The sequence below is a fragment of the Lygodium microphyllum genome, chromosome 27 (genome assembly GCF_053477565.2).
Source record: "Lygodium microphyllum isolate KBCC chromosome 27, Lygodium_microphyllum_v1.1.10, whole genome shotgun sequence".
Taxonomy (NCBI): domain Eukaryota; kingdom Viridiplantae; phylum Streptophyta; class Polypodiopsida; order Schizaeales; family Lygodiaceae; genus Lygodium; species Lygodium microphyllum.
This window is the reverse complement of record NC_141161.1, coordinates 62,876,124-62,948,212: the sequence shown is the minus strand read 5'-3', so window position 1 is coordinate 62,948,212 and position 72,089 is coordinate 62,876,124. Positions and strand designations below refer to the sequence as shown.

The following is a 72,089-nucleotide window of genomic DNA, read 5'->3' as shown; positions in this document are numbered from 1 at the left end:
ACGATTGTCAGTACAAGTGATATTGCAAATGAGAAAGCGAGAAGAACAAAAGAAAAACTTACAAAGTCCTCCAAATAAGTCCTATGGCCGCTACTCCCCAAATGATGCACGGCCCCTGCCTCCAATCGTACCCTCGCTACCTCTCGTTGATGTCACCAATATCCTGGAGAATCTATAGCCTCCTCCTTGAGTCTCTGCCAATCATCTGCATCTAGTCACTTGAGCTTTGAGGCACCACTCTTGAGTGCCTTGCATGTGTCTGATCGTCAATGTGACATGTATGCACACATATACTCCATCATCCACACAGTGGAAAACCTCTCTGCCGCAATAGGTATCGAAAACTCCTCGTACAAGGATGCCACTATATAGTCCTTGCTCCCCTCGGGTATATTCTTCTAATGGTCCAAGATGTTGTGTCAAAAACTTGTTGACACAACTCTCTCATGCGAGACATCACCCTCCTCCCCTCATCATTCATGATCACAGCACGTGTTCTGTCATCTCCAATGTATTCATACCCCTCTAGGATATGTCTAAGGTGTGTCCTCTCCCACCTAGGGCCCTGCTCTTGGGCATAACCAGGCGACCCATGTACATCTAGTGAACCCACAAGGGTAGTATCTCTCGGTGTAGAACCCATAGGGGTGCCACCTACAGATGGCTAAGAAAAAGTTGGAGTCACTAGAGTAGATGTCCCCAAAGTTGTGATAAATCCTACAAGTGACATGCCTCCACCAGAACAACAAGATAGAGACACTGTATTGGTGCCTCCACAATACCCGCTTGAGCCACCCTCTCTGTGAGGACTGGGAATTCTCGAGGGGATGTAATCTGAAGGTGACTACATATTTTATAAGCTATCGTATCTAGATTTTATATGTGATAACTAATCTAACTATTTTAATGCACAGTACAAAATATACATTGCAACATGGTCACGCAGGTAATATTTCCATGTTGAGTACATAGACAAAATGTGCTCCACAAAGGATTGTGGTATCATGGCAAAGTTCAAGCAAGAGAGCCAACAGGGGATCCAAACACCGTTATAGATGAGATGGAGTATTTTGGGAACTTGCAAAGTGTTATCTCATTGGATTACTGTAGCTTCTCCATGATCATATTTGATGTACAGTGGTTCAAAGTGGTATTGGAAGGAGCTGGGGCAACCATTTGGTGAGGTCCATTTGGATTTCTAAAAATAGATTCCAAGAAAAGATGAATAAATCTATGCAACACGTTTATCTTGCCAACCCATTGTGAATAGGTGCATGAACTATTGTTTTACAATTTTTTCACAACATAGAACTATCACAAATGTTGAATCACTCTTATATGTGATTTTGAGCAAGTAATTTTCTATCCAAACCCCCGACAACCTCCATGGTGGTATGTTTTGCCTTCAGCTCCTCGGAGTGTAAGAATATATGATAAAAGCAATGTTCCTAGCTTAGATGAGGAGAGTATGTAGGTCAAGGGGTCGATATTGCAAGGGGTGGAGGTGGAAGAGGGCTTGGAGCGTATAGAGGAGGCAGATTCGGGTAACAATGATGGAAAGACAAGAGCAAGGAATTCTTTAAGAACAAAGTGGACTCCTCCTTCTATCGTGACCTATCTATAGACCTTCCAGTGTGTACGTGGAGTTGTGCCAAGAGATTGACATGGGACCATAGGCTAGGTCATATTTGTTGCATCTGCCTACTCAATTCATTGATGAATCACCTTTAGAGACCTCCACCCCTTCACGAGAAACTGCGATCAAAGCTCCATGTAACCATCATATAGACATAAACTATGGCATCTCCTCCATGCCCTCAAGATATCGGATTGGTCGATGGCACGTATTGTGTCAGATCGATCTTGCTATGGATGGTGTGAACCCATTTGGTCTCCACTCAACTTCTTACAGTGTGTGGCATGTAGTCCTTGTTAACTATAATATCCTGCCATGGCTTTCTATGAAGAAAGGACACATGATCCTTAGCTTACTCATTCCTGGGCACTACAAAGTCAAGAATATTGATGTCTATCTTCGTCCATTAGTTAATGAGCTCAAGATTTTGTGGAAGGAGGGGGTCACCATGGAAGATATGAGCAAGCACGATGGTTCTTTGGTTTGCCAATATACGAGCCATTCTCATGTGGACCATGCATGGATTTTTGGGATTCGGGGAGTACTCAGGTAAATAGACTTGCGTTCTCATTGTGGTGATATCTAACATAGCTCATTCAAGTTTTTCTTAGCTAAATAGGAGTGTTGGGACAGGTCTGGTTACCTCATGTTATCATGCATGTCCATTGTGTTGGCCACAATTAGACTCCCAAAGGTCATGAACCATTAAGAAGATGGTATACCAAGGACATGCCACTTTCTTGTCAGAGGGTCGTGAACTGAGGGAAGGTTTTCTTCGATAACCTCTAGCATGAATGGATGCCCAAAGCTGGTACGAGTTGAAAATGGGCCACACGGAGTCATATACAAATGAAATGCGGTGGTTCTCGATTTTCTATGAGTTGCCATATTGGACCCACTTTATAGATCAACGACTTGTTAGATCCCATGTATATTTTCAAGAATGTGGGCAGCTTATTATGGGACCACATCATAGGAAATAGATATATTGCAGGGGCACGAATGGATTTGAAGGAGTTAGGCAAGATGGAAGTGCTTTGTGGCCACAGTTGAGCACTGATGGTCTTGCAACTACCTCACGCTCCTTGGTTTCTGTCCACGAAAGAAGAGCGCATTGTGAAGCAATTTATCAGGTCCGACGAGTATGATGTGTTCCGTTAGATCCGTTTTTTCTAAAGACCACCAACTATTAGGGCTAAAATTCCATGATTTACATAAGATATGTCAAGTTTATACTAGTATCAATTGTAAGTGACATGCATATTTTGCTATTTAGAGTCTAGTCAGTTTTCATAATGCTTCTTCATTTATGGCAGTTAATACAACTGATTCCGATCGCGGGATGCCTCGCTCCAGAAATACGTGGGGCAATTTATAGGTTGTCAAATCTAGTGCAATGGATCTCATAGAAGGAGATCAAGACATCCTCTATTGAATCCACAAGGTGGGGAGTGGTGGAGACGATTTGTCTCTTTGAGAAGTACTTGCCCACTAGCATGCTCACGATACAAACCCATCTCTCCTAGTGCATCTTGTAGATGAAGTGGAGATTGTGGGACTTGTCCATACATGATGGATATTCTTCTTGGAGTGCTTCATGAAAACCTTAAAAGGCTTTGTGCGACAACAAGCTCAACTAGAAGGTAGCATGGCCGAAGGTTGGCTGGTGTCGGAGATGTTAGTGCATATTTCACAGTGGCTACCAAACTGTGGATTCAAATAACAGTTTGCTATGGTCGGTGAAGGACAATGATAGATTGATTAGAGATGTGGTGGTTAAAAATGGGGTAGAAAAAAGGATGGATGTTGCAATGGAGGAGAAAATGAATCATTTTTATATGTTTCATCATGCATCCATGGAGACGTGGCTCGCTAGGTACGAGCAAGCTAGGAAAGATCGAGAAGAAGCATGATCGAAAAGATTCCTTGGCTCTCGTGCAAAGAATGGAAAGGTAGAGTCAATGTGACTCCATGCATGTGAATCCAGTGATATTCGTTGGACTCCATCTGTAGATCTATTCTACACATGCCACGTTGTCAAGCTTGCCATGCCCGATATACGAGACATGTGGCGTATATGCAGTGTAAGTGAAAAGTGTTTAAGAGCTTTCTAAGGGATGGTTTGCCCTTGCAAGTCCTATCGATACCTATGAGCACCACACTTTAGACATGTCTCCATAGTCTTGTAGTCTCCTTGAAACAAAAAGATCAATGGAGCATACATAGAATATACCTGAACAACTCGATCATGCTCACATCGCTTCACCCGTATTTTTCATACACACTTAGGAGCGCAAGCAACATATTCAAGAAGCGAGATACTCCATCATATAATGGTATGGACACTTCCTCTCTTAGCAAATTAGATGACTTGGCATCTATGGGCATCAATACATCAATCATTGCCTTCATCTCAGGCTCCAAGATTAAAGGAATGTTCGAAAGGCTGATTATCTCCTCTAGTATCAAAGGTATAGAGACAGAGTCTTGCCTTCCAAGTGATGGATTGGCTCACGCACTCCATCCATCACATGCCCACGAACTCTTCTAACTAGCCACAATAGGTGCGTTCCTCCTTGGGACATGGCAACGTTTAATGTTTTTGTATATGATATTCAATTAGTTTGCGAATGTAAGGCATGATTGATACACACTTTTCTTACCGTTTGCTCAAAGTCTGAGATCGCCTAATCAATTATCTCCAATTGAAACTCGCCAAAGTGTCGTAGATGTTCTATAGACAAGCAACGATTTTGTTTGATTGCCAGCTTACATTGAGAGCAAGGACATGGTGTTGTGCGAGCGGTGATCAAGAGCAAGTCTCACTCACAACCCGATAACGAGACGTTAAGGAGTGCCAATTGAGAAAATTGAATTTATCGGATGCACAACACAACTCAAAAAATTAAATATTTTGACAAACAATACACGAAACACACACGAAACACACACGAAACCAAATGCCAAATAATGCCCTTGTAGCTCAAAACAACTTAAAACCCAAATGCGGATAGAGCATCACATAAGCCCAACACAACGTTCAAAAAACAAACCTTGAATATAAATCCAACAACATGAAAAATCTCGTACCTTGATAACCTTTGGCCGACACTCGGCGCTTCAACTTCCAAGTTCTCCAACTTCACAAGTTAGCACATCAAGAGGTTGCTCTCTCACATGTGACCCTCCTCTCACCTCTCTCATAAGATCCAATTGGAATTGAGTGGGAAGGCCCTTTGCTCTTCTCTTCCTTATCCTTATATAGTTTTTACAAGTTCCCTCACATCCATTAGGCTTTTTTGCTTTCAACTTTTGGTTTTTTGCTTTTCACTATTTTCATTTTTTTTGCCCTATGCTTGTTTGCAACGTATTTGGATCGTATCTTGGTCATATGAATTTCGAATATAGTCATCTAGGTACTCAAAAAGATCATAACGCATCTAGCTGACAAGCCAATGTGGGCAGAATTGCAAAGATCCATAAAAAATGGGTAAAAATATTGATTTTCGTAAATTGCATCATTTTTCTCCATCTTTTATCTTGGACGACTTATTCCCTTCCTTGGCCTATTGTTCTTGTCAGCACACATGTCCTCTTTTTCTTCAAGAAATACTCCCTGACGATGTAAAACTTACGACATTTTCCTTTGATCCTTGAGTCTTCAAAATGAATATTCTCTGGATATGAACCTGTTTTTTATGTAGTGTGCCCTAGCAGGAATATGGTTTTTTTGAAATGAACTTCGTGCCCAATCATTCATGATTTGGAAAAATATGCAATATTGGATCGTGGTATGCAACCAATCAATCGATGCTACACACAAAAATAATGTATACATTGAAGAATTTGTGCCTAACCTATCTACATGTGATGGTGCGCCATGCAAAATGCAAACAAAAGTTCCTTGATTATTTTAATCCTTAGCCTCACCTCTCAACTCTCAGCAAGAAAATATGTTACTCTAATCCACCCATCCAAAATCTCACAATCTCTCTGGAAATTATGGTCCTCAAGATGTTGACCAAATAAGAATAATCCATCTCACAATTGGCGGCGTCCTTCACGACCCTCTAACTCTCCCAACCACCTTACACACTCATCCAATGGTTCCTAACTTTGTGATGAACATCCAAAATATCGTGTGTGCAAGAAATGTGTGTGTTCAATGATAGGTGCTCTCTCAAGTGTGTATGCATCTAAGATTTACTACATATAGCTGTAGCGGGCCTCATGCCATGCTACTGCTCAATGATGGTGTGAAATGTGCATGATCCCAACCCATGGCATGAAAGTATTTGATAAGAACAAGAGACAACCCCTGAGTGTAGTGCATCAAACATGTGTATCGTGAAGTAATCGTGAACCCATAATCCCTGTGAAGTGCAAGAGTCTTGACAAGAAAACATACATTGTTCCACAATATTTGGCAGCTATTGACAATCTCCAACTCTAACTTATCCAAAACAATACCAAGCTCGACCAAGGCTATCAAGTTTCACACTCAACAAACCAAACCAAATGACAGAAACAAACCCTAAGGTAAACAAGCACGAGAAATCCAATTACGAAATGACAAAACAAACTGTCGACCTAACTATAATTTGACTCTAACGGGTTTTCAGTTTTTAGAAAAATGCTTGACAACGGGATACACTGATTAAGATATGCCTTGCGATCTTGGACATCACAACCATTATCGTTTTCCATTTTATTTACGTTCGACAAACAACATGTTTTTGTTCTCTTTCTCTTTTTCTTTTTATATTTGCCCCCCTTCATCCTTCTTTGCTTCTCTCTCCCTCTCTATTTCTATAAATGTTTCTTTATCCCCTTCATCTTCCCTCCCCACTCTCACTTGTTCTCTCTTTTCCTTTTCGTCCGTTCTTTTCTCTATGTCTTTCTCTCATTTCCTCTTCATGTGTACTTGACGCATCTCACTAAAATCAAAATCAAAGATAAAAAATAAAAAACTCATAAAACAAGACATTGGAAGACTCTCTCTCTCTCTCGACCACTCTTCATGCCTCTCTTCCCTCTCTGCCATTCTCTTTCTATCATTTCATTCTCTCTAATTCTCTTGTTATTTCTGTTTTTCTCTCTCCTTCTCTCGCTCTCTATTTGTTGTTTTCTCTATCTCTATTTTTCTCCCTCTTTTTGTCTCTTTTTCTCCCCTTCTCTTTCTAGCTCTTTCTTTTTTTTCCACTCTCCTTCTTCTTATTACTTCACCCTTTTATCCACCCCTCCCTTTACTCTCCATTTCGTGTTCTCTCCCCCCTCTCTTTCTTTCTCTCTTTCTCTTTCTTTGTTACCTCTCTCTTTGTTTCTCTTTGCCCCCTCGTTTTTCCACTCATTCTCCTCTCTCCCTCCCTTTCTCTCTTTCGTTCTCTCTTTCTTTGTTATCTTTAATCTCTCTCTCTCTCTCTCTCTCTCTCTCTCTCTCTCTCTCTCTCTCTCTCTCTCTCTCTCTCTCTCTCTCTCTCTCTCTCTCTCTCTCTCTCTCTCTCTCTCTCTCGTTCTCTCTTCCTTTACCTTCCTTCTTTTCCCTCTCTCATTTTCTCCCTTTCTCTCTCAATGTATCTCATTCTCAATAAAAACAAACAAAAGAAGAGAAGAAAGAACAAGAACAAACCAAGAGGAGGCAATGTACCTACTACAAAGGCCCAAGGATGGATTCTTCGTCTCCTCTTTGCAATGTCCCCTCTTTCTCCCTCGTACACTTCTCCCTCTTCTTCGCGTACAGCGGTGGTGAGAAGTTCTCATTCTCTCTCTTCCTCTCTCTCTCCCTCCCAAAGCCGCGATCTCTTTCACTCTCTCTTGAACTATTTGCGGCAAAATGCCGCACTCAAGTTTTTGACACTTTTTTTCTCAGAGTGACATCGCTATTTGCATCCCATTTGTGATGCAAATAGCGACGCCGTTGTTTTTTGTCAAAAAACACCGTCACTATAACTCCATTCCCTTGTAGTGATATCATGTCATTATATGTGAATGTCACAAGAAAATCAATAATAAAACCCATAGAGATTTGCTTCCATGGTCTAGTAGATACTAGTAAAGGTATAAGTAATCCACAACATTTACCATGGTGATATTTAATGCATCGACAAACAATGCACTTAGACAAATTTAGCAATATTATACTTCATGGTAGGCAAATAAAAATATTTCTTATATACATCTATGGTAGACTGAATGCCTCTATGTCCCATGTAAGTTAGTGCATACATTTTATTCATTGCAATGTTTCTAAAAGCTGTGGTAGCATGCAACTTTCTTTGATAAAACAAGAATCAATTGGCATAGACATAATGATAAAAAGTGATGGTGTTATTATTATGAAATCTATGTCAGATAGTAGAAAAATGAGAATTTAATGCATATGTAGGAATCATGGCATCAAAAGTTTAAAGTTCAATAGAAAATATATGATTCAAATACGCTTGTTTAATTTTATCAAAACAAGTAGACAATGTGATGAAATATTTTCATTAGTATTTAACTCAATATATCTACAACTATAATAGCATGCCCATACTAATATTGGATCATTAGATGAAAATCTTGAATGAAAGATGTCCATTTGATATGTGTTCAAAGATGAGTGATTGGTTCTTAATAGCTTGTTGGTTTATTTTGATAAGAACCTCAAATCCCATATGGTAATGTTTCAAGATATCTAAAAAATGCACAACAACGAATTGTTCCTTCTTGTAGTACTATATATTTTTTTTAAAGGTTTTAGTTTTTGGCTTTTATAGGCAATAAGATGATCTTTTTATATTAGAATTGCATCTATTTCTAAACCGCTAGCATCATTTACCAGCTACTAGGAAGAAAGGCTAAGAGAAATCTAGCAAATAAAGTATAGGTGCGTGGGTTAAAATATATCAAGCATTTTTTTGAAAACTAAAAACCCCTAGTAAATTTGTAGGTTGGATTTTTTGTAGCTTTGTTGTTTGCGTGATTGATTGTTTTATGATTCATAGCTAGATTTTTTAGGATGATTAGCTTAGGATTTTTTTTGTCATTTTGTTTGGATTTTTGAGTAAAAAACTTGATAGCCGTTGTCGAGATTGGAATTTTTTAGACAGGTTGGAGCTAGAGTTTGCTAGTAGCTACTACTGAACATTGTGGAGCACATATGTTTTCTTGCCAAGACTTATGCACATCATAGGGATTATGGATTCACAAGGACTTCATGTTGCACTTGTTGAAACACTACATTCCGTGGTCATCTCCTAATTTTATCAATTACTTCCATGCCATGGGTTGGGTTGATGCATGTTTTGCACCATCATTGAGCACTAGCATGACATGATGCCCATTGCAACTATATGCAGTAAATCTTAGATGCACATGCACTTGAGAGAGAACCTATCATTGTGCACACACAATTTCTTACATCATGAGAGTTGGGATTTTCATCACCGAGTTAGGAACCTCTGGTTGAGTGTGAAAGGTGGTTGGATGAGTTTGAGGATTGTGAAGGACGTTATTTTGTGAGATGGGTTGCTTTCTTGGTCAACATCTTGAGGACCATTATTTTCTAAACAGATGTGAGATTTTGGGTGGATGGAGTGGAGTACAATATTTCCTTGTTGAGTACAGTGAGGTGAAGGTAAGGATTTAAACTAATCAAGGAACTATGTTTGCATGTTGCATGATGCACATGCATATGTAGACAAGCTAGGCACTATTGTGTCACTGCATCCATTTTTTTTTGTGTGGAGCATCGCTTGTTTGATTGCATTGCATGGATCTGAAGCCCCAAGAGGAACACCAAGGAAAAAGGGATTCTACTGCAAGAAAATCTATCTTGTAACATCAACAAGCTTTTATTCCATTCTTTTGATAGCCAAAACAAAGAAAACAACAAATCTTCACGCAGCATCATAGTAGATATCTCCCACGGATTTGATAGTATCAACCATAATCTTTAACATCTTCATAGAATCCATCAATAGAACAAGGAACATAAAAGAATACACCATTTTTTAATGGAAATCAATCACATAGTATTTATCTTCAATGTCTTCATAAATTTCTCTCTCAATCTCTCATATATAGTTACATTGTTTTGATAGAAGTGACTCTCTCTCTCTCTCTCTCTCTCTCTCTCTCTCTCTCTCTCTCTCTCTCTCTCTCTCTCTCTCTCTCAATAGTACATCATCTCCTCACTACAATACTCAATAATGACTCTTAATAATCATTCTTAGGTCGTGGATGCACCTCCCCAGAGGTATGTTTGATGCAAAGAGGCACCAGAGCCACTATAGTGTCTCTTCATAGCTCACTACTCTCACTATCACTTCAGTCTTCTCTTAAGTCTTCAACAGCTGCTTCTTCCATTTGTTTTAGCTCTTTTGAACTTAGATTCATCCTTTCCAAAAGTTTGAAAACTTTTCCAAAGTCACACATACATTCTACAGAATAATTATAGAAGATCTACATAACAGAACAGAACAGGAACAGAGCAGAGATAGAACAGAGACAGAACAGAGACAAATCCTCTACATAAGGTTTACAGATGGTTACAGAAGGTCATTAGAGAACATCAAATCCTCATAACTCATACTAAAACCATTCCAAAGTATCAAAAAACTATTCAATAAGCTTTCAACAGATTTCAACCTTCATCAATTATCAATCCATGCTTCATACATAAGAAAATCTGAACAAAACAGAGGCTATATAGAGGGTATCAGAACCTCAACAGAACCTATCAAAACATCACAGAGCTTCATATTTCCACTAAAAATCATCATGAACTTCCAAAACATAATCAATATCATCCAAAACACTCTCAAACACTTCCATTAACAACCATACATCACTCTAAATCCATCCAAAATCAACCATTCAGACCTCAAAAACAACAAAAATCCGTCAAAAATTCAATCTTTTTCCACTCTCAACATATCCCCACACTTAGAAAGGAAGTGCCCTCACGATCTAAGAAAAAGAAGAATGTAAGTTCAGTAAAGAGCTCAATTTGATCTTCTTTAGTATCTTCAATAATCACTCCAAACCACAACCCCAACTTATCACCTATATCTCTAGAAAAGAATACTACTAAAGGAAAACTTCATTATTCATTCACATATCTGATAAACAATAAAAAGTCATGAAAATTTTATAAAGGATATAAGAGGTTCTTCAGCTTTCCATCGTAGGCTTGCCATCCACCATCACCATCAATAGTTGAAAAGAGAGCTCTCGAACAAATTATTCAACTAGCACGAACTCATCACATACAAATTAATACAACACACACACAAACAGAACCATTTGAATAGCATCGCCAAAAAAAATATCTCATTAAGAAGCACAGAAGATACATCCAGGGGTATCAATGAAGATGATCCCTCTTGAAGGCTTGATGATTTCGAAAGTGATCCAGGGATAAAGACTCATCTACAAAAGATTTTGGAGGATTTTGAAAGAATTGAAGGCAGTACATTTATTCTAGCAAAACAAGGTATCTACTAGGTAGACAAAGGGCATGAAAATATAGGACATCCAACTATTGGGAATCAATGTTCACATTGACATTCATACAAAGCTTTGGAATGGCCTTTTGATCGTTATGGGAATGCCTATGCATATATGCTAAGTACCAAGCGAAATGGGCTGTCAATCTCACTGAAGGATCTAGAGATTGTGAATATTGTTGAGAAAAATGGAGGTAATTTTGGTATGCTTGACTAGCAGTTGTCGAGTCCCCTGAAATTAATGGCCAATTAATATGTGGTCCCGTGAGAGAATCAGTTGAGCTCCATCCTCTTCTTCTTGGAATCTACTGATCAAATCCTTCGTACCCACTAACCAACTAAGGGGGTTGAGAAATAAAAGTGGCAAGAGATGGAAGTGGAATAAGTAAAAGAGGATGAAGAGATAGGTAGGAAAAATCATAAAATGAAGAATAAGCTAAAGAAGGAGTGGCTGAAAATTTAAGTGAATCAGTTAGAAAAGGTGTCAATTGATAGCAGGAAAAGTAGAAGGTATATGAATAGATGGAGAAGGACATGGGGGAGAAGGGGAAAAGACTCAATCTTCAATGAAAGAACAATAGGTAAAGATTGGAATTTGAGGAAAACCCTGAGGTTGAAAAAGGAGAGGTAAGATAGCTGCTGAGTTGGATTGATAAAGGGAAAAATAAGCACCATAGTGATGGGCCATTTGTTGATAGTACAATAAGCTAGGAACAAAGGGACCTAAAACAGATCATCGATGGTAGGCATCAAAGAAGGATGAATCAAATGGATGGTTCTTGGAAAGATAAGCTAGGAGATCCATCCTCAGTTGGTTAGTACTCTGCACATAAGTAGAAGCTGTAATCTAGCGTTGGTTCAAGACTACAGAATCAATCATTGAATGCCATGAAGTGCCATTCCTCTAAGCCCTAGTGTCCCTACGATTCCTTCTATATCTCAGCAGGACTTGGTAGTTCTCCAAAGACAGTCCACATTATGCTCATTATTTCAAGATAAAGTGGAACGATTGCAGTCCAGGATGGATTTATTATGGTCTACATTTGAGCACTTTCAGGAGTATGTTCCTCCAGACCATTCCTTTTTTGTCCACTACCAGCTACAGAAGTTGGCCGTCTATATTAAGCTCTCAACAATGGATCTCCCTCTTCTAGAGGATGGTTGGAGTTGGGCTTGGTCTTCTGATTTACTAATAGAAGTTGTCCGTATGGTCTTTGAAGATTCCATAACGACGGATACCATGTTGCTCTCTTATATGTTTCTACGAGGTGATTTGTTAATTTCAAATGATAAAGAAATCGATCAAAATAAGCACACATAGACATAACTAACCAATTGACCACCCCAAACAACCCACATCCTAGAAAAAATCGACATAACCCCTACACATATGCGACCGAAAGCTTCATGCTATGCAACAAATAGGCACCCAAGACCCCGTATCAGACAAAAAAAAGAAAACTACGGACCGCACCCGTAATTGTATCACACAATCAAACCATAATACCTCAAAAACCTAATCATGATATAACCAGAACTTTGATAAACAATATCAGCTTAAAGGACTATACATGCCCATCCCATTAAGTGTATTTATTAAAAAGGAAAAAAGTGTAGTGAGAGGAATGATTTTAATGAAGGGTTCATTTTAAGAAATTATTAACAATGGTTGAAGTTTTATTAGGTTGTAAACCTTAATAAGAAAACGGCGGTTCATTTTTAAATTGTTAGTTACAATTTATTAATGTGAAACGGTACTTTTTAACGAAACCCAGAATGCGATCCCCAGACTTAGGTCTCTAAATGCATATTCATTAATTAAAATTTTAATGTGTCTGAAGCACTCTTCTTTTTTAGCGCGTGCATTTTTGTTGTGATGGCTGGTTCATTTTTATTTAAAAAATTAAAGTACCTCTGAAGTGCATGTAGCGCGTGCAAAGTGAACGGTGGGTTGATTTTAAGTTATTAGAAAAATATGTGTTTGGCGCAAGCGCGCGTGGAAAAGTGGGTGAATAAAGTTCATTTTAACAATTAACTATGGTTAAGGGATGACCAAAAATAAATAAAGCACAAAAAATAGATACCTGGTAGGGGTGTGTATGCAAGAGACTAAGAGCGCACTAAGTAGTCCCAAATGTAAGAAATCTAACAAAAAAACAAAAACCACTGATTGAAAAAAATAAAACATCTTAGTATTTTTTTTTAAATATATATATCAAGGTAATGTTAGTGGAAGCACATTTGGTTTAGGCAATGTTGATTAGTATTTAGGTGAGATTGTTATTAGTTTTTTTTTTAATTGTAATTTAGGTGTGTTTGTATTTTGTATTTTGTGTTTTTTTTATATTTTTACTTTAAAATAGTTGATTTATTAGAGTATCAATCAAACCTAATTGGAAATGGAACCATCAAGCTTTGTAGTTTTTTAATTATTTCATAATTTGGTAGCTTATTTTTGGAATTTAAAATAAAGTTTTTATGAATTTAGATTAAAAGTGTATCATTTGGATCCAAAAATAATAGGGTGATCATGTGCCAAGGTATTTTCAGCTTAGAAAATGTTCCAAAAGCAGTCAAATGCATTGATAGAATTTTTTGTGATTTTTAAAATTTAATTATAATTTTTAGAATTTTTAAATAAATTTTAAAATTATTTTAAATATTATTAATTTTTTGTAATTAATTCTTTATATTATAATCAGCAAGATTAGCTAACAAATTATCCAATTTAGTAAGGAAATTTTAAGTAATTTTTTGTTTTTTAATTGAATTTTTATGAATTTTTAAATATTTTTAAGTGTTTTTAAGTATTTTTAAGTATTTTTTAGGTATGTTTCTCGAGTTTGTGGAAAATCAAAAGAGATACCTGGGCTGCGTGTGAACAGCTGTGTGTGCTCGAGGACGGCACGCACCACCGCATGGAGAAGACCAAACGCGCATCCTCGTGCGTGAACACCTACGGGCAACTCCCGTATGCATAGGCACACTTGGATGCCCACGCGAACACGAGTAGACACGGAACCACCGGGCAGCAAGGGGCCTGCGTGTGGAAGGTGGGGGGAGAGTGGTGTAGGGGTAAGAAAGGGGGCTAGAAGGGGGGAAACTAGGGTTAGGTGAGAGGGGGGTGAGGTTAGTGTGACCAGGGTAGGTTAGTTAGCTAGGTCAGTTAGGGTAGCTAAGTCAGTTGATTAGGTAAGTCAGGTAGGGTAGCTAAGTAGAGGATTAGGTAAGTCAAGGAGGGTAGCTAAGTAGTTGATTAGGTGAGTCAGGTAGGGTAGCTAAGTAGAGGATTAGGTTAGGAAAAGGAAGGTGGAGGAAAGAGGAGGAAGAGGAGGCAGCGGAGGAGAAGAGTGAGGGAGAGGAGGAGGAGGAGGAGGAGGAGGGAGGAAGGGGCGATGAGGGAGGGAAGAAGGCGTGGAGGGGAGAGAAGAAGGCGAAGGGGGAAGAGGAAGGCTGCGAAGGAGAAGGGAGAAGCGGAAGGCTGCGAAGGAGATAGCGAGGGAAGGAGGACAACGAGGGAGGAGATGGCGAAGTGAAAGGATGGAGGCAGAGGGCAATGGTGGGAGAGGACGAAGGAGGAACGACCGAACAAGTAAGTTTGTTGTTTTTTTTTTTGAATTTGTGTTGTTTCTATGTTTGTGTGTTTTGTTGTTTTTAATAATTGTTATGTAAATATGGTTTGTGGGGTGTGTTTGTTTATTATTGTTTTTTTTTTGAGGGCGGGGGGGGGGGGGGGGATTTAATTGTATTTGGTTTTGGTGTTGTTGTTTGTGTGTTTTTATTTTTTATTTTTATTATCATTTGTTTTGTGTTTTTTGTTTTATGTATTTGTTGTGTTTTTGGTTTTTTTAAAGGTTGTTGGGATGTTTGTTTTTTTTTGTTGGGGTTGTGTTTAGTTAGCGTGTTTGTTTTGTTTTTTTTTTTTGTAGTTTTGAAATCCATTAAAAGGTGAGCGCACCCCCAACCCGCGCACATACGCGGGGCGAGAGTAAAAAAATTTTGCATCAACGGGATCAGACAGGCCGGGGACAGTGACACGCGAGGCACAGATGCCACAGGAGAGTCCCGAGGCGCGTAAAACCAAAAACATGCGCATTCACGCGCGACACGAGAGACATGGCCACACTCAAGAGGAAGAAAATTTAATAAAACCCAAACCGTACATCGAATCAAAAAATCATATAAAGAAAAAATGTGTCGAGAGACGAGGGAAAGATGACCTAAAACTACAACACGAGTTCCAAGGCAAAATCAAGGTATTCACATTAAAAAAACACGAAAAACGGCTCTAAAAATACATACAAGGATTAATATGGAAAAATCCGCTCGCCGGAACGTAGGGCAGAAAGAAGGCAAAATGTGCCAAATAATGTGCCCGACAAACTAATCACATCAACACACGGTTGCAACCGAGAGAGGACGCATTCACATGGAAAAATCCCAAAAATCGTACCCGAAAAGGGATTCGGAAATTAATACGGAAAGAACCGAGCAATGAAACAAAGAGCAGAGAAAAGAAAAAATGCCCGGAGGAAGGGAATTCACAGGACTATCACATCAAAACTCACTGCTGGTGGAGTGAGGAGGGGTTCACATGTAAAAAACACAAAAAAGACACCCAAAAAAAAGAGGGGGAAAGGCTGGCGAGACACGACTATCAAATTAAACGGGACGTCCCATGCAAACAAGGCATGTGCACATAGGAAAAATATGAAAATTACGTACGAAAATGTCCCAAAAACCCGCAAAAATTAATAGCGGACCAACCATGCATCGAAAGGACACAGAATAAAAACAAAAAATATCAAGGGAAAGGTGATGGTCAGGGCGATCATATTGAATCACAGTTTCGAAGCAATAAAGGCGCATTCACATGGAAAATCATCCAATGTATGGGAAATGCTTCAAAAATTAATAACTCAAGAACCATCGGTCGGAATAGGGGTTGGTAAAAAGGAAAAAAGGGCAGTTCAAAGGGACGAATAGGGCTGTAAGGTTGGATTTGGATTCCGATAAACATAAGATACGTTCACATGCAAAGCGTCAAAACAAGGGAGAAAGGGAAATAGGGAAGAAACGGCCCAAAGGGCAGGGGAAAGTTAAACAGGTGGGTGGGAAAGGAACCCTATGAGGGCAGAAAGAGGTCATAGCATACATGCATGATCAACTTGAGGCATATGCAGGGGATATGCACATCAGACGTGTAGGGACGTGTCCCCACACTTAAAACCTTAACGGATAGAGTAGATTGATCGACACGGTCACAGACTTGTCAATCGACTGGACGCTGGCGTCCCCACACTTAAGACATCACATACACTTGCAAACAAAAAAGTAGGATTAGGAACACTTGGCCCATTTCACGTATGGTCAAAGGAACCGTCACTACCACAGAAGGGTTGGAGTTGGCTACAAGAGGTACCACGGCTCGCTCCAGCATTCAACCAGCATGGCAGGGACCTTGCAGCAGCACCGAGGAAGGTAGCTGGTTGATGAAGCTCATCGGGGGAGGTGTCGTTGACGAAAGATAGTCGCTCAGCTCACGCCCACTCAAATGGAATGAGAGAACAGTCACTCGCCCCATAACTTACATTACTCGAGGTAATATTGATGGGAACCCAGATCTCACACCTGGTTTAGGAATCGACAAGGGGGTGGTGCAAAGGGAGTATGCCAGGGTGCACAATTGATGGTGCATCAATGCATCCAACCCCGTCTGGCATAGGTGCAAGCAGGAAGGCCAGGGAGCCTTGCAGTACCGTGTACAGAACAGAGTGGCGTGTCCTATGCTGATGGTAGAGACCCACCCCATGGGTGCAAAGGGAAACAGAAACGTACCTGACTCCAATGGTCATAACGTCCCTCAAGCCTCATCTTTCAATACTTGATTGAAGAACCCTCCGTCACACTCAGCCCACCCTCTATCTCACGCTCTGTGGAAAGATACAGAGGGTAGCCAATTCCTGAAACCCATTGATGTAATCTTCATTGTCACTTATGCAAAGGTTGTATGCCTTGTGCGCATTTGATGGTGCAACTGTGCATCCCGTCCCATGTACCAGCATACTGTGCAAGAAGGAAGGCCATGAAGCCTTATGGTACAGTGCATAGGAACAGATCCTGCGTTGTGCATTGATAGGCCCATCCCGTGCATGCAACACTCCGTTCACACATCTCGCCTCTCATGTAATTTGAAGGGAAAGACTGGTCACTCACCCCACCCTCTATCTCACTCGTAGATAGATACAAAGGGCAATCCATACTCACGTCCCCATCCTGTTAGGATGAAAGCTCACATCACTCAAGGGGTTGGTGATGAAGATCATATCGGTAGTTGTTGTCATCAGGATCTTGAAGACGAGACGTACCCAAGGAGGCAGCCAACAAGTCTCGTACCTCAATGATTTGTAAGAAATGTCATCTGTTAAGAAGGACAGACGGAGTGATATTGCAGAGACAACGCACCAAGGGAGGTGGCTTCAAATTACTTGCTAGAAAGGTTCTGCTAGTGAGTCAGCTATCCTGAACTGCGGGGAGTTACCACCTTTTCCACAGTCAGCTTCCCACCCAAGGGTGTTTCCACCTTTTCTTGGAACAAGGCCTGTTATGACAAGAAATTTCTTCATTTTCTCCCATAACAGTTTTGTTTTTTTTTTCCTTTGTCTTTTTCCTTCTTCTTTTTTCATTAAGAAAGAGAATGGTAGAAATACCATGTGTCAGGACCAACCTCGCCACCGTTGTTGGATCATACGAGAAGAGAACAAGCTCGGGTTGAGAGGTATCTGTGAGGGACTAACAAAATGAGACTGCCTTATGAGGAGAATCATAAGGGCCATTAGAAGCACGAAGAGAAGGACGGTGCGATGCCCAAAAGGGAGAGGGTAGGTCAATTATGATTGTCAAGATCCCCAGGGAGGGAAGTACTTCTTTAGATGATAGCCATTGATCAGGAAAGGATCATCCGAGGCATCAACGGTCTGCACCTGAACAGAGCCATTAGGATTGACAGCAAGTACCTTGTATGGGCCCATCCACCGTTGTTGAAGCTTGCCAAGAAACTTGCCAAATCTCGAATCATAGGCCAGGACAAGATCACCGTCTTTGAACTCCTTGTGCTTGATGAAACTATCATGATAGGCCTTGCGTCGCGCTTGAGTGGTTTCCATACACTGTAGGGCCATCCGCCGTATCTCATCCAAGCATTCCAAGTGCAAGAGACGACATTGCAGTGACTCATCATCTCCCAAGCATTCTTTAACTGCCACTCGCAAAGAGGGCAATTCCAATTCAATAGGGAAGACGGCTTCTGTACCATACACTAGCTGGAAAGGAGTCTGTCATGTAGTTGCCTTATGGGAGGTTCTGTATGCCCAGAGGGCCTCTGTAAGTCAATCATCCCAGTTGCGACGATGTGCGGTAATCATTCTTGTCAGAATCGAGCAGAGGATACGATTGGTGACTGCAACTTGTCCATTGGCTCTAGGGTAATAGGGAGTGGACTTGTGATGGCAGATCTTATACAGCTCCGTCAGCTCCTCCATGATTTTGTTAAGGAAATGAGTACCTCTATCACTTACCAGCTTGAGGGGACTGACAAAATGGGTGATAATATTCTCGTACATGAACAGGGCTACGTTGTTACCATTGTTCCGCTTCAGAGCTTTATCTTCACACAACTTTGTGACATAATCTGTACATACTAAGATGTATCTATTCTACTTTTGTCTAGTAGGTGGATCAATGGGACCCACAAAATCAATCCTCCACTTCTTGAACGGCTTTAGGGGAAGAATAGGTTGCAGTGGCATGGCACTTGTTTTGGTGGGTTTCCCCATTCGCTGAGACAAACATCACATCTCTTGCAGTAGTTATATGCATCCTTGTGGAGGGTCGGCCACCAGTGTCCTGCTAATAGAGTCTTCCTGGCTGTCGCTTCTCCTGCGAAGTGTCCACCATATGGTTCGTCGTGGCATGCTTTCAATATTATGTCGATTTCATCCCCTGCAACACATCTTCGCAGCACTTCATCTTTACCTCTCTTGTACAGTGCACCGCCTAGCAAAGTGTAGGGGACTGATTCTAACAGAAGCTCCTCCTTCTCACGGCTTGAGATGCCAGGAGGATACCGTTGAGTTGCTAAGAGGTTGGCTATGTTTGCATACCAAGGAGTAATTAGCTAGAACATGGGAACGGCCAGGCTTAGTGACCACTTCAAAATCGAACTCCTGGAATAGGAGCAACCATCTCATCAGTCATCCTTTAACATCTGCTTTGTTCATTAGGAAGGACAGGGCTTCATGATCCACATAGAACTTGAAATGTGTTGACAATAGATAGTGTCGAAACTTCTCTAGTGCAAGTTTCGTTCCCTATCAATGACCTTCCGGCTTGCATAATATATTGGTTGATCTAATTTAGAGGGGCCCTTTTGACATAGGACAACACCTAACCCTTCAACAGATGCATATGTGTACATATGGAACTCCTTCGTCCAATCAGGAGGCTATAAGATAGGTGCTTGGATAAGACACTGTTTTAGGATATTAAAGGCTTCTTCACAGTCATTAGTCCAAAGAAAATCCGCATCTTTTCTTAGGAGATTGTGCAAAGGGACTGCCTTGGTTGCAAAATGTGCAATAAATCTTCTGTAGTAGCCCACACAAGAAATCCTCTCAAATGCTTGAGGTTTGTTGGTGCTGTCAAGATGACAATCTTCTCAATCTTTGCCGGCTCTGTTGCAATCCCTTGTACAGAGACAATATGGCCCAAAAGAACTCCTAATGAGACGCCAAAGACACATTTGTCGGGGTTGAGAGAAATCCTATACTCTCGGCATCTGTCAAAGCATTGCTCTAGGTGTCCCTAGTGCTCACGGATCAAACTATAGACACAAAAGTCATCAAGATACACCTCAATGAAATCATGAAGATGATTCTGGAAGGCAGTCATCATTACTCATTGGAAGGTGCCAGGAGCATTACAGAGCCCAAATGGCATCACTCTATAGGCATAGGTCCCCCATTCTATGGTGAAGGTTGTTTTGGATTGGTCCTCTTCTGCAATTTAGACTTGGTTATATCTGTTGAATCCATCCAAGAGGGAATAGAGCTCATGACCTGCCACTATGTCCAACAGTTGGTCTGTAAAAGGGATAGGGAAATGATCCTTCTTCATCTTCAAATTGAGCTTTCGAAAGTCTACACATATTCAAAGTTTTCCATTCTTCTTGGGTACTACCACAATGGGCAAAACCCATTCATTGTTAGCTACATGATAAATGAACTCGACTTCAAGAAGTTTCAATAATTCAGCCTTCACCAGAGCAGAATAATTAGGATTCATACGTCTTTGTCTTTGCCTTACAGGTTTGGCATCAGGCTCTGGGTCAATGTGATGTTGGCATACTGTGGGATCAATCCCCTTTAGATCTTTATATGACCAAGCAAACACATCTAAGTTCTCCTTTAATAAGTCTCACACGACCACTAGTTCTTCTTCTGGAAGATTGAGACACACTTTTAGGTGACGTTCAGTACCATCAGTATCCAAGAATGTTACTTGTCTTTCACCTTCCACTTCGCGGATAAATGTCCATGGATTGCTTCTGGATAGAGGTCTGACTCTTTCAAGGGAGTAGTGTCATCGTCTGATGTTCCACTAGAACCAGTGTCCTCCTTCTGAACAGATGACTCATTTGTCTGTTGAGGTTGCTGGAAGGGTATCAGAGCCTTGTTTGCATCTGCATGAGTGGTGATTTCTTCTGGACTTAGAGATTCATCTTCAGAGGATGTGTCTAGGAATGTCACATAGCACGGACCTTTTAGAAGCTGAGGCTTTGATAGCTCTGACTTCTGTTGGCAGCGGGCATCATCATCATCTTTTCTCTGGACTAAATGGTTAGGGCGATAGGAGCCACTGGTGAACTTAATTTTTATGCCTTTGATCCATTGCTTATGCAGATTCTGTATACTTTGTGGTCCATTGGTCAACCCAAATGGACCCATGGTCATTCCCTCCAACACCCCGAGATCTTTGGCCTCTGAGGTCTCTGTAGGGACATCAACAAGATCGTTCGCTATCAAAGGATCTTCTTCAACTGCACTTTTATAACCTGCTTCATTTTCTTCCTCATTGTGTTCATCCTCTTCCTTTGGAGGCTTTGTCTCTGCTTTTGTAGAGGCTCTGTAGGAGAAGAACATATCTTCTACCTCTGTGTCTGCTTCTGCTTTTGCTTCTGTCTCTAGCTCTGTCTCTGCTACTGCTTCTGTCTCTGGCTCTGTCGCTATTATTGTCTCTACGAGTGACATGTAACAAGGAGAACAGTACATCCATGCTTCTATCTCACTGTCAGAGGTGATTTTAGGAGTCAATTCTAGTTGAGGCAGGAGGTATTATCCCATGGATAAGGACTTTGCTTCCCTTGGTAGTTGGCTTACAGTGCCCACTGTTAGGGACTGTGCCTCTATTTTCTTGAGAAAGATTTGCTTAATAGCCTCTTTGTCTCCTGATGTACCACCTGTTACCTCGTTAGAGGAGTCAATTATGACTTCAATGGATGTGGATCCATTACCTTTTTGCAATCCATACAACTTCAACACCACTTTGTTGGGTCCTCTGCCTAGGGTTAGGGTTCCTTTGAACCAGTCCGTCCTGACCCTCGCTTCAAAAAGCCAAGGTCTTCCCAACAACAGAGGGTATGAGGTCCCATAAGAATTTGATTTAATTACCAAATAGGTCAGCCAGTAATCTTTTCCTGCAAGGGTTATTTTTACGTATGGGAGGATGCCCAATGGTTTAATTCTGCTTTGGTCTGCCAATCTGATAAGCCACTGTGTAGGTTGAATTCCTTGCAAAACTAGATCCTTCATTGTCACATCCGTCATTATAATCAGTGATGAGCCTCCATCAATCAATGCATATGAAATAAAGCATCCTTCTATCCATACACTAATCTTTGGGGTTCTATGATCAAGAAAGGCATTAGCCACATCTACTTCCTTCACAGGTTCTATGGCTCTGTTGGACTTTATTGTTGTTGGGGGAGCAATCCTTAGTCCGCATCTTCTTGTCAAGATGCTTTTGAATTTCTTTCGGCAGTTGGGAGATAGCATCAGCACAACTGTCGGAATGTTAAGTTAGGTTTACAAGTGTCTAGATCTTTTACCAAGTCATATTCTTTGATAGGATCCACGTGCTTCTCCAGCCTGCTGGGAAATGGGGCTACACCCATTTTCATCTTTCGTTTTTCTTCTAGCAATGGCAGCATCAGCATTTCCTGTGTTTCTGGAAGTGCTTCTGTATCATCTATCTCCTAGACCTCTGGTCCTGTTTTTGGGACTATCTCTGTGACTCTGTGGCACTACAGTGCTCTGTACTGCACTGTTCTATCTTGTACTGCTCTGTCCCTTTGTTAGCAGGTTGAACTTTACAGTCTTAACAGGAGAATTATTTTCATTCTGAACAACTGGTTCCTTCTTATTAGCGCGCGTGATAGCGGCAACTTCCAATTCCACCAAATTAGAGGCAGGCTCTTGTGCCTTCTGTCGAATTAGTAGCATTGGCCTTGACAGGGGCTGGACTTGGACAGTCCTTTGCAATGTGGCCTTCTCCTTTGTATCAGCTACATAAGGGCTTGTAATCCATAGATCGTCTAGGGTTTGGACAATCGGGGAGATGTGACCCTTTTCTCCACACCTGTAACATTCCACCTCTGATCTCTGACCACCGCCAAACTGTCGTTCTCTGTAACTTTGAGAGAGAAACCTCCTTGGACTGAAATTAGGACCAAACTCCCTAGGCTTTGGTTCAATATCCTGTGTTGTCATTTTGGATTCTAGCAAGTTGAATCTTGCATTTTCATCCTTTTGTCTTCGTTTGTGCATCTCTTTCAAAGAGCAAATATCCTCTGTATGGTTTTTCCTCAAACAGTAGGAACAAAAGGCTCCAGGAATGGTTGGTTTTCAGGTACATTTAGTGGCTAAATGTCCCGCTTGATGAAACTTTCCGCACCATGTATTAGAGCACATCACATCTCTCCTAGCTCCCGTAGGGGTGGATATATTGGCGGTATTCACCTTCAGCGTGTCTGTAGCTGCTCTATAATCACATCCATAAGCTCTTTCTTGATACTTGTAATTGAGTTGGATAAGTAGTCCTTCAGATTTTCACCTCCTGAAGTACTTGTAGTAGGGTTTTGGGAAGCTTCTATAATTACTGCATACACTGGTTGGGTTGATCCAGAGGGTCCTCTGTTCTGGCTCTGATTCAGAGCTCCTGCTGAGACTTGGGGTTGTTGATTCCAATTGGTAGGGTTCCACTATTGTTAAGTCGCCATTGGAGGAACTGTTTGAGGCCATTGTTGTTGTGGTTGAACCATCAATTGAGGCACTATCGTCTGTGGTGACCACAGTGGATTAGGTGCATTATATTGCGGCACTATTTGCATCTGAGGATAAGGGTAGGGAACTGTCCCTGGGACTGCATTTGGTAGGTATACCATTCCTGGCGTGGGAGAAGGTAAGACTCCTCTTCCCGGAGTCATTAACAACCTTGCTTCAACTTCGTCATACAATCTTGCACCTTCCACTACAACTTGCAGATTGACTGGTCTTCTCAATTCCATGAACTTGCGAACTTTTGGTTGTAGGCCTCTAAGGAACACTCCTTTCTGAATGCCTTTGTCCAAATGATGGTTAGTCCATCTCTTTAGGATGGATTCCGTTCGCGAGACATAAGCTTCTACTCTTTCTCTAGAGGACTAACTTAGGTTCATGAACTCCTCTTACATCTGCTCTTTAAAACCTTCACGCCTAAATTTAGTGAGGAAGGCCAACTTTAGGTCATCCCACCAAGTGCCAAAAGTTCCTGTTGCTTGGCTCTCATACCACTGAAACGCCACACCCTTGAAAGTGGCGGGGAATATTGCTAACCAATGCTCAGGGGTTCTGGCATTGTTAGCCACACATGCTACCATAAATTCTGCTACATGAAGATCAAGGTCTTCATTGTACTCTCCCTTAAAAACTGGCAATGGGACTACATTTGTTGGCTTGTCATCAATATTTCCAAGACAATCTGACTAGGAAGGGGACCTTGAGTTGCCATGGGAACTTCTGTAAAGAGTGCTTTTAGGGCGTCAAAGGAGGCTTCTGCTCTGCGAGCTCATTCTCAGCTTTGATTTTTACCTTCTCTCTTCTCACGTACCTCTGGACTCATTCTAATGCTTGCCTCTTGATTGTGTCATTCAGCAGGCTCCAACCAGTTGTTCAGTATTCAACAAAAAGAATCAGAGAGGGGTTTTAGTCTCTGGGGGATTCTCTGGCCAACATCTCCTCTACTTCCTTCTTTTCAACATCTCTAAATTCGGCTTTCAAACCACTACAGAGAGGGAGATATTCCGTTCTGAAAGTATCAAAACTCATTCTTCTTAGGATCGTTGTTGTGCCATCATAATAATGCCAGCTTCTGAGGGTTTCAACAGTGTATGTTGTGAAAAACACTCTGTCTACCAACTTCCAGTGGGTTGCCAATTGGACAAACATAAGATTGTCAAAACAGCAAGCATCCCACGTATCTTGTTGTTGAGCATCCACGAACAAATCCCAACTCTTTTCCCTCTTGTTTTCGTGAATCTCCATAGACCACAACTCCTAAAGCTTCTTTACGATCTCCCACTTAATGATGCCTAGAAACTTCTCAATGAATACCAAATCTTCCATGGATAGTCATTCTCTCTGCTTTTGCTCTTCAGTTTATTCCCAAACAATTTTTCACCAAGATGCAAGTTTTTTCTGCCTCAACAGGAAGGGGAAATAGTCCATCACATAGAGCATGCATCATGATGGTAATATGTTTCCGCCATTGTGGGATAAACTTCTTGTGGAAAGTGGCTTTGGCAATAAGAATCTCCAACTCTTCAATGGAAGAAGAACTTTGCCAACATCCATTGAATTCTCCTCTTCTTAGCAATGCCACTTCCTTCATTTTCAGCCTCTTCTGATGCTTGTTGATGGTAAGTTTCCCCGACTGCACACAAAAAACATGGAGCCCCAACAGAAACACCAAGGAAAAGGAGATTCTACTACAAGAAAATCTATCTTATAACATCAACAAGCTTTTATTTCATTATTTTGATAACCAAAACAAAGAAAACAGCAAATCTTCATGCAGCATCATAGTAGATATCTCCCATGGATTTGATAGAATCAACCATAATCTTCAACATCTCATAGAATCCATCAATAGAACAATGAACATAAAATAATACACCATTTTTGAATGAAAATCGATCACATAGTATTCATCTTCAATGTCTTCATAAATTTCTCTCTCAATCTCTCATATACAGTTACACTGTTTTGATAGAAGTGACACACACACACACACACTCTCTCTCTCTCTCTCTCTCTCTCTCTCAATAGTACATCATCTCCTCACTACAATACTCAATAATGACTCTCAATAATCATTCTTAGGTCGTGGATGCACCTCCCAAGAGGTATGTATGATGCGAAGAGGCACCAGAGCCACTACAGTGTCTCTTCATAGCTCACTACTCTCACTATCACTTCAGTCTTCTCTTAAGTCTTCAACAGCTGCTTCTTCCATTTGTTTTAGCTCTTTTGAACTTAGATTCATCCTTTCCAAAAGTTTGAAAACTTTTCCAAAGTCACACATACATTCTACAGAACAATTATAGAAGATCTACATAACAGAACAGAACAGGAACATAGTAGAGATAGAACAAAGATAGAATAGAGACAGAAGCTCTACAGAAGGTTTACAAAGGGTTACAGAAGGTCATTAGAGAACATCAAATCCTCATAACTCATACTAAAACCATTCCAAACTATCAAAAAACTATTCAATAATCTTTCAAAAGATTTCAACCTTCATCAATCATCAATCCATGCTTCATATAGAAGAAAATCTGAACAAAACAGAGGCTATATAGAGGGTATCAAAACCAATCAGAACCTCAACAGAACCTATCAAAACATCACAGAGCTTCATATTTCCACTAAAAATCATCATGAACTTTCAAAATATAATCAATATCATCCAAAACACTCTCAAACACTTCCATTAACAACCATACATCACTCTAAATCCATCCAAAATCAACCATTCAGACCTCAAAAACAACAAAAATCAGTTAAAAATTCAATCTTTTTCCACTCTCAACAGGATCCTAATTTGCATTTCTTCTCAAATCATATGTATGATTGAGCACAGAGTTTATTGTGATCAGCGTATTCTTGCTAGAACACATTGCATTGAATTGAAAGCATGTACATGAAACAAGTGATACTCTTTTGACGAACTACGATTGTTTATCTCTAGACAGCTGAGGATAGTCAAAAGTCCAAAAACTCTTGAAGGTGCTTTGAATTGGTTATCAAGATGGCAAGTTACTGGAACAAGCAACATTTGAAAAGCACTAACACTAGCAATCAGATGCACCCTAGCAGATTGCATCTATCTTTTTAGTGAAGAAAAGGTTGACAAGCCAATTCTTATATTGGAGTCATTAAAACAACAAGTCTAGATGCAAGGGTATTCTATTTCCATCTATATTGTAGGTATACGAACAAGCAAGCCTAAGAGTTGTTTTCTAAAAAGACTATCAAGCCTAAGAGTTGTTTTCTAAAAAGACTATCACTGCTGTGACTGGTGGGGATTTCATGGAGTATGACTTCAAAAACACTAGGAAGCAAGTGGAAGCAAATGAACCAGATAAAGAAGTGTAGGACATGCTTTAGGCACAAGAAATAATACAAAGAGAGTAAGACAAAATGCTGAAGCAAGTAGAAGAGAGGACGTAAAAGAAATCACAAACAGAGTAGAAAAACTGTATGAATAAGATAGACCTTCACCATGTGTCTAGGCCTACAAGAAGAAAGTTGAAGAACAAGATTTGTTGTACCAAACTCAAATACAAGCTATCTAGGAAGAGAATGCAGATAATGATTTGAAAGCTATGGATGAACGGAATGATGCAACCATGGAAAGGGCCAAAGAAAGATATACAACCAACTGAGGTAGCGAGAACCAAGAAATTAAACCAAGATGCAGTTGAAGATGTAGCTGGAAGACAGCATGAAGAAGATGGGAGGTATTGTGTAAGCTCCATGGGAATGACTGCATGAAATGAGAGTTGCAGTTTTGAAGAAGCAAAACTATTACTATATCGAGTGGAGTACTCGACATGATCAGAGAATAAATCAGAATCAAATAGATTGACTTAAAACAGTGTTAAGGATTTATATGTAAATGATGAAGCTATTGGCCCTGCTATCATCTTGGCCTATGTTGCAACTAACTGCAATGCTCTTTGTTTTTAAGAACAGTTGTTGCAAGATCATGGAGTCACTCTATATGGACCCGATGAATTTCACACAAGCTTGGTGAATGATCTTAATCTCTTTGACCCTTTTACTGTGGATTTTCTTAGCTTGATGAATGAGAGCTTTTTGAGCACGAATGCAAAAGATGGCACAACAAAAAATGAAAAAGCTTTTTAAAGCTTTTTGAAAAGCTCCTAAGCTATAAGGCTAAGAGGCTTATTGTGTTTCTCAACTATAAAGTTTTTGAAGCTTTATAAAAAGCCCCAAAAAAAAAAACTATTGAAAAGCTTTAAGTGTTTTCAAAAGCACAAATGTGTAGGAGAGAAGAAGAGATCTATATAAGGATGTGTGAGAGAAGCTGTAAGGGCCTTTTCCTTTGTGTTTCAAATCGAGACTTGTGAGAAAAGAGTGGAGGGTGAAACGCAAACAAAGGAGACTTGTCGTATTGAACTTCGAGTTCGAAGATGCAAAAGGTTTTTCAATGCGTTGTGTAACAACTTTTGACTAGGTATGGAAATTATTTGCAATTATACTAAGGTTTGTGTTTGGATGCTTAAACTTGGAGTATATTGTTGCTACAAGAGGCCATTATTTTATTTGTGTTCTCACTTTGGTTGCGTTGTGTTCAAGAAACGTTTAAAAACTTTGTTAAGAAATATCCGTGTAGACAAAGTCAATTTTCTATTGGCACTCCTTTACGTCTTGTTATCGAGTAGTGAGAGAGGCTTGCTCCCGATCTCTACTCACTTAGCAACGATATTTCAGAGTATCAAAAGACTTTTCTATAGAAAATAATCTAAACCAAGAAAAGATCTTGCATGAACAATCTTAGGGATGAGCTAATCATTGATGGTTTGAACTTTCTTTGGATCTATAGTAATACCTTCAAAAGAGGCTATATGTCCTAAGTAGTCAATTTGGTTTTGGAAAAACCAACTCTTGTTAGAATATACATACAAGTAATTTTTATGTAGTAAGTCAAACACAATCCCAAACACAATCCTAAGATGCTTCTTATGTTCCTCTTCCAACTTAGTGAAAATAATAATATTATCAAAGAATACAATGATAAAGCCTTAATAATCTAAGAAAATTTTGTTCATCATGTGTGCAAACATAGTTGGTGGATTAGTAAGACCAAAAGGCATGACTATAAATTCACAATGACCAAGTTGTGTCCTAAATGCAATATTAAACTCATCATTTGGACTCATGCGAATTTGATCTTTGTTGTGCAAAGTATTGTGCATATAAGGACCTTTGTGTGGTGGAGTTACCATAGGGAAAAGTTCTATTTTGTGATCTAGGTCTCCATAGGATGGTGGTAATTTAGGTGGATAGTCATCAACAAAGTAGTGTTTATATGGTTTCAAAAACCTTTTATGTGAAGTGGTCAATCCAGAAGATTCAAGAGGTTCAACGTCAATCATCAAAATCATGCACACTTTTATTGTTTTCTAAGTACTCATTAGCTTGGGTGTGGCGAATAAGTTGAAACAATTCAATTTTAGGGCCGTTAGTCAATGAGATAGATTGGCCTTGAAATTCAAAAGTTATGGTTATGTATGGTAGTCAATGTTTGGATTATACTTGTATCTAAAAGGCATGCAAGAAGTCATGCTTTTCTTTGTCTATATCCATAGAGATTTTTAGTCTTTTAATTTTCCATATGCCGATATATCTAATGCCTTGAAATGCAAACTTAATATTGTACAATGAATTACTACTATTTAATTGCACTTTCTTAACCAAATTGTCAAAAATAAAGTCATGGAAACTACCATCATTGTGAAAAATAGTAACTTCATAATCTTTCGCTAAGCTTTTCACCCACTTTTCATCTTCAATAAGGCATGCAAAGAAATGTGCATGTTTGATTTTCCATTGTTCGATACCTCTTGTTATAAAGAAATGGTACTCCAATCAGGAGTGTAATCAGGTACCTCCTCGACATTATGGGATTGAGCCCTAGTGTTATTGTTGTTGTTTTTGAATAAAATCTTTGCTTAACAACTCAAAAATTACCCAATTGTCCATGATGGTAACAAGTAGACTTGAATCTTTTGCATTGGGCATTGAGGTTTGTAGTTTGAGGATTTACTTGGTTACCTCTAAGCTTTTGTTTGGTTCCACTTTTTGTTGGAAGTTAGAACGTTGATTGGGTGGAGAAGGGTTAGGGTGATAAGGATTGAATGGTTTCTTTGAGTTGTGATTGTTATTGAAAAGCCAGAATTGGTTGGATTCTTGACCACAAAGAAATTGGGTGATGGCTTGAAATTCTTTCTCCTCATCATGGGCACAGGAAATAACATCTTCAAGAGAGGTAGATTTGAGACAATTTAGATTAGCTTGATGCTAGATCGATGACCATCTTCATAATTGCATTGCAAAGTGTTCTCAAGTACTTCCTGAAGCATGCATAAAAGAAGAATATGTTACCAAAATCTTTCAATGTAGGTAGTCATGCTATCACTTCTTGCCAAGATAACTTTGCCCAAATTTCACATTGTATGAAGATTGAATTGAGGTGATATGAAGGATCCTTTGACTTGTTCTTGAAATTTGTTCTACTTTTCGATTCATTGGTACTATGATGAAGGATTATTTCACCAAAGTGATGCTTTACACTTGATTTTTTCTTATTTAAAAAAGTTTGTGTCAAAGTGGTCATAAAATTGACTCAACGGATATAAATTTTTTCTATCATTTTTACTATTAGAAAACTAAAAAGACTTACAACTAATTTTCTGATCCTTTTTGGTTAGTTACACTTCAAAGATGCCTTGTAAGATGCGAGCAATGAGATCATCCTCACTTTGCACAATATGATTTTGTCATTTTCACCGTTGAAGAACTTTTGTAACTTTGCCAAGGTTATGCTAGAGAATATCAATTTTTTATTGGAGGGATATCTTAAGAAGAGGTGAGTAGTTATTGACTTCAAAATTGGAAGGTGTCAACATCTTTGAAATAATAAGCCTTGCATAGGAACAATCTTCTATAAGATCTTGCAGAATAAGAATCCTACATGTGAATAGGCTCCTGAATGAAGATAAAACTTTGTAACAAAACTCTGAAATCACTACAAATGGATTGGGGCTACTCATTGAAAATCTCAACATAGGAACAAGGGCCAAGCTAAATCTACCCTTGAAAATTATAGTGTGAATTTTGATGCGAGGAAAGGCTTTTATTAAGTCCCCCCCTCCCAAAAGGAATGCCTCCAAAAAATAATAACTTTGTTTTTTAACGAAAAGCTTAAATTAAAGCTTTAAGATTTAGTAAAGAGCTTAGTAGTAAGAAAGGAAAGAGTCATTGCTTTGCTGTGCAACTATGACACTAGCCATCCATAAGATGCACTAGCTAAGATGGTAGAGTTGGGGGTGGAAGAGGGTGGTTTTGGACTAGTGGCACTAGTTGGAACAGATAGGTGGTTGCCAATTGTCTTCTCTTTCCAATAGAAGAAAACCACATTTGCTCTCAAAAGCACTCCTAAATGTGGTTTCTTGTAATGCCTCGTGCTTTTGTGGTAGATGAATGGAAAGGTAGCCTTTGGGAACAATCTTTTTCTCTTAAAGGTTGACAAAGGATAAAACATAGTTAAAAACACCAAGCTTGAAGCCAAGAACCAATATCCAAAGCTTTTATCTAGTAGGTCAAAGGTTGAAGCTTGATGTTGGGAATGATGTAGCTCCTCAAGATGGATATATGCCTCATAAGTGATGTTGACATGTAGACCAATAGCCTCACATTGATATAAACATTATGGCCCTTCACCATATAATTAATTTTAGTAGTAAGAAATTAAGAGAGGACACAAATTACGAGCTAAGAGAAAATATGAGTGCATGACACAAGCGTTGGGTACAATCTCCCCCATGCATGTATTTATGGATTTGTACTAGTTTTTTGTGCTAGAAAATCATTGAAAAGTATCCCCTTTTTGGACTCCTACTTTCTTTGCATGAAGGCCTATATAATAAATCTACCATTGGGTTTACAAAAATAATAATATAGCCATTTAGGCCTTGCATAAAGGTTACATCCAAATAAATAAATTACATGTGTGTGCATAAAATAGCGCACCAATAAAGTACCTAGAAATAATTAATTCATGCATGCTAGATTGCACTCAACTCTAATTAATTAATCCTCATAACTTCGTCTAATAATCCGCTTACCACAACACAAAACACAATAGTTCCCTACCATCTATCTCCTAGGCATAATGCAACTAGTGTCACAAGTGTGCATGCATGCAAGGAGTCATGAATCATGTAACAAATATATAATGAAAATACATTAAAATAATTTAATAATATTTATTTTCATTGCAATTATCATAAAAACACTTCATATATGGTATTTAAATTAAACTCAATGAATGAGGATTAACATAAAATAAAACTAATCAATTTTTTAAGATATATCAACATTATGTGTTCATTAAAAAGCATAAATTCCTATATAATAAATAAGCATTTCTTAGTTGCCAACAATAAGAGCCCTTTTCAAGAACTTTTATGGGGATTATGAATGACTTGTAACAAAAGAAAATAGCTAATGTGATTGTTTTAAGACTTTAGCTTATGCATTATCCTCCTTTGATGATGTCTCTTTTGGTTGGAGGTGATTCTACATAAGGGGTTTATTCTTTTTCTTTTAAATGAATGGACAAGTGCTTGATGTTGTGAGCAATATGTATTGTGAAAGTTGGTATAATTATTTTCAAAACTTATAAAATTAGAGGTTGTGCCATCCTCATCCAATGTGCACAATCCAATATATAGACTTTGAACTTGGACACTGGTTCACAAAAATGAGAGAGTAGAACAGATGTATGGTTGTGGGGATGTACATTAGTTTTGAGGGAGTGGCCTTCTCCACAAAATTGTATGTTGCCACATCATAATCACTAGGAAGGTCTATCACCTAATCAAGAACCTTGGAATAGCCAAAGTGAGAAAGGGCCAACTTGCATGTTCAATAAAGACCACATCCTTGCTAACAATTGCTTTATTTTCAATGCATTTGATCATCTTGTCATCCAAATTTATGATTTGTTTTGCTAGCACAACAACATAAGCCAAGTATCCAAAAGCACTTAGATATGCAACAAAAGGCTTTCTGCCATGCCAAGCATCATAAGGCATATTTGTCTATAAAGCCTTCATTGAACACTTGTGAAGCATGTATTTTGCACCAAAATATGGTTTCCAATTAGAAACTACGGAGGAAAGTTTGCACTTTTAGCATACATACCGCTACCTCCACAAGAGTCCTATTTTTCCTCTCAAATGTCCACTTTTCTACATAGTGTAAGGCATTGTACATCAATGCTTGATGCCTTTTTCAATCATAAATGCATGAAAATCTTTGGATATATACTTGACCCCACAACCATGAATTTTTTTTGATAAAGCATGTAAATACCTCCAATTTCAACCTCAAGGGGTAGACCCATGAAAATTTAATGTCATCATCAATGGATGTGACAAACTAATCATAGCTACCAATCAAAAGTGACCACATAGGACCATAAAACATAATCTTACACTAGCTATAACTTCTTAGCCACCCTAATGACACCCTCATTAAGAAATGTAGCATATTACATTTGATCAAGATTTTAATCCTCACATTCATGTTCTATAGGAGCTTGCAAATATGGAAAATTAAAGATAATGTCTTGCATATAAACTCAAAGAGAAAACATAATTTAAGTGGCCAAAGCATGCACACCACATCTTAACATTATCTACAAAAAATGCAACTTATGATATCAATAATAATGTGACCTTTAAGCTTACAATATTGACAATAAAATCTATACTTCAACACCTTGATTGCTATTTTTGACAAAATTTTATGAGCTTTGAGCCCAACCCCCCCAAAAAAATCTTTACCTTGAAGGTGAGGCATTAGTGAGCATTCTTGCATTCTCTTATTTTCTTTCTTATTTACTTACATTCATGGAAGAATGGTTGTAAGGAGGCAAGAGATAGAGAGTGAGAGGAGATAGAGCCATGCATGTGAGAGGTGGATGTATCAAGTAGAGTGAGCACTTGAAAAAATAAGAGTATTCCATCAAGTCCTACTATTGTTCTTGTAGAGCACAAGTACACCATCCAAGTTGGTTAGTTCATTTCTAGAAAAATTGTGCTTGCCTATGTGCCATTGCCTCTAACTACATAGAGACATCACAAGTAAAATGAGTCATAATCTTAGGTGTGGGAAAACAATCATACAACATGTTTTGTTTCCTTACAAACTATTCATTAATCTAGAAGTTCTTAAAAGTTTTCTAGAAGATTAATCTCCTCGAGGCTAACTAAGCAATAGTAGTTTCTAAAACATTACGCATTGATGATTTGATTATATTTTTAGTTCCATTCAAGCAATAATAGGTTTAAGTCAAATAATCCAAGGATGGAGCTTTTCACCTTACCTTGAAAACTAGTCATAATGCTCTAGGCAAGTTTGCTCCTATGCTTATAGTAGTTCTATATTTGGACATTTTTAGCGTGTGGACTTATTTTGGCACCTTCAAAAGCAATTAAGGAGATACTTGTTCATTTCGTGTACTTTATTATTGAAATAAACACCCAAATAGGTTAGCTACATCATATGGTGTTGAAACTAGGAGTTTTGAATTGGTCACCATGTTCTCGTCAAATGTAAAGATAGTTTTTTTTTTACCATTTGTGATTTTTTAATGCACTTAACGCACCATAGTATCAAGGATTTAAATAGACTCTGCATAACCACAAAAAAAAAACCCATATACTTGTCAACCTTGATTATGATGTAACTAGTATATTTAAGATTTATTTACATTGCTATTACACATTTTTCAAAAATTTCCATGTCAAGTAGATCACAACACATGAAGGTTTTAGTCATAATATAACTAGGATGACCTTAGGCTTTGAAATTAAATAACCTCTTTTTCCAAAAATTTTAAATATAACAATAATTCACTATACTAAATGTTAGTTTTTTGTGAACTATGTGTGAAAGTATATTGTAATGATACATGAACTAAAATAGTTGTATAGGAGATTTCTAGTATTGAAAGGTTTTATAAACACGACTTGTACTCATACATCACATTTCTCTTTAGGTACATAAACACCACACATGTGTGCGCAAACACTTGGAGTCACATACACAAATGCTCAAACTTGAGCATGGACATCAAATACACATCCCTCTTTGATGACATAAACCCATGCAAAATGTCATGTCTTTGCATGTCCAAAATACAAATCCGTAGATACACATGCAAAACTTTTGACTTGTACATTAAGTTTTCATACACCCACACATGCTTATGTATATGCATAGCTTTGTGCATAAATTCAAACTTATGCTTACTGATTATTGTGACATGTGTAAGTTCACTGCAACTTTTCCACTTTGAGTTGGCATTTCATCGTTTGTCATGTTGTGATGAAGTGTCTCTCAACATCTCTATCCTGTTTATGGATTTGTTCTTGCCTCTACCCCACACTTATCCAAAGGCCTATAAGATCTAAAGAAAAATCTATAATGTGTTTTTGTTGGGCAATGAGGTTCAAAAGAAGGGTAGGGTATTGGCAAGAGGATGTTCATGAAAAACATATTCATTAGCAAATATAAAAACGTTTCATCTTGATATTTCGGAGGAATGAGAAATATGTGTATTGTTTATATAATAATTAATATAGTTACAAATATTGAATGGTTTTTACTATGTCAAAGAGTTTTACTTAGTTTTTGTGTGAATAAAGAGGTCTTACAAAATATGAGAACAACAAAGAAACATAAAATATGCCTTGAAGGGGAGGGGGGGGGGGGGGGGGTGTGTGGGGGGTTCTATTGTATTTGCCATTTTGGTAACTAAATAAATTATATATGTAAAAAATTTAAAGGAAATGTTTACTATTAATTTTACATTAAACCTTGATTTTTGGCGAAGATAGGCACAAGAAGTTTTAGATAAATTCCGACTATGATTCCCCCCCATTGTGAATGCTGACACGACAACATCATGAGCTTCTCCTCGAGAGACACCTCATACCTAATTGGGCTACCATTGCTGCTGAGAAAAAAGAAAGGGAAAAGAGCCCCTTTTCCCACATAGAAAAATTGCAAAAAAAAAACTTATTGTAAGGGGATCTGCAAATGTTGCAAATGTTCAAATGATATCTATCATAAACCCACAACAAAGGAACAGAGGCATGCCCAAAACAAAAGCATCATGATATGGGTGGGTATTGTCTGGTTTGGGTGAAAAGGAGAAGAGGGCTCCTCCTTGCTGCATGTGAATGGATGGATGGAGACACACAGACATAAACACATATCCATGGTCGTGGCTCGTGGGCTGCGGGCTTTCGACCCGTCCTTTCACCTCGGTGCGCTCCCTCGTCTCGAATTTCTCTCAATACACATCCCCTGTTTTAAGATCTCTGTTTTTCTGTGTCAATTTCTATGATTTCGGTGAAACTGTCTGCGATTCTGTAAGACCCACTTGCCTCTAGAAAGGAAACATTTCCTCCAATTCTTTCATGTTCCCAGCTCTGCTTGAATTTGTATAACATCTTTGTTCTGTTCATCAATCACATAATAATTTGATTTACGCAAGCGGACTCTTGGTTTTTTGAAAGTGGTCATACATTGGTGATGCACAAGAGATGTTGCAATTGAGTTACGCTTGAGAATGCTACTTTGACTGCAACCCATTTTGTTTCTTTTTCCCTGCGCAACAAAGACAAAACGCCACTCTAATTGATATTTCCAGAATTGCACCTCTTGGGTTACTTTGTTTTCAGAGAGAATGCAGCCTTCATGAGAGTTCATGATAATTCAGTCATGCGTTTGGTTTGGCAAATTGGATGTGGGCCTGCATTTTGCATCTGATTTTAGTTCTGTTTCCTCAAATTTAGACATGACTTACTTCTTCTCAGAGCAATCACAGGTGATTGATGGTTGACAAGAATACGAGGCTCTGGATACAAAGAATATGAGTATTGAATGACACAATAGAAACATTCAAAAATTTGTACAGTAAAAGTTGGAACAATTCCAAGGACTTTTATCCATTGCTGTTAGCAGGTTGATGCTATAACTCGGTATTGCAGGGCTTTATAGGCAAACCTAGTCTCTTCTTGGGTTTCTGCTTCCCCTGTGGTATTTCCCCTTGGCACTCTTTGCATAGGGGGCTTGGTCAACACGTCTGCCAGCAGCTTCTATGGATGAACTTCAGTTATGTCCATGGATGGAGCTGCCCATCATCTGTGCACTTTGTTTTCTGGAACCCCAATTCCTTCTAGGTCACTGGCAACAGGCAATTCTGCACCTCCAGTGAAGGCTATTCCAGGATTTTGCTTCCAGTTCAGAAATGAGAACCAGAATTTTAGTGTCTGGAACACGAAGAAGAAGAACATACAGAAGAAGGGACATGGCCTACATCGGACATCTCTAACATGCACATACATAGCTGGACCTACAACTTGTCCATTTGCAGCTCTTCACCTGCATTGGCTTCTCAATATTCTCGATGTCTCCAATAGCTTCTGTAAAAGTACTATTCTCAGGGCATCTGCAGACATGGGAAGGACAGTCCCTCCTCAGAAGGAAGGGATTTCACCCTTGGAGTATGAGATTCTAAACTTCATGGAAAATTCTAACAAGCCACACTCATTTCCCACTAGACTAGAGCTACTGCAGGCGGGTCGGGCCGACCTTGCTGATGCCATTCTCAAAGAAGGCGGCTGGCTTATTACAGGATGGGATCCGGAAGAGTTAAACAAGGAGGCAAAGGTAGGATACAATTGTGCTCATGAAACTGATATTCTATATCTCCTTGTGAATTCTACATGTATGTTTGCATGCAGGTCCAGAGCATGTATGCTTCAGGGGTGGATCACTGCACTGAAGCATCTACTGGTGTAAGTATGGAGAGGGTTGGCAATGGAAAAATTGTTGCTAATGTGGATGCAGACAAGGAGGCCAAGGTAACATACATGAGCTTAAAATTGTGCTTATGAAACTGATTCCGTATCTCCTTGTAAATTCTACATGTATGTTTGTGTGCCGGTCCAGAGCGTGTATGCTTCAGGGGTGGATGACAGCATTGGAGCATCTCCTGGTGTAAGTATGGAGAGGGTTGGCAATCGAAGACATGTTGCTAATGTGGATGCAGATGGTTGTTGGCAAAACACAGTGATCTGTGAAGAGTAAGATTTCATCTTGAAGCACACTAGCGTGAAGACTTTTTTTTGTTTATACCTTTTGGTGGACAAGGATGGTATTTTCCATTTCTTGAATCAGTAAAACATAAAACCACAGCTGGTGAATTATCATCTCTATTTCAGTCACAGAAGGAAACAATTTTCTTCTTCCAAAGGCCAAAATCTCAATCCAGTGCTCCTGTACCTGATTTCTGTAGGGTAGCAGAAAGAAAGAGAGGATGGGAGAAGGTTGCAAACTTGTTTGGACTTGCAAATCTGAAAAAGGTATGATTGCAGTTTAGTTGTTATCCTGATTGCGGCCTTAATTTAGAAGGTTACTCATGATCTTCAGGGTTCAATTCTCATTGTATGTAAAGCCAGAGCATGGTGGGAGAACATCTGTCTTAGACTCTCCTGGAAGTCACAAGGATGCAGTTCACAGAACCCTTGTTTCACCAACCTTGCCTGTTTCCCTGCCAAATGGTCTGTGTGGCTTTTCAACTATTTCAGCAGGTCATTCTGCAAGCTGTCTCTGTCTCTGGTGTCTTTTTGAGTTACTTATCTTCCATCTCATCTGGTTTTACATGCAGATGTGAGCCACAGTCTTGATGTTTTGCCATGTGACAAGAAACGAAAGAGGAGAAAGAAGAGAAATCTGTCAAAAGAATTAAGTGCAAAGTTCAACCCAAACCAGGCAGTTGACAGAATAAATGAGAAGGTCGATAAAAGAAATGACTGGATAATGAAAGTGAAGTCAAAATCACAAGTAAAGTCTTCTGAGCTGCATGACAAGAGTATCTCTAGACGCATTCATGGGCTAGAAACAGAGCTGATTGCAACTCTCAACTTGCTCCAAGTTGGAAGGCATGCTTTAGTTGAAGATGACAATTCAAAGCAGGTAAGATTGCCTTACGGCTGCACCTGGAATACTAAACTGTGACAGTTGCTTAATTCCTGCAATGCATGCAGTAGAAGTCTGGACAGGATTGCTTAGCTTTACATCAGCCCACTGTAGTTAAGGCCAATTTTTTGTACCGTCAAGATTATGCCTACTGTTTCTCTATGCAAGAAAACAGATGTTAAACTTGAAGTACTTTTACTTGATGTGGTGCTCTCTTGACTTAAGCTGTTGTCAAGTCCAACTTTTTACTTAGGCAGTGATTTGATTGCTCCATGAAATTTGTTCTTCTTGATTTCTAGTGCATGATGTTAGTGCCAGCCCTGATAGTCCTTGCTGCTAACTTTTAAGCAAAAAACCTGTGATCCAGATTCAGGAGGAGCTTGAGGATGCTTCAGATGCTTTAGAATTTCACGAGACTGAACTTATGCATATTCGCAAGGAGCTTCGTACTACACGTGCTCAGTTGACTGCTGCAGAGGGAAAGCTTGCACTTGAACTCATGTATGCTAGTTAATGTCTCAGGCTTTTATTTTACATCGTAGTTGTGAGCTAAATTGTTCCGGTTAAACTTTATCAATTATATCACATTTTAGTTGTAATTTGGTCCATTCCTCGGCCTGCAGATTTAAATATTGTGCATCTCTTTTTCAATTTTCAATGTGTGTACCACAGAGAAGCGAAAAGAAAGATTGAAGAAAAGGATCAAAGATTGATGGAGTGTTTGAAGCTTTTGGAACAAATGCGCACAGCTCGCATTGTCTGGGCAAATCCTGGTTCAGAGGTACTTTTGGCAGGTTCATTTGATGGATGGACCAGCCGGGTGAGTTTCCTCTTGCTCTCAGCCTCAACCTTTTCTTTGTGCTGAGAAGGAGCATTGTGTTGTGTATTAACCAAAAGATGGACATCGATGTGTCTGTTAAAGCATGATAGGCCAAGAAAGTCACTGTCATTCACAGGGGCATCTGCTGGAGTTTGCTGCACAGTTCAAGGTGATTTTGCTTAGATAACTACACTACTTTTGATCGGAACACATGTCCTCTACATATGGAGCATAGGGAGTGTGTCCTTGTGAGAGAATGTAGATGGCTGTGTTGGGAACAAAAATAAATGCGAGAGGTTGATGATGGCCTAGTTGGCATGCGAGATAAGCAGCAGTTCGAAGCTGAGCAAATCAATGAGGGTGCATTATTGTATGCATGTATCTTGTGTATCAAGAATTTGAAGGAACCAGTTGTTAACATCAATGATGTTGTTCCTAATGTGCTACTTGTGTCATTTTGCTTGGTGGACTACTAGAATCTTTCTAGAGCATTGCTACCACAATGTGCTTGGTTGTGAAAGGCAATTTGAACTTGTATTCCGTTGACAAGTTAGTGCCACTATTGTTCCAAGAAGAGCAATCTCCCGTTATAACCATGTTGGCATGAGCTCAAGTACATATTTGATTAATAACTTAATCAAATGCTATTAGCAAGATTAAAGCATCTCAAAATTTCACGTCCCTATGATAAACCTTCCCCTTGAATCCTTGCAATCGTCCTCGATTGCACTGCATTGTGCCAAAAGAAAAGCATACTGCATTAGAATTTCCACAAGGCATCAGAGTCACAACACTGCACACTATTGTCCAACCATGTTACATGCTCCAAACCTTGCTGAAAATTTCTAGCTAACATAAATAATCTAGAACTATTGCAACTTATATTTCTCAACTATTCTGACTATCAACCATAGAAAAGCATTAGTTCAGCATAAAGCATGACTAAAACTATCAAATGACATTTACTAATACACTGTTATCCATGGAACCAGTTATATACAATTGAAAACTAAGTATAAAGTGATCATGAACTGATCACTTGCTGATTGCAAAAATGCAAAAACTAATGCAAAATTGATCTCCAAAGTGACCATAAACAGTTCTCAAATTGAGGCAAAAGCTCATGCCAAATTGATCATAAACTAATGCAAAAGTATAGTTCCAAATTCTTACATTCCTTAGCATCTAGCTTATTCTAAGTTGTTATGATGTCCACCTCAAAGGTACTTGTTAATCATTTCAATGCAAACATTTGTTTAAATTGTACACACATTGACGGTGCTCTACCTTGCATCAAAAGAGCGAACCACCATTGCAATGCATTCCCTTTCAAGAAAGTGGCCGCCTTTCGAATCTTCGAGGACTCCCTGAAGTTTCCCCCTGAACATGTTGCATTAAACTGCTGAATGAAAGTCAAAGCGTTCAACCTATCCAGTGCACCGCTGAAGAATTCAAGTTTCACTACTTTTCCACCCTCATCATATTTTTTTGATGCCTCTTTAGGTGTCAAGTTGTCATACACTGGCTATTGCAAAAAGGGTGCATTTGCTGAATTTACATAAAAAAACACTCCCTAACGAAGCATTTGTATGATCAACATTCATTTCTTGAACCCCATAAGCATTTGGGGGTGTAGGTGCATTATCAAACATGTTGCTTTGTGCCCTAGGTATCAAACCAATGTTGTCATACATAAGATTTTACACATTTTCAGCCATACCCGAATACATTGAGCCTTGCACACCATGCATTGGCTATTGCATACTATAGGAATTTTTGCCATACATTCGTGTATGTGGTCCCTATCCAACCATAGCATAAAAAATTGTGCTTTCACCAAAGTATCCTGGCAGCCCCATCATAGCATACATGCCTGGATATCCAAAATCCATTAGATTGGTACTTTTATGGTGGCTTTGCATTTGCATTCCTTTCTCGTAGGTACAAACTGTTTTGCTTCATTAACATCTTTGGGAGCTTCAAATAAAGCCTCTTTGGGGTGATTTCTTGGTTTCCCTTGGTAAGATAACCATTACCTTTGTAGTCTTGGTAGGTCATTGGGCAGTCACTGTACACCCTTTGCCCGATACCTTGGCTGCTTTGGTATGGGATGCCTTGGGGGTAAAAATAAACTCCATAAAAAGACTCATTTCTCATAGCTGAGTTTTGTGCTTGAGAGGGGGTTGGTGAGCTAAAATTACATCAGTCTGACTTAAACAACCCCAAAATATGCTTAATTAATGACGAAACCTTCATATGTTAAAAAGAAATGCAATCCTAGACAATTACTGTGTTCCATCTGCAAAATCTTACTTTGGGTGTCCCAAACTTTCTATAAATAGGCATGCAGCCCACCACTCTCCTTTAATCTCGTTTTTGCAGGTTTCAGGATATGTATCTCTACTGCCTACACCCTGTTCGTAGAGGACATCATGTTCAAAGTCTTCCATTGCTTTTTGTTACCATTTGGCACTTGATTCCAACCCCCATCACCCACATCCAGCTGTTGCTTGCTGCTCCATCACTGCCAAACTTGTATTTGTTGCCAGACGTCCATCTCCAATTACTGGCATCATCATTTAGGCTGCGTTTATAGTCATAGGGGTCTCTAGAGTTGTCCCTATTATCTAGGTGCTGTTGCCTTGCCCTAATTGCTTGCATTTGATTCTCTCTCTTCTCCACAAGGTCATCTACATTGTCACCCACTTCCAGATTGTTTACATTTGCCATCTCTAGCTATCGCAAGGTATTCTCTCTCCTCCACAATTTGCGTTTGCTGCAAATTCTCTCTCCTACTACTATCTACATTAGATCCAATCTTCCCTGGCTGTGTTTGCTGGTGTTCAACACGTGGAGGCTCTCTTGCTGTGATTCGGGATCCGTTTTGTAGTACAATACTCTCTCCAGCTCATAACCTCTACCTTGATCCTAGAGATATGAGAGTTCAAGGTTTAGTATTCACTGCATAGTGTGTTTGCTGCATGAGTGCTGTATATTCAGTAGTCATTCACTTCATTATTCATTGTGCTCATTGTCTTTGAGTTACCCTAATGCTAATTGTGTTCTATTTCTATTAGTTTGTGCTTTGTCATATGATTGGTTTTGTGTTTTCTACGTTTAGAGTATTTCTTCACACTACCTTGGCGAACGAACCTGCCAAATTGTCCTTTGTCATACAATACTCCACATCAATGGCTCTATCTAAGATTTCAGCTATTTAATGCTAGCCTACCCCTGGTTACGTTCATTCAGATTTTGTGTGTGCAGATTGAGAGCTCTCTGACTGACATATCACAGCCTTTGTACATATGTGTCTTTATTATTTGGTGTTCATCTTCTACAGTCTTCAGCTTTCTCTTCTTTTTTTTAATTCGTAAATTCAGCTCTCTCTCTCTCTCTCTCTCTCTCTCTCTCTCTCTCTCTCTATGTTCATATCTTTCTTTTGGTCCGGTCATATGCTTCCGCATTCACTGTACTCTGACATGGTATTAGAGTAGCGTTGAAGGGCTGATTGATTGTGGGTAGACTTGAAGAGGAGATTTCAGCTCGACATCAAGGCTGCGTTTTCAGTGTGAGGGTGAGCGGGAGGGTTGTGCATCGGCCCAAGGCTGAAATGAGTGGAGAAGCATGGGAAGAGAAGTCAGGTTGCTGATTTTGTGTCTAGGAGGGAGGTAATGTTAACCCCAACACGAAGAAAGCAAAAGGAAATAAAAAAGATGCAGGGCAAAGGCGGAAGAGGAGCGACAGAAGAAAGAAGAAAAGAAAAGGCCAAAAGCGTAGGGGCAACCTTAAAAAGTCCAAGGCAAAAGCAAAGAGGAAAGGTGTATTTAGATACAAAGGCACACCCTGAAATCTTGTAAAAGAGTGCCAGGTAGTGGAAAATCCGGAAACTAAAACAGAAGACAAAGACAAAGGCGAAGGCAAGAGAAACGGAAGACAAAGGCGCACAAGGAAAAGTGCAAGTCAAAACTTTTGTAAAAGAGCGCAAGCGCATCATGGTTTAATTCAAGGAGCGCGGGCTCTCGCCCGTGCAATTTGCTTAATACACTTTTCAAACTTGCTCATTGCCATGGCCATATGTGGTAGTCAGGAAAGTCTTGGAAGTTCATGAGCATATGGCTTGGTATAGTGACTTTGTAGTCACTCAAGTGACTTGTTCAAGACACTAGTGGTGAGGATGAATCGTGGAGATGATGAGCAAGCCTTCAATGCAATTTTCGGACGCAAACAAGCTGCTGGGTGCAGTCCATTGTGGCCATTGAAGTGGAGGAGGCATGCTAACTAGAGAAGACACAAGGGAAAGGTGGAGTATCGAACGGAGGTAAAGGGGTCTTATTGTTCATGCATTGGAGAGAGGAGAAGAGAGTATTGGGACTGTTTTTGAACAGGGAAGAATAGGGAAAAAGAGGGCAGCAAGATGTCCTTGCTCAATATCATCTCTCCAGTAAGCTTTCCTCTAGATCTATCTATTGTTTCTCAATCTCTATCATTGGGAGAACACTTAAGGAACATAAAAGGAGTGTTTTGAGTGGAATATGGGCTGATTTTACTGTGTTTAACAGTCAAAAACAGGGCAACACATCGTTCTTCAACATCTTCCTCTATTACAAGGTCTTTGGACTGAACTCTCACTTGATTCTTGATCCCGAATAGCACATGAACCTTCCTTGATCATCAAAGAGAAGATTTGATGGGGTTTATGCTCTTCAAGTGGACTGTTTTGGGCTGTGAATAGCAGTCAAGAACAGGGTAGTAAGCTGAAAATGAATATTTGATGCTTAAATAGGGCTTCTCTTGAGTTTTACCACTTGAGTCTTGATCTCTAGCATTGGTAGACATAGTATAGACAACAAAGATAGAGGTTTTCTTGGATTTGGGGTTGCTGCTGTAATAAAACTAAAATTACAGGGCTGAAGTGTTGGTGAAGGCCCGTAGAGGGTATTTACAGGGATTTATGCATTCCTATTTATGTGTCTTGTCTTTGGTGGATGCTCCTATCATGTACTGTTAGCAAATTGATGTATGTATGAGATTTTGGGGTGTTACTAATAGCTTTTGGATTATGCTCAATAGAGATTATTCATGTATCAGCATGTATACTAGGCCATAATCTCAATTTGTGTTGGGCTATCGTCCCAAGTGTATGTATATGCCTTTGTCTTGGGCATATCTATGAGATATATCAAATGTATTGCAAATTGATTGCTTTGATAAGCCATATGAAATGAAATCACTTGGTTTCACCTCTATTTGTCTCCATTAAATCTTTCGAATTCTAAATTCTCTTTCTTTCATCTTGTTTCATCTCTCAACCTCCGTATATTCTTCTTTATCTCTTACTTCTATGGTAGACCTTTGACCTTACATGCTCTAATAGTGGGAAGCTTGACTATCTAGAATCCACTCTTGAGACTGTGGCCCATCAATGCTGCATTAGGCTTATTTGGTATATAAGGCCCAAACACTTCTACTTGAAGGAATGCTGTTGATGAAGGAGTAGCCACTTCTTTGGAGTCCTTCATAGTTTTCGTATCCTTCTTCTTGGTATGCATCTTATCTGTGTCGAGACAGTCTTTCTTCCAATGGCTTGTCTTACCACATGTAGCAAGTAGACTTCTTGTCCTTGTTTTGTGTCATCCTTCTTATTCTTGTCCTTCCCTTTCTTTTGCGAATTTCGACCTGTAAGAGCCTCTAAATTTTAGGATTGAGACTATTCTATTGCTCCTCTTGGTCCATGACAATAGAAACTAATCCTTCCCACTTAAGAGTCTTTGTATTCCTTGAAGCAATCAAGGTGAAATAGAACACATTGAATTGGGGTGGTAATTGTGACAACAAAGTAATCACCATATCCTTAGAAGTATAGTCTTTTTGTTATTCTGAATCTACATTTGCATTTGCTGGAGCTTGTTCACATGCTTGCGCATGGAAGCAGACTTATTTGGGTTCAAAGTCGGTGTTTGTAGAGTGTATCTCCAAAGGTATTCTCTTCATCACTGTCATCCTATTATAGAGTTGGTCCAACACTAGCCATATGTGACAAGCATTGGTCAAATGCTTGATATGAATAATCTTGATTGGTTTGCAAGAGAAAAAGAGTATGAGTGAGTGTAGGCATTTAGCTTCCAATGGGCCTCTACTTTCTCTAGCTTCATTTCTTCTCATAAAGAGGTATTGGAAGATCCTTGATTGTTGGACGATCAATGGTCTCGGTCATGAGTTTGCCTAATCATCGGATTCCATTATGGCCAACATTACTGGCCAAATGTGGTTGTTGTCACCTTTAAGTTTTTGATCTTGTTGAAGAGTAGTAGCACTAGGTTCTTGCAATTTGTAATAGCTTGAAACTTGATATCAGCTTTGGAAGATAGCCACTTGAAAAATGCTCCGCATAAGCTTGGTAGCCCCCTGTGACTCCGAAAAGCCAGCTTGCTAGGGATTCCTTCACTCCTCTTGAACTCACCTTATTTGGCAATGTTGAGAAACCAAGTTGTTCAATACATTTCTTTTACCTCATTCTTATTTCGGTTTCCATTTACAGTCCCAAAAAGGTTTTATTTGGATCATTAGTTAGTGTTTGGGTGCCACTGAGAGAGCCAGGGCACCATTTGAGAGAGTTTAGTGGGTGCGAGTCGAGAGAGTTGGAATGCCTCTCAAGAGACTTTAGTGGGTGGACTTGAGAGAGTTGGGGTGCTACTCGAGACAGTCTATGCCTATAAATATGGCATTGAATCTACCCATTTGACATCCCACACATTCATTCCTTCTGACACACTATCACTCTCTTGTATATTCTTCTCTCCTTTTTCCATCCTTTCCATTGCCATTCATACCCTGGTTCGTGGCTTCTGCATCCATCTCCATCTCATTTTGCAGCCTACATCATTTGGCACCAGCCTTCCTCACTTGGCATCATTATCAGGCTTGTGTTTGCAGCATTTTCAGGCCATTTACACCAGGTTACACCCTCTTTATCAGCCCTACATCAAGTACTTGCGTTTTTTGCGTTTTCTTCACTCTGAAAGGCTGCCCAATAGTTGTCTATCTGCAGCCACTTACATAGAGAGATCTTCATAAGATATTCTTGCGCTTTCTTCTCTAGTTGACTACCCAACATTTGCCTTGGTAGCAGCCATCATCTTGGAGGGATTGTAGCATATCCTTCATCTCTGACAGCTCTTGAGGAGTGCCTTTCGCTTCCTCTACAATTGGTAGTCCTTTCCTTCACCATTCAGCATTACTTTGATATCCTATTGCCAGGACCACATTTTGCTCCCTTCACTGTACAGATTCCCTTCAAGTGCTACCACTTGATTAGATAGGATAGTGCAGTCATCTTCGAGCTTTGGTTCTGCTATATTAGCTTGGTTCACTTAGCATGACTCTAATATGATATGAGTGCATACCATTCCGTCATACTATTTTGACAGGTGGAGGTGATTGAGAACTCCAATTTTCTGCAAAAGGCTGAAAACACGGCTTTCCCCTTGCTTTGATACTTGTTCCTGCACAAAAACAGCAAATAAATCTCCTTTCTCATGTATCTTCACTCACTCCAGCCTTATGTCCTTATGTCAATGCGTAGCCTTCTTGCTTGCACTCAAACATTGAAAAAGTGGCCTTGGGTCGTGCTAAAATCTCCTCTTTGGGTCTTCCATGATCAATCAGTCCCAATACACTGCTTTCATACCATGTTAGAGTGTAGTGATGTGGAAGTGCTTGACTAGACTAAAAGAAAAGAGTGAACACACACACACACACAGAGTAGAATGTTGAAGATTGTAGAGAATAAATGTTGACTGCAGAAGGTAGTGTGTACTACATGCTGCGAAGGTAATTTATAGTTGAAGATCTCTCCCAACTTACATGAATAGATTCCACCACATATGATTCAAATTTGTATGTCGAATCCATTGTAGAGGAGGATAGCTATATCGTTTTGTATATTGATGATTTATTCCTTACTTGATTACTCCTCTTCGATATTCAGGTTACTACATGCAAATCTTTCATGCATTTGAACCACAACGTGGTGAAGGTAAGTAGATGTGTCTACTACACCCTTTGAGTCTTTTATTTTTTGCTTGCATGAGGAGTGTAAGAGAAAGCTAGATGGTTTAGAGCCAGAGAACAAGAAAATTAAGTGAGAGAGAGTTTAGTGATTAGAGTATTCAACTCTTGAAAGAATAAGAATCTCCTTCTAATTTCCCAAATTTAAGCTCTCTTTCAAACTAACACAACTACATACATTGTATGGGTATCGAATAAACCACAATTGTAGATATTAAGACACAACTTTACTCTACATTTGAGATGGCAAACTTAGGTCCGCTATTATGCTATTTTTTGGGCATGGAGATAGTTACATTTGGGGATGAGATCTTTGTATCTTAGCAAAAATATGCCCTTTAGTTAGTGGAACAAATCTATATTGATTAGACATGGCCCATGGCGACTGTCTAAAGTAAATGTAGCAATGGAAGCATGAAAGATTGCTGAAATAGATTGTTGATTACAAGACAAAAGAGAAAAGAGAGAACACAAGAATAGTGCGAAGGAGAACTCAGAGATGGGCTTGGAAAATGAAATCCATATACCAAACACAAGATAGTCGTCTACAACAATAATTATTGGCTGTGTGGACACTGGCATCGGCTCCCTCTTCAATAGGGCATGTAGTGGAATCTGCATCAAGTCATAATTGACTGATTGTGGAGAATGGAGCCGATATATATAGTAGGAAAGAATGCCAAAAATGACATTAGGTCGGCTAGTATTTAAAGCTTGTCAACTAGCATGAAATGCTAGAATAGTGACCTCAATGACCACTAAAAAAGACGTAAATAACTAAGTGAATTTGGCACATCATAGACTCACACACAGATGGCTAATATTCGCTCTTAGATCATGAGTCATCATAGTCCATATAACAAAGACCACAAGAATAGAACCATGGATACCCAAGTAGTGGGTGATCAAGCCACTACCTAGGTGCCTCAAAGAGAACTTGATGTTGATGTCAATTGTACCAATCCCAAAAAATAGACTCTCTCTCTAAAGCTGCAAAGGCCTCATTGGAGCCACCATCCTAGGATGGAGGCCTCCATTGTAACTGCAAAGACGCCTCATGCACAAGCTGCATGGAGGACATATGGGTAAAGGTCACTAGCGTCGATGATGTATGAACCCACAAAGCATTGGCTACTCCATTAAATTCGAGAGGGAGTTTGTAGAGCAGTCTCCATAAGATAAGCCTCTAAAAGAGCGGACTACATGTGTTGAAGCTGATCTTATACTTGTGTAACACAAATTAAAAATGATTGAATAGTATCCTTTCACTCAAACTTCATATGTTGGAGCTGACCATAAAGGATAATTGCAGTGTACGCATGGTCTAAGGAGCCTCGTACAACATCTAAAGCTTTCTTCATATTGCAAAAGCAGTCTTGTAGGAGGTGACCGCCAAAAGAAGTTTTTTAGAGAGACAACGAAGAAGAGCAGAATATGCATGGGCATCATAGTTATCCCATGTGAGCACAACTTCTTCATAGTTGTTCTCATCGAAATTAGTTGCAAGAGGAGTGAGTGCTCACTTGCTCAAAAGCTCCAGAAACAAAGTACCATAACTGCTTCTACACAACCATGCTTTCATAATAGTACTTCATGTTAGGTAATCAGGGCTGTGAAGTTTGTCATTAGTAGAACAACAAGGAGCCATCCAGAGAGGATAGGAAGAGAAAATAAAGGAAAGAACATGTCACGTGCCTATCTAACAATTCCCTGGCAGCACGTTTTAGTGGTCCATCGGGGAACTATCCTAAACGGCTTCGCCTGGCACTCGCGAGAATGCACGGGGTCTATCCTCTAGGTTCCCAAGAGCCCACCCGGTAACCGAAGGTACTAGCCGTCCCCACAAGGATCAACTTGCAAGCTCAGGGTTCTAATTTGACAACTGAGGTCTCGATACATCGGCTAGCTCCATCGAAGGTGTCCCACAAGGGCTTCTCGTCCGACTGGAACAATTGTAGTTACCCTTGGTGCATGGAGTGCAACGCTTTTTTCCAGTAATTGGTTAGGATTTAGGGAACCTTAACGGAGTTCTAGCATAGCCGCCGCATCATTCCCCTAAGATAATTTCTGATCAAGGTTTTAAGACCTGACCCTAGGTAAGTCAACGCTTGGCTCTACCTAATTTCTTCTAATTAACGTTTCGTTCAATCTCTTGAGAGAAGCTCCCAGCTTACTGGGACCACCCATCCGTAGGACGGATCTATCAGGGATCTCGCCCACCCGCTTTCTACAAATGGTTTTCTTTAGTTTTCTAATTACTTATCACATTAAGTTATGACATATGAAAGCAGTTTCATTAATTAACCCGTTATTACAGGTTCCTTCGCGTAATTTTTAGGGCACAACACAAAGACAGAGAAAATAGTCTTTTGGCAAAACATATTTTGCAAAGTTATTTACAATGATATTTTCCTTCTACCTACGTAGAAGATAAACTTCCGTTCACCAAAAAATCCCTTCTGTCTACGTAGAGGTTAAGAAACCCTCCAAGATTTCCGTCTCTTCACTAGTACCGGGGACTCCAGGATCCCATTCTGATATGTGTGAGGGTCAGGCAATTCCTAGGAGCGATCGAGAGATTTATGGCTAGAGCTGTTCAGGGAGAGTTAGTGGTTCAAAAAAATTTCGCCAGCGTTTCGCTTGGCGGTATGGTCATATGGGACGAAGGCATAACAGGTGGTAGAGAAAATAAAAATGAGGTAGAAGGGGGGTATTTTCCTCCTTCAAGGCTTAAGCTTCAATGGAAAAGAGAAGTAGAGAAAAATTTCCATCATAAGGAAGTCTTCCTTCTTGCTGTCTTTGTGAAGGAGAGGGGGTGTATTTATAGGCATGAGGGGGAGCATGTAGTCGACTCATTCTTTTGGCTACTTGTTAAGAGCCAATTGAGCTTTGTTAAATATTCATTTTGATTGTCTACTTGTCGGATGGTGGTATGGGGATGATTTTTAAATGTTTTCTCTCCCTCCAGGCGTAAAAAAGTCATGTATTTTGACCTATTTTTTCAAAAACACATTTTTTTCTTCAAAACGACTTTATTTGGTGGTTTTTGGCCAAGTTACCTCATGACTCATCTAATTTATAAAGTCATGTCATACTCTTTGATACTTAACTTACTCAATATCATGCTCATTTGTTCTTCGTCTACCGATTAAGGCTTTTGTGATTTGTCTTGTGGTTACAAAATCAATGCGATCTTTGACGCATTAAATGAAATTGGGACTGCTAAATCAAATATAATGTGGGAAAAATTATGATCAAGCCGTCATAATATTATTTATGAGGCGTCTTTGCTTTTTGTTGGTTGGAAACATTGAGGCGTCTTCTCGTGTCGGATTGCAGAATTGATTTAATGCAAGACTCGATATTAAGAAAATTATGTGCTATCACTTATGTGATAGCTCGACGAGTAATTTTTAAAACGCCTCAAGCCCAAATTCGTTTCTTGATATGAAGTGTTGTGGCGGGAATATTACACACACACACACACACACACACACACACACACACACACAGAGTATAGCCAAAGCACAAGACAAACTGGACTTAACGGAGTTCACATGTAGGGTAGGAGAAAGCTAATCCAAAATAATGGCCGCAAAAAGACAAAAGCTGATCAAACACAGCCCGAATGTGAAGATTACAGCCAATGGGGCCTGAAAATTCAGTTGCCTAGCTTGTAGGGGTCAGAACACAGATAAAACAGACATTAAATGCAGTAGTGCCACAATAAAATAATGCAAAAAATGCAAATGCAGACTGCTGGAGACAAAAAGCAGGCAGTAGGAGCAATTAATGCAGTAAATGCAGACTAGAGTGGTTTGGGACAGGACAGGGCGATTTGCAGCAAATACAGGTCACCTAATTAGTAGAGGCCAAGAGATGATCAGCAATCAGCAGTAGAAGACTTGTAATCAGCAGAAAACAAGAGCATGAGCGTACATCTTGAAATCTGATACCATCTTAGAAGTGGATGCAACAATGGGAGCATGAAAGAATGCTGAAATAAACAGCTGAACACAAGAGAGAAGAGAAAAGAGAGAACACAAGAACATTGCAAAGGAAAACTCAGAGATGTGCTTGGGAAGTGAAATCCATATACCAAACATGCGACTATCGTTTACAATAGTTAGTAGTGGGGCTATGTGGGCACTGGCACCGGCTCCCTCTGTTCAACATAGCATGCACTAAAATCTGCAAGTGATAACCAATTGACAGTGGAGGAGGGAGCCAACATATATAGTAGAAAATAATGCAAAAAATGGCATCAGGATGGCTAGCATTTAATGCTTGTCAGCCTGCATAAAATGCTAAAATAATCAGCTCAATGACCACACAAAAGGACCTAATTAACTTAATAATGCTTGGCACATCCCAAACTCACACATGAGCTAACTAGACTACTAACAGCCATGCCCCTTGATCCCACAATGAAGCTGTCTCTAAGGATCCCAATGTCGAGAAACCCTTCACCCGCAGTTTGCGTTTTTGCGTTTTTGCGTTTTGAGTTTAGGGTTTGCAGCCCCAAAAAGGGGCGCCATCCTTTACTGACTGTGCCTATTTATAGGCCACTCTCTCATTCATTCCTCAGGGCTGATTCATTTAGTCCGTCACCTCTTCTCTCGAGCCTCTCCACTACCCTCACACCCCTTCAAGAGGACATTGCGGTTCGCAGTTCGTGGCTGTCATCATCATCTTCCTTGTGCTATGGCACCCTTGTTCCCTTGTATCACATTCACTTCATAATTCAAAACTTCGTCATTCCATTCATCAGAGTTTCTTCTCTTTTCTCTTCTTTTCTCCATGTTTGCCGAGTTCACTTCATGTTCCTTCCCGCAAAACCTACTGTCTCGCTGGTACGTCATCTTTTGACATGGTATCAGAGCTGGATCTGCTCAAACAGCGGTAAAGATCCTCCACTCGAGTGAAGGCAAAGACCGGTGGTGGGTTCGGCATTCACTTCTCTTCTTCCGCTGTATCAAAATCTCGTTTTTCCAGGTTTCAGGTGTTTTCAGCTTGCTGCCCACACCCCTTTCACAGAGGACATCACAGTCTCAGCTATCCCTTGCTGTCATTTACAGTTTGGCGCCCGTTTTCAGCCTTCCACCCCCCAGTTTGCAGTTGTTTATAGTAGAGCGACTGTTGCTGATCACTCTACATTCAGAAAACAATCTCGTTTTTGCAGGTTTCAGTTGTTTTCAGCTTGCTGCCCACACCCCTTTCGCGGACGATATTGTAGTCTCAGCTGTCCCTTGCTGTCATCTACAGTCTAGCGTTTGTTTTCAGCCTTCCACTTGCAGTTTGCAGTTATTTACAGCAAAACGACTATTGCTGATCACTCTCCATTCAGAAAATAAGCTCGTTTTTGCGGATTTCAGGTATTTAAACTTGCTGTCCACACTCCGGACATGGAGAACATCGCGGTCCAAGCTGGCGATTGCTGTGTACAACATTTTGGCACTTGTTTCCTGCCTATCATATATTGTTCAGAGCTGATTTCAGCATATTGACTGCTGATGTTGTTTTTTTCTGAGTTTTTAGTCTTTCTCTCTTCTGCAGCCTACGTTTTTAGTCTTTCGCTCTCCTCACCTGTGTTTTTCTACTGGTTACAATCTCTTGCTTCTACGCATCCTCCTCCCACTGGCAACTCACTTCCAACCCTCCCACCCCTTGAGGCGAACATTGCGGTTTGTGCTTCACACTGCCCTCACATCCCTTGAGGCGGATATTGCGGTTTGTGGTTCATGGTGGCTGACCTCTTCCTTCTTGAGCAAGGCACACTTGGTATCCATGGCTTCTTTACCAACAGATGAGCAGACTACTGGGTGCTTCTACTGTGGCATCACCGGATACACCACTGATGCTTGCCAACTTCAACCTTTGCTCCCCACCTCCCCGGAGTATATACGTCCTCCACCAGGCACTCCTTGTGCCATCTCTCCTTTCGGGGCCATACAGAATGTTTTGCATCGGCTATCAGAGTACTATGCTCAAGGGAATAAGCCGCATCCAATGTGTACTAAGTTCTTTTGAGGACATGGAGGATTGATTGGCGCTACGACCTCTTGGAGATCATCGCAATGCCAGCGCGACAGTCTTCTCCCATCTACTTCCGGGTACAGTGGCTTCCACGGCCCATATCTCCTTCACAATCCACTTTCCTGAGAGCCTACGATTGTTCCCCACCCTTGGCTCATCCCAAGCCTCCTTCTTTCTCATCCTCTTTCACTTAGGTTCGAGAGGCCACTTCTTGGTGCTTTTCGGCTTCTTCTTTCGAGCCCCAAATACCTTCTTCGGCACAACTGGCAACACTTCCTTCGTCATCAGATGCTTTGCAATCCGTGAGCCATGAGTGGTTAGATTTTCTCTCTCTCTCTCAGACTAGGATTCAAAGGGGGACTTTCTTATTTTGCCCTTAGAGGGGGCTTCCAGTTCTTCTTCGGCTTCATAGGGGGCTCCTACTTCTACTTCTTCAGATTCAGAGAGGGATGCTATATGCTATGCAGTTCTTCACATACCATCACCTGTCACTTTCGAGGAGTGGCTCTCCTTTAAGCAGTCATTTCCTCTACTCATACGCAGGATCTACCTAGATTGGGGCCCTTGGATTTTCAGCAACGACTTGGTGGCTAGGCCTTCGTATTCCTTTCAGCATGGAGTCACAAAGCTAGTGGCTTCTCTCCCAAGGTTGAGTTTCAGGTTTTATAGCTCATCCTGTCTCTTGATTATCTTCAAAGGTCTCATCTCAGGTGGTATTCTTAGATTACAAGGTGGATCTTCTTCGTCCCTTAGCTAACATTGAGCCACCTCCCGAGATCGAGTACGGGCATATCCTTATGGTTCTCGGCACCACACAAAGTTCGACATTCCTCCTATGCATTGCATGTTTTCATAATCTTTGTACTAGGGCACTTGGGCAAGTGAATAATTTCCACACGAGAGACACTGTCCAAGTGGCACCTGCTGCATGAGCATTCTTCAGCATGTAGCATTGCATCTCTACCTCACTCTTCTCTTGTTCTCCTTTTTGGGCCTGAGATGGGGTGTTGAGAAACCCTTCACCCGCAATTTGCATTTTTGTGTTTTTGCATTTTGCGTTTAGGGTTTGTAGCTCCAAAAAGGGGCACCATCCTAGACTGATTGTGTCTATTTATAGGTCACTCTCTCATTCATTCCTGACGGCTAGTTCAATCAGTCCGTCACCTCTTTTCTCCAACCTCTCCACTACCCTCACGCCCCTTCAGGAGGACATTGCGGTTCGTGGTTCATGGCTGTCATCATCATCTTCCTTGTGCTACGGCATCCTTGTTTCCTTGTATCACATTTACTCCATGATTTAAAACTTCATCATTCCATTCATCAGAGTTTATTCTCTCTTTTCTTCTCTTCTCCATGTTTGCTGAGTTCACTCCATGTTGCTCCTTGCAAACCCTACTGTCTCGCTGGTAGGTTATCTTTTGACACCCGATGGACAGCCCTTTGATGAGCACATTTATCGGTTTGAGTGGTAGGGAAGCTTCTTTGGTTGATTCATACTAGGCCAACTTTAGCATACTTTGTTTCTTTGCTTAGTCAATATTTCAATGCATCAAAATTATCACATTGGATTGCTTGCTTATATACGTTGAGATATGTTTGGTGTACTTATTCTTGTAGCCACTATACAAGTCGGATCAAAAGTTTTCGCTCTACTAGGTGGTCATGGTTTGATTATGTAGGGGTATACTAGGTAGGGAATCATGACACCCAGTGTTCCCATGGTGGTTACATCTTCCTTGGCATGACTTTCATTGTTTGTCTAGTCTCAAGTAGGAGACAATGGCTGCCTCCACTATGGGGGCAGAGGTGGGAGTAAAGGGCTCTCTATGATGGCTCTATTGAGGCCGTCTATTTGCGGAGCTTGTTGGTGGCACTTAAGTTCCCACGTGACATTCCGATAGTGGCCTTTTGTGACAACCAAAGTACAATTATGTTAGAGCTGGTAACCCCATTATCAGCTCGAAGATGAAGTATGTTGGAGTGCACTACCATTTCACTAGAGTAGGTTGAGCTAGGTACCATCTATCTAGAGTTTGTACCATCATTAGATAACTTTGCAGATATGTTGACCAAAATAGATTGATTCTTCAGTACTTACTATACCCAACATGCTCCCTTCCCTTCTACTTTAGTATGATGGGAAGAGGGGGTTTCCTCTAGCTAGTGAGAGGGAGTGGCTTTTACTATTGGTGCTTACAAGATATTGGTTACCTTTGCTTCAATGGCATTTTATTGTGCTCTATATCATTATTTGTAGCACCTAGATGATCATGATTATAAAAGGGCACTTGGGCAAGTGAATGATTCCTTTGCAAGGATACTATCCAAGTGGTGCCATTGCATAGCATGTTGCTTGAGCATGAACTTCTGCATTGCCCTTTGCATTACCCCATGCTTTAGTATTTTGTTCTTATAAACATGTATATGTATATATTTATCCCTTTTTGGTCAAAGAGTGGTTGACTTTGGATCCACCATATTCATGGTAGTCTTCATTGTAGTGTCATCACCTTTGTAGGCTTTAGTGGGCCATTGGGTAGCCAATGAACACCCTTTGGGCTCCAAGGTAAGATAACCATTGCCTTTGTAGTCTTGGTAGGCCATGGGGTAGCTAATGTGCACCCTATCGAATGCCTTGGCTGCTTTGGGATGGGACTCCTTGGGATGATTATGGGTGGATTTATGCTTTGTAGTCCCTTGTTCTAGTTTTGGGCTCGAGTGCACAAGTAGAATTTCTAGTAGCATCCATTGATTCATTACTCAATCTTATGTTTTTGATACGCAACCAATAACCATCTAATAAGTGTTTCCTTGTACACGTACGACTTCAATAGGAATCTAATAAGTTGATCCACCCACACGTTTGGATTCCGTAACGACATTGGGAGTCACCTCGCGTATGGTTTGTCGTAGAATAGACAATGGATTTTTATTTCTCTCTCGCCTAACAATGCTCCAATGTAACATGAGTTTGCAGATGTGTCTTTCATCTCCTATCCTAATTGTCTTTTACTTAAGACTTTATTTTGGTTTTTTGACTCCATAGTGTAGGGTGGATCTTTTGGCTAGTTGAAGATCTCCCTCCAAAGTGCATGAATGGCTTTCGTCATATGCAGCTTTCCATATGGTTGAATAGAATATATCAAAGTAATTTTAAAGTACCTCAATAAATCGTATTTACTCATTAAGCATTGAGTATCCGTTTCCTCTTCCTTCTCCTAGGACTATCTACTTATCGTTTCTCTAAGAATAGAGAAAGATCAAAGTCTAGAAATAGAAAAGAGAAAATCTTGCATTTCATTCATTTGACTCAAAAGTGTCGGTGGGTTTACCAAATGCTAACAAAATCTTTGGAGAATCTCCGTAATGGTAGACTGAACCTGTTTCAAAAGAGAAAAGACATTTATAGATCTTCGCTGTGGGAGTCAAATCATCACAATGATAGAAGTCACAACCGTGCTGTGCAGTACACTAGGACACCCTTTCTTATGATCTTTACTTTTACAACATCTAAAGTTCCTCTAACAATATGATATCTTACACCAGCTAGGTCGTTAATCCTTCTGCCCCTCGAAAGGACCATAGAATGTTTGTGCAAATTATGGCCAATTCTTGGTATATAAGCCATTACCTCAAACTTAAAGGTTAACTAAACTCTTGCAACTTTACACATGCCTATTGGACAGATGCGCACTTCCATTGATTGAGGACAGAGACAGGTAGATAGACAAATGTACTAGCAAAGGACAGGATTTGTCAGCTCTGTGGAGGAGAGGTCAAGAGGGAGGAGCACTACATATGTAGATGTATGATGTACTATGACATGTGGAAAGTATCATTCCCTCTTGCATGAGGACTTTGGACCTCTCCACCAAGTCATGAAGTATGAGGACTAGAGATGTCTAGGGTTTTTTCTCTTGGAGCTCTAGAGGTACTACACAACACTACTATGAGATGAGACCAGCTCGCCTCGAGGGACCTAGGCAAAGAGCAGTGGCAGATTTCTTCCACAGACCTGATTCTATAGGCACTATTTGTTTAACAGATACAAAGTCATCCCATTAGACTGCATGTAACCCATGCCAGGGCCATTGCACTTTGCCGAGCACAACGGACCATGGCCTTGATCACCTCGTCCATGACTGAGCAGCCCCATCATAGTTAGATTAGAGCCATCATTGCTAGGCATAGGAGACTTACCCCTCGACACATCAGCAGAGTGGCCTTGGACCACATCATAGCTAGGATCATCTGCTAACCTTGAGATCTGGAAAGGAGCTATTGTATCTAGATATCTTGTAGATACAGTTTTAGATAATATTTTTTTCACTATCATGATAATGCCACAGATGTACTTTGGTTTTGTCAAAGGGCACACTGGCCTTTTGTAGACTCTTATATATATCTCTATATATTTTGTGTGTGTGTGTGTGTGTGTACGCACGTGCGCATGCTTTCCTGCAATCGGTGTTTTCTAATATCTTTAATTATCTGGTTGTTGATGTAGCTTATAGTAACTGGTGTGTGTTTCTCGAAACCAGTTGATGTTTTTTGGCACACTTCAAATCTCACATATTTTTACACTAACAGAGAAAGATGCAGAAATCAAGTGCTGGCGTGTTTGTAACAGCGTTGCAACTGTATCCTGGCTCCTATGAGGTAAGTTTCATGAGCTCTTTGAATACATAGCTGTATTAGTTTCAGGTCCTAGAATTAATAATCTTGAGTTTGACAGATCAAGTTTATTGTGAATGGTGAGTGGAGAGTGGATCCAAATCGGCCCATCATCCACTCTAATGGCTTTGAAAATAATCTGCTGACCATCATCTGAATGGGTACAACAAAGCATGTATATATGGAAATTTGTAATAGAACATTCATACACATATATATGGATGACTCTTTCTTCCATGGCTTGAAAAGCCTTACAAGCTAAATGGAATGTGTATCTAGAAGTGCACTACTGAAAATAGGACAACACAAAAGAAAGTGCGCATGTTAGCCTAAGCACTTATGTAGAACTATCTGTTTCGCTTTACTTATGGCTAAAGAAACATGGAAATAGACCTTAATAGAGTTGGTTCCCATCCTTGAATTGCTGGCAACATCAGATGTCTAAGCAATATTTTGCAGGTAACCGTTCAATGCTCCAATTTGAAGCAATATAAGGCTATGTTGTCTATGTTGCACATAATGCTAGTATCCCATCCAATTTAGAACTCGCGTGTCATAAAATAGTGTCGTCTATATTGCACATAATGCCATTATCCCATCCAATTTGGAACTTCCATGTGATAAAATAGGTGCTCTACCACTTTAATAACATTTGAAAATCATCCTAGTATGACAATCATTACACATTGAGGGCCTGCCAACCAACTCCATTTATTTACGTTGCGGTAGATAGTTTCCTTTACACTATATACTTTGCCTACCACATCTATTACGACTTAAACATTTGGCCCACATGGTAAAGCTTTTGCATATGTGATTGGGAGGGAAGACTTTAGTCCCTTTTTTCAACTTGGAAACATATGTTAAGCAAAATGGTCATTCATGAGCCTCTCATGCAGCGAGTGTTACATGTTTGTGTGAGTTTCACACCATGGTCCACAATATGTTGCATGTTTCTTGGCCTTTCTTTGTGTGACTTTTTTTTTGGCATGTGGCTCCCTTGCCTAGTGTGCAATTGGTGTCAAATTTTTTTGAAAGGAATGCATTGGTAGTTGTCAAAGTATTGCAAATAGCATGAGCAATTCCACAAATCATCCTTCATGGTCTCATGTTTGAGAATACAAGATGGTGCCTTCTGAAGGAACCAAATTGCACTAGTAAAAGAACCCTTGCAATACCTCACAAAAATGCTTAATCTTAATGCATACAACACATTTGTAGTATTGATTGGATAATTTGATCAGACCATGCATCTAGATTGTTGGGTCTCTTAATTAAGCAATAATTGATTATATTGATAACCTTTTGTATTTCACTATTAGATGTATCTAGATTGTTGGGTCTCTTAATTAACCAACAATTGATTATAAGGATAACCTTTTGTATTTCATTATTAGAAGTATCTCCATATCATTCAAATCCCAATATCCACACAAGGAAATCTCAATGTAGGACATATTTGAGAGCAAAAAGTTTGAATGCCTTCTTTTTAGCAAAAACTCTTTTAAGCAAGCTTTTTCAAATTTTCATCTACAATTTGCACAAGCTTGTTCATTATTCTTAACTTGGGCAAGCTCTTCTTAAGAATTAAGATTTGATTTTGGTTCAAGCATTAAGACTCAAAACTAAAGACTTAAAATGCATAATAAAAATATTTGCTTAACCATTAGCTTCAAAGGGTAGAAGTGTAAAATTTAAAATGGTAAGCTTTTTTATATTTTACAAAAAATGGGTAATGTTAGTGCTTAAAATGATCAAAATTTCAACAAGAATCCACGTGATAAGACTTGAAAACAAATAGATACTCCCCCAAAGATATTGTGTAAGTTCTTTTGGTTGGGGCAAGGTCTTTCAAATTTCAATCTACAAGTTATGCAAGCCATTCCAATTTTTTCTACATTAGGTGAGCCTTTTGAAAGGCATGTATTTTAGTACAAACATATAGGCTCAAATCCTAGCCCTTAGTGTCTATAAAAAATATTTGCTTAAATTCTAGATTTGAGGGATAAGAAAGCATAACTTAAAATGACTTTGACTTTCTTGGGCTTTATGAGAAACATGTCATTTTTTACTTGAAATAAGTAGGATTTCAAGGAAGCTCCAAATTGACACACTTGTGCTAAATTCCTACTCCCCCATAGCTATTGTTTTGGGAGATAGCTTTGGGGGACAAAAAGGCGCTTTAAAACAATAGTTGAGTTATTTAAAATAAAATATGGTTCATTTTAATCCTTAAAATGATTGGATTATTTTTATTTGGAGAGGCTAAATATTGTTTTGAGTGCAAAAGAAGACATATATTGCTTTGTAACCCTTGGAAGTATGAAGTATAACCACTTACACTATTACATATCAACAAAACCATTGTCTAAAGAAAGGGTTTAGACTTTGAGTAGAGGTCGCTCGAAGGATGAGGGACTTACATGATGCCAATTATTCCAAATGTTCCAATTATCATGTTTTTGTGAAGTAAATTTATTGTCTTGCATCAATCCAAAAGCATTCTAATTACTGTGATCATGATTTTGTAACCTTTTTTCATATGCCATTGTAAAGACTTGAAAAAAGGTTACAAAAATGTTCCAAAAGCATTCTAAAGACTTGAAAGCATTCTAATGCCATTGTGACAATAATCTATTGTATGTAATTGCTAAGAGAGTGATAGCATGCTACATCCATGTCCAAACTATTCATCACCAAACTCCATCTCCTCATAGACAGAGAAAATTTGCTTGATAATTTTTACATAATATAAACATGGCCCTACCTATATAAGTGGAAGCATTCATAGCCTATTTATAAAGGTTTTATGAAAATCTTTTCACATTGAGTTTACTTTTTGTTTATAATAAGAAGTTTAAATGCTCAGTCTTTCTAATGTACACTAATAGCAATTGCTAGTAGGTATGTTCAAAGTCTCTAGATAGCATAGTTATATATGATCCATATTTTTCCCTATATGTGAAGATTTAAGGATCATAACATAAGAAGTGATGAGCAAGTACGTTGAGATAAATAGGAGTTCCACCTTCACAGCAAGACTCAACAAAATATGTCCATCTTAGATGAACATAGTGCATGCTAGTGTCCCAATGCCATTATGCTAACATGTTACTCCTTCAAATGTTCTGCTTCCTTAAGTGTCTAAACAACTAGCTGTTGTGTCACAAATATACGAAGCAATGAGTAAGTATGTAAGGATAATTAGAAGTTTCACATGTAGAGCAATCCTTCATAACATATATCCACTTTAGAGAAAAATAGTGCATACCCATTCTCCTAATGCAATATGGTTACATGTTTCCATTTTCATGTCTCATAAATTGCAAAACTTATGTCTCATTACAACAATGGATAAACGAACATCTCCAACAAATCCATTAATGGGAATAATATAAGTTATAAAGGGGCCAATAAAAGCAATGTGACCATCTGTATGGACATGCATGCCTTAGCCCTCACACATGGGACATGAGATATGCACTTCTCAAATATCTTGTTTTGTGCCCAACAACTTGAGGATTAAGGTCAAAATTATAGCATTTATCACTTTGGTGAGGAAAGACAAAAGCTCACACCACATTATTACTTTGTTAAGCAAAGTTAATATTTTTTAACCCTAAATTATTCTATTACACAACAAAGATCAAACATCATCATTCCACATTGTCGTAATATCCATGGTAAAAACTCACTTTTCCTTTAATTTTTACTTATTTTCACCAATCTTATTAGTTCCTAACTCTTGTTTTAGGACTCATTCATGAGCTTCACAAACCATTTCATGAGACTCTTACCTTGTGAAGTTTCGAAAGCCTTCAACAAATTTTTGTACTATTTTATACAACTATTGATATAAATAAGTATGCATTCAATAGTATCTATCTCATTTAACACTAATTGAGGTAGGACAATCATCAAGCTAAATGCAAAGTAGTATACGAGTTACACATCACTAAGTTTCTCTCATGTACAAGAAGAGATTTAGTAAAAAGTAATGTGATTTGACATTGAAATTGAGTCAAAAATCGAATGGCTCACCAATAGCATTGTTAAGTTTGGACTAGAAGAGCACACATCATCTCTTATAAGTGATATACTTTTTAGCTTCTAAATATTTTCTTAGCAATGCACACTTGTATGCAAATAAGTAAAATTTGTATCTATATTGGTGCCTCTAATAATGCATGTGTGTATACAAATGAGCCATTAGTCCAAGGATTCCTTCGTTTTGTAGATCCATAAACTATGTTTGATCAAAGTTCCTCCAAAGACATGTCCATCTAACTAGTGTTTAGGTCGCTTCATGATTAATGCTTTCCAAGTAGTAGAATTGAGTGTACAAGTTTTGATGCATATAGGTACATTTGAGCCTCTCATAGTGCACAAAATGATCCATTAGTTAAAGCACTTGTTCATCTATTTTGTGCACATCAACTACACTTTGTGAAAGTTCTACCAAAGAAGTGCTCATATCACCTTCTCTCATTTCATTTCTCTATGCTCTTGTCGACACTCTTTGCAATGAATATCAAGCATGTGGCAAGAAATGATAACAAATAGAATAGACAACTTCCATTTGCACACACATGCACATGAAAGTGTAAGAAGACCAAGGAAATATAAGAGCAAGTCAAAATGTGAAAATGAGGCCAAATATACTCTTTGAGGTAAAAAGGGACCAAATAAGTCTAAAGTAAACAAGATGAACGTGAATCATTTTAATGAGACCCACAATCCACTTTGCAAATTGCAGTGTGAAAGTCTTGATATACTTTTGTACTAGCAAACCAATGGTGATGCCCATTTAGGATGCCACTCAATAAAGTGCTTCTAATGTCCTTATATGTAACCTTAGATTGCATGCTTGGCAAAAGGGTAGTTGTTGTAAACATGTAGCACATTTCTAAATTTTGCAACACTCCAAGTTTTTGCTTTTTTGCTTACTCCCTTCCAATTATTGAGTTATATTCGTACCTAAAGAAATCACTTGTAGGTTGCACACATTGTAACTACAATTGGCTAGCACTTTTGTTTTAGTTTTTTCTTGCTTTGAGAAGATATATTGGCTAACTTGAGTAACTATTGTATTTTCATAGTTTAAAATTGAGCAAATCTTCAATTTTTTTACATTCCCTTCTCAACATTTCCATTACCTTATTTGCTGACTAATTGGAATGTTTGTGTGACAATGCTGTGTGTGTGTGTGTGTGTGTACGCGCGCGCACGCGCATGCGTGTGCGCGCACCTCTGTGCCAAAATGAAAAAAAAACCATTTTTCCTTAGAAAAAGAGATCACAATACATATCCTTTATCATACACAAACAAGAAATACGAAACATAAATAAGCATCCATTTGTTTGATTGTACATATTATTAAGGAAAACCATGAAAAGACAAATATTTAGTTGGGCACTCCAAAGCAAATCATTCTTTTGGGATGCTTTGTGCAATATACCTTCAATTTTTCTACATAGAAATGCTTCTTACAATGGGTAGGCCAAAGAGGAATGTGGGTAGGCTTATATCAAACATTAATACAAAACCAATGGTTGCTCAAGATAGTTCATGTTTAAAGTCTAGAGCTAACACAGTGAGGAGCTGAGAGCTCTCACTCATATCTTCCATTATCATTAATACATAACTGAAATGACTATTTACAACCTAAGGTCTCAAAAACCATTCACACCAAACAACTAAGTCCTAAGCACCGACTTATTTAATGTCTACATCATGTAGTACATCTGGACAACTCAAGGGTCAGGTACAATCATACCAAAGGCAGAAAGATGAGCTTGAAGTCTAACACTCCCCCTCAAGCTCAAGACAACCAGCATTTATACACCAAGCAACTGTCTGAAAACATTGAACTTATCTTTATCCAGAGACTTGGTAAAGATATCTGCAACCTATTCATCAATCTTCACATGCATGAGATCAACTCTCCTTGCAAGAACCATCTCTCTGAAGAAGTGATAGTGTACCTCAATGTGTTTTGTCATGGCATGGTATACTGGATTCATGGCCAGGAGTACACTACTAAGATTGTCACATAGTAGAGTCACTGGAGCATCTACTTGTATGTCCAAATCAGCCATAGGCTTGAGTAGCCATGCAATCTCACATGCTACCAATGCAGCACCCTTGTACTCTGCCTCAGTACTCGATAAAGCAACCGTAGGTTGCTTCTTGCTGCTCCAGCTGATCATTCCGCTTCCAAACCCAAAAGCATAGCCACTCGTAGATCTATGGTCATATGAGCATCCTGCCCAATCTGCATCCATGTATCCAACCAGTTTCAAGGGCTTATCTCTCACATAGAACAACCCATAATCTACAATGGACTTAACATATCTCATAATGCGTCTAACTGCATCCAAGTGCTGCTTTCTGGGCTTCTGCATAAATTGGCTTATGAGCTCTACAGTAACTCAAGTCAGGCCTAGTGATGGTCAAGTAAATCAGACTGCCAACCATCTGCATGTACATAGTCACATCCTCAACTTCAGCCCCAGTGCTCATGTCTAGCTTTACATTCTGATCAAGAGGTATATCCAGTGGTTTGCATTCAACCATGCCATATTTCTTCAGCATTTCCATGGCATAGTGCTTCTGCATCAGCCATAAACCATTTTCAATTGTAACCACCTCAATGCCCAAGAAATAGTTCAAATTACCTAAGTCTTTCATGTCAAATTCAGTTTTCAGCATCTTCATTACATGTTGTATGCCCGAGTCATCATCACCAGTGATTATCAAATCATCAACATATATGACCAGCACTACCAAGCCACTGTCAGTCTTTTTCGTAAATAGGCTGTGATCAGCCCTGCCAACAACAAATCCCAAGCTTTGCAAGTAGTTACTGATCCTTGCATGCCAAGCTCTCGGAGCGTGCTTCAGCCTGTACAATGCTTTTTTTAGCCTACATACATAGTGCTAAAAATCAGGGTGTATATACCCTTCAGTTTGATCCATATAGACATCCTCTGCCAAGTCACCATTGAGGAATGCATTCTTCACATCCATCTACTACAATTTCCAGCCTCTAGCAGCAGCCAAAGCAATCACAGTGCGTAAGGTTGTCATCTTGGCAACATGGCTGAATGTTTTCTCATAATCAAGTCCATACTGTTGGTGGGCAGACCCCTTAGCAACTAGCCTGGCTTTATACCTTTCCACACTACCATCCGACTTGCATTTGATTTTGTAGACCCATTTGCAGTCAATGGTCTTTTTCCGTTCAGGCAGTGGCACAAGATCCCATGTTTTATTTTTAGCCAAGGCATTCATTTCTTCATCCATAGCTGCACACCAATTCTCATCTTTTACTGCTTCAGCATATGTGCCTGGTTCTTTGATCTCCATCACTTTTGTCATGTAAGCATAGTGCTTTGCAAAGTAGCCACTATACATCAATCTGTCAACAGGATATCTGACCCTCTGCGAGCGTCTAGGCTGTGGTGCACTGCTCGATTTCCCTCTCTCATGAGGCAAAATGTACCTACTTTGCCTCGTGCCAGGCGTATAGACAGTTAGAATACCAAGCTCACTGTCTAAAGTGTCAGCACACTCATATCCAGAAGTCATCCTACCAGGTGTCATCATACCAAATGCATCCTCAATAGCTTTCTCTTTTTCTTTGCTGCCCAAGATATCATATCTCCCCCTCACTGACATACGAGTGTCAGTGGATGGTGAGCTAGAGCTCCTCAATCCACCTGTCCAAGGAGATACTGTCTGACCACTAAGACCTGTCATAGCAGTACTTTGCTGCGAATCAGCTGTAGATACATGAGTAGAAAGCATATCCAATGGCATTGCAGTTGGTGATACATACCAAGAGGCCATCTCATCAAAGATAACATCCCTGCTCACCAAAGTCTCCCTAGTAGAGAGATCATAGCATTTGTATGCCTTCTTCTCTTGCAAATATCCAATGAAAACACACTTATGCGCTCTTGGATCCAGCTTCTTCCTTTTCTCATCTAGGATGTGCACATAAGCAAGACAGCCAGAGACTTTCATGTGACTTACATCCGGCTTATAGCCATACAGCTTCTCAAATGGTGTCATCTCATGAATACCTGCAATGGGAGTCCGATTCAAGATATACATGGCTATCATAACATCCTCAGCCCAATAATAGAGCAGAATCTTCTTCTCATTCATCATGGCACAAGCAACTTCCATCAATACCATGTTCTTACATTCAGCCACTCCATTCTGTTGTGGAGTATAACTGCAGGTAAGCTGCGTACGTATGCCATTTTCAATCACAAAAATTATCAAACTCATTTGACACATACTCCCCACCTCTATCTGATCTCAAGCAAGAGATATAGCAGTCAAATTCCTTTTCAACCTGCTTTTTAAACTGCTGAAAAACAACAAACACCTCATCCTTTTTCTGCAGAATATACACCCATCAATGAATGTCACATAGTACTTCGAGCCTCCATAGATGCATTATGGGCTGGCCCCCAAGTTAGGCACTCTCATCCATAATGTGTGATCATGATGTATTTACACTATTTCTTATGATTACACATTTATTTTGTTATGGATATCCTTCTCCCAAATTAGCCCCTACCCTCTATAATGAGAAGAATTGGTCTCCTAGATCATTGAAAGTTTCTAAAATGAACTCAACTATCACCTATGACATAAGTTTTCCCTTCTTTCAAACGATTGATGCTAAATTATTTTAAATAATATAATCTATTGGCATTGAGATTAATATTTTTAATTGCTTTGTGACCTCTCAAAAAGCTAGGGCAACATGCAAGAGCCCTAACAACAATTACTCAAATACCAATGTCCCAAATGCAATATTTATGAGAGAAGGGATAAAGATAGAGCTCCAATTCACGTTACAAGCAATAGATTTATTATGAATTCCCACATGTTTTGCTCTTCTAGAGCTTGGATGACTCTCTAGCTTCGCTACTCTCACTCTCTATATCATTCAATCATTCACCTCCAATCAACTAGTTACTTTTGGCTATAGTATTAACCTATATCATGTTAACCAATGGCCTATGGGCATACTAAACCTCTAAATCTTCCAATTTTAAGTTGTGATTAGCTTGCGAGCATCCATCTTTATTAAAGCCACATGTGTATGATGTAGGTATGATTTTGCTACATTTAGCTTGAAGCTAATTTTGAGAGTATCATTCATGCTTGAATGTGTCCTTTCTCCATGTATAAGAATGTCAAATGCCAATCTTTGTTGATTGGTATACTAATTAAATCTCCTTTAGGTTTTCCTCTAGCATGAAATATAGGAAACCCTACATGAAGCCTTACATTGATGAGGTGCTCAAAACTATTATCTTGAATATTGAAAGTGAAGATGAGAATCTTGCAAGGAAACACTTGTTTTGAGCCTGTTAACCTCAATTCGAGATGGCAGAAATATGAAGCAAAGAGCCAAAAAAGGATAGAAAAAGAGCAAAGGCACAGAGGCGGCCCCTAAAGTTTAAGGTGAGGAAAAAAGTGCACTTTTAAATGGAAGGAGCCTCAAAAAACTCTTAAAAATCTTGTAAAAGAGCACCAAGATCCCTCCTGTGCCATTTGTAAAAGAATAGACGGGTAGGCTTAAGGCATGAGGCAAGAAGAGGGAAATGGGAAAAAGGACCTTGCCACAATGGCCGGTCATGTAAAAAGGAATGGGCGCCCATGGGATTTTAGGGTTTTGTATATAAAGTTCAAAAAGTGAATGGAAGCTCATTCTTTGGTGTGTGGCTAACAAGAGTCCTCTCTTCTTCTCTTCACCTTGCTTGTGTGTGTGCTTTTGAGAGAGGGAGTGTGAGAGTGTGAGGGAGTGAGTGTGTGGGAGTGAGGGATCAAGAGGGTAAAGCTCTTCACCATCTCCTCTCCTCTTCTCTTCTTTCTCATTTCTCACGTGCGCGCAGCTATGGTGGATGGGGCTCAATGGAGGAGGCTTGAGGATGCTTGAGCTAGCATCTAGGATCGTGGAGCTACCAGTGTGTTCAGGGGAGGAGGCAACTCATTTCAACAACAAGGTAAGCTCACTACAATCGTAGGTTCAAAGAATTGTCGGCTAGGTGAGAGATAGCCATTAGAGCTCGCTTGAAACGCTTGAAACAATAAGCGGTCCATGGGTCTTGGCGGTTGAGCATGATATGAACTTTTTTTATATTTCAAAAAAAATTCAATCACATATATAATCCTATAAGTTTATCCAAATTCTTCGAATAAATTAACTCTTCGTTGCTAATGGCCAGCTGAATACGTTGCAGATCATAATCTACAATGCACTGTGCTTGTTTCTTAAAGGCATGTCCTAATAATGATTCTTGACCTGCCTCCTTTGTGTTTGGCAATACATAGAAGATGACGGATAGGCTCTCAGACTCCATAGAGATTGTGATCTTGCATTTCCCTAGGAGTGTTGTAGAGGGGATCAACTGCCAAGACCCACGACCACTTGTTGTTTCAAGCGTTTCAAGTTGAGCACTAATGGCTACCTCTCACATAGTCGATACGCCATCCATCCCTACGGGTGTAGTGAGCTTACCTCTATGCCAGATCAAGTTGCCTTCTCTCCCGAGCACTCTGGTAGTTCCACGATGCAAGTGCAAGCTTCAAGCAAGCTCCATCCTCAAGCTCCACGCTCCAAGTTCCCACCCCATCTCTGCAAGGGTAGGGCATGTAGGTGGGATCATTCCGTTCTTCCTGTAGCGTGCCGCAAAAAGCCATCCATGCATCAAAATTGGTGTCCCAAATCCTCCTTTGGCACTTTGGTTGCACCTCGTAGCCTTGGATGGTTTTGGAAACCTGACAGACCTTGTCCTACCAGTAGTCCATGGGCTCTTGCCTCCATTAGGTGATGATGACGTACCGCTCCTCTCCCCATTGGTTTGCTAGGGTATTGCCCAAATGAATGATTCCTTTCACTACTTCCAAGGGTAAGACTCAGTTTAAGGCCTGTAGGAAGAGGAAGGAGAGCTCGAAGGGTCGGGATTGGAGCTCTTGTTGTTGCTAGATAGTTAGCTCCTACAGCCATTTAACGGGGTAGTGATCCTCGTGTGGTGGCATGGGCTCTTGTTGTTGCTAGATAGTTAGCTCCTGCAGCCATTTAACGAGGTACTGATCCTTGTGTGGTGGCATGGGCTCGTCAGGAAGCTGTTGTGGCCATGCCTGCGCCCTGTGTTGGGCTTGCTCCACAAGTTCCCATCTTCTTCTTCTTGCAACAATAATGCGCCCGGAAACCTGGGTACCCTCCGACTCTTCTGGGGGTGGATTAGGTGAGGGCGGATTGGCCTCTTGGATTTGTGGTTCTTCTTCAAATTCTTGCTCAAGGTCAAGCTCTTCCTCGATGTCCTGTTCCATAAGGAGTTGGATTGGGGGTGGGTGGGGCTACTCTTGTTCCTCGAATCCAAGTTCCCTAAGCTCATCGATGGAGAGGCTGGCTTGTCGCAAGTAGCTACATTGCTGCTCCTTGGTTATGCTCAGGCCAATTGGAAGTGTGTCCTCTTGCAGGCCATATCTGAAAGCTCTAGTTGTCAGTTCCAGCTTCCTCCTCATTCTCTCCACCGACTCCTCACGTCCAACTTGTGTGACATGAAGCACAATGCTAAAAAAGGCTTGCATGTGCCTATTAGAGCATGCTTCAACGGCCTCAGCTCTGGACTTCGCGAGCACCCTCTCACATTCTGATACTGCTAGGCACTCAATGAGTCCCTGCACTCTTTCAAAATTGTGTTCCTCCTAGTGCTGTGCCTTTTCTTCCATATTTTCCTTACCCCTCTCCATCTCTTGCAACAGCATCATTACCACCTGTTTGCTGCTCACTCCAAATTTCCATCATCTGGGTCTTTTCCTTATCCTAGCAGTTCAGCTGCTCCTCGGCCATCCTACTACCTTGCTCAGCCCCACAGAGTATTGTTGGTAGGCTTCTAAGATCCGTTCTGATAGATCTTTAGTAGTTTGCGCACAACTTTCGAGCTTTGCCCAATGCAGCTTCTTTTCAATCATGGCCATGGCCATTAATGCCTCCACCTCCTCCTGGGAATTCTTTAGGTTGTCTTGTAAGCTCCTTGTGACTTTGTCGATGGCCTCGTCCCTCAATTCTGACATGTCTTATATTTCTCTCTCTAGCCTTCCTTACTCTTCCATTACCGTCAGCAGGATTACCAAGGCATCCTCATGTTTTTGGTGTCGTTCTTTTGGTACTTGGTCTCCTTCTTGCGGGCCTCCTTGAAGTTTTGCATGCTTAGATTCCACCCGTGCCATTTACTATTGGAGCTCAACATATTGTTGGATGAGCCACTTGTGGTCCCGTTGCTTCACCACCAAGTCTTGGGCTTCATCCTCTAGTCTTCACCTTAGGTAATCTTCATTTTCTTGAGCCTTCTTTTCTTGGGCACTGAGTTGTTCTTTCAAGCTCCGAATTTCTTTATGATGCTTAAAGGCTCGTTGTGTCATCTCTAGTCGTAGGGCTATGGCAACCTCTCTTTCAGCCTCTAGCTCCACAACAGTGGCCTTCTTCTCTTCCTTGGCCCTCTCTAGTTGGGCTAGGAGTTCAGTGACATAGGCATCATAGTTCGCAGCCATGGGCATCATTGGCAGTGCTGTGGTGGATGCTTCCAGCTTTTGCCACTTTAGGCCTTGCCTGGACTTAGCATCCACCACACGGACAACATTTTGGCTCCTATCTCTCTGGCGCCATCTCTCATACTTTTGTGTCCAAGAACTGCATCATGGACATGAGCTGAGTAATGTCCATGGAAGATGTTGGCTCCTATGTGATGGAGGTGGTGATAGCAGTTTGAGGTGTGAGAGTCGAAGGGAGGGGGTGCAATGGGGCCTTGCCCTTCCCGTGATGACTAGGGCTACTTGAGCGCTGCCACTTGGTTTGCCTTCGTGCCATGGGCTCAAGGTTGCCATTCCTCTAGAACCGTGTGCCTCCTCTACATACCTGTGCATGGCCTCTGCCATGTCTTCATCTTTCTTTCTTTTTAGCTCTTGTGCCTCTCTCTCGACTCTTCTCTTTCTCTCATCTTTAGCCCTCTTGGACTCTTTATGGGCCTTCCTCAATTCAGCCCATTCCTCCCTTGTCCTTGTTTCTTTTGTCTCCTTCTTCAGCTTTGATGGGGTTCCCTTCGTTTGTGCCTTTGGCTCTCCTTGACCGGACTATGTCTCTTGCTCTTGCTTATCACTTATAGTCCTTTCGCTTAATTGCACTTGTTCATGGTGAGGCAATCGATCAGTAGGGGTTTCCCCTACTCCCTCTCCAACTTCCTCCGCATCCTTCAAGATGTCTTAGATGATGGCTGCTAGGATCCCACCAAATCTGATGGTGGATGCTTTGGAGGATGACTTCTTTCGAACTGATCTTGCTATGGAGGTTGGGGATTCTCCTCATGTTACTGTTCTACCAATGGTCAAAGCTTTCACATAGCTCTCAAAAGTTTTTTGCATGAAGGCGTTCCAATCTATTTCATCTAGGGATCCTTCTATGATGCTCTCCAACAACGGCACCCGATTCTGTTCATAAGGGCATTTTACCTTTGACTAGAGAAGAGAGTATGAACCACCATTGCTTGCAGTTGATCTGGGGATTTGGAATATCCGCTAAACTCACCCCATCCACTATGTGTATGGTAGCCTTGTTCATCCCTTGCATGTTGTGCACGTCCCTTTTTGGGCGTCACTTGGTCGTGCTAGTTAAGCCTGGGGCCCTCTCCATTGTTAGATATGATCAATGCCCCACCCTCATTAGGTGCTACCAATGATCCATGGTGCTCAAAGTTGTAAGGCCCCCATTATGAGGAGAAGCCAAATGTGAGCCCGGACATTGGTTGAGTCCTGACTTGTATATCAGATGAGGTCTATGTGACTGGATGGCAAAAAGGCGACAGTTGTTGGTC

At 40.0% G+C, this 72,089-nt stretch overlaps 1 protein-coding gene across 5 annotated transcripts; it reads left to right on the top strand.

The window, feature by feature from the left end:
- Positions 1–35,691: 35,691 nt before the first annotated feature.
- On the top strand, positions 35,692–58,669 carry LOC148012382 (5'-AMP-activated protein kinase-like protein). 5 transcript variants are annotated; one of them, XM_087669703.1, is made up of 11 exons: positions 35,694–35,869; positions 36,596–37,277; positions 37,352–37,471; positions 37,560–37,693; positions 37,906–37,972; positions 38,065–38,170; positions 38,278–38,585; positions 38,956–39,089; positions 39,261–39,408; positions 58,105–58,173; positions 58,250–58,667. In XM_087669703.1, exons 2-11 carry the CDS (start codon positions 36,723–36,725, stop codon positions 58,343–58,345), a joined length of 1,737 nt encoding a protein of 578 aa, XP_087525829.1. In that variant the 5' UTR covers positions 35,694–35,869; positions 36,596–36,722; the 3' UTR covers positions 58,346–58,667. The 5 variants fall into 5 exon arrangements, with proteins under 5 accessions (XP_087525830.1, XP_087525829.1, XP_087525827.1 ...); XM_087669701.1 differs by having other exon boundaries at positions 36,433–37,277; XM_087669702.1 differs by having other exon boundaries at positions 36,422–37,277.
- Positions 58,670–72,089: the final 13,420 nt, after the last annotated feature.

Excerpts from the sequence above, each read along its gene's own strand:
- LOC148012382 (XM_087669703.1), top strand. The coding sequence starts at position 36,723 with ATGTCCATGGATGGAGCTGCCCATCATCTGTGCACTTTGTTTTCTGGA. Across the intron at positions 37,973-38,064 it reads GACTTGCAAATCTGAAAAAG|CCAGAGCATGGTGGGAGAAC; the intron begins GTATGATTGCAG and ends TTGTATGTAAAG. Across the intron at positions 38,586-38,955 it reads AAGATGACAATTCAAAGCAG|ATTCAGGAGGAGCTTGAGGA; the intron begins GTAAGATTGCCT and ends CCTGTGATCCAG.